Source organism: Rutidosis leptorrhynchoides, chromosome 4 (assembly GCF_046630445.1).
Source record: "Rutidosis leptorrhynchoides isolate AG116_Rl617_1_P2 chromosome 4, CSIRO_AGI_Rlap_v1, whole genome shotgun sequence".
In the NCBI taxonomy this organism is placed as follows: domain Eukaryota; kingdom Viridiplantae; phylum Streptophyta; class Magnoliopsida; order Asterales; family Asteraceae; genus Rutidosis; species Rutidosis leptorrhynchoides.
In genome coordinates, this window is record NC_092336.1 from 628,904,755 (window position 1) to 628,976,843 (window position 72,089).

Sequence of the window (72,089 nt, forward strand, 5' to 3'; positions counted from 1 at the left end):
TGCCTTATGTTCAGGTGATAAGGAAAAGGAAGCCGCTCAGTAGTAGATTATCTGAGCCGGTTGCTGGTATTTAGTGAGTGGGACTAACTGGAGAATATAGTATAGAGTAGCATGTTATATTATGATTGCCATGCTTGTTAGATATACTTACTGTTGTGGTTAGTTAGTACGTTGTGATGACTGCATGTTAGTTGATGCTTGTCTGTTGGAGCCCAGTGCATCTCTATTGTGTGGTAGCCTCGGTAGGAGAGATCAACCTGCGGGTTGGGTTCCTCATGTGGTAGCCTAGACAATCGAGGTATATATATATATATATATGAATGACGCGTCCGTTGCGTGTGGATTATATATATACACACGGTGGTAGAGGAACTTCTGGTAAGCCCTAGTCCGATCAACTGGTGGTTAATGGTTTGGCCGAGCCGCCAGAGTCTCTGTAGACGGCACTTGGGTGATGTTTAGACTTTGTGACATGATTAGTATGACGGTTCCTGTATACTACTACCTGTAGTTAGTTGTACTCACTTAGCTTCGTGCTAATTCCCCTTAATCCTCTCCCTGCAGGTTGTTAGCTTTTGTAAGTGATGCATTTTGGGGAGAAGACGGGCATGGTGATGTTATGTTTGACTATGAAGAAACTCTGATGTGTCTCTTCCGTTAAAACTAAATTTGGTTGTAATGTCACGTGACACTAGAATTATTGTTTAATATTAGCCGTCAAATGATTTGAATATGTAATTAAATATGTTTATGTTATGGTAATGGTTAAATTAATACTAATGCTTCCGCCACGTTAAAAAATTTTTTAGCAGTGTCACAAGCAATGAGCGGTTTTTATCCCTGAGATGATTTTTCCCCTAGCTGATTTGGGTGTGTGCCAAATTGATATGTTTGATTGGAGAAAGAGATCGATTGTAAGTAATGCAAAAAGTTTAATGGAATTGTGAATATTTCGTAGGGATGAACTGGCAGAGTGTGTTGTTCGAGTTGCCTCTTCTTGCCATCCTTATCTTCATTTCTTCAATTTGTGTTATATGAAAGGTAACAGAAACCACAAGCTATTTCGAAACAAATTAATCACAAGCCCAATGGCTCTTAATGAAATTCAAGTTAAAAGTTTTGAATGAATCTCGCAACGCTCGAAAAAACTCTCTTTAGATTGGAAACGATGGCTTTCGAATCCAATCTTCATTGATGATCATGGCTGAAGATCTGTAAGTGATGGCTCACCGCTAAATTCTTTCGCTCCTTAATAATATAGTTGAGATTCATGTAAATTTCGATCATTTTCTACTTATATTTCCCTTTTTTCGATTCCTCAAGTGCATGGTTTAACCATGTATGGCATTGTATCTTTAGATCGCTCTCATCGTTGCTGTCTACCCAACTGCCCAGGCCACCGCTCACCTGGGCGCCGATGGCAGCAGGCCGCCCAGACCGTCGCCCACCCCATCGTCCTCTGGTTCGTGTTTTCTAGTCATAATTTTGGACGGGTGAAAATATCCATTTGAGATGCAACAGTCATATTTTCTAATCTAAACATATTTTTGTCGACACTAGTTAAGTCGTACAGAAATCCGATTGATCCAAAACAATCAAAATTCACAAAGTATCAAGAATCGGCAAGAAAAGATATTGAACGGGCATTTGGAATACTTCAAGGTCGATGGACCATTGTTCAACATCCGGCAAGACCAAATTATATCCGCAAAATTAGAAGGATTATGTTAACATGTGTGATATTAAACAATATGATAACCAAGGACAACGTTCGTGCATTTTGTGGACTTGAAGAGAATTATCATCCGATTTGACGTGCACGAGGAACATTCCAAGAAAGGGTTGAAGCGCATATGCGGGCGGACGCGGGATTAAGAGATGTGGGCATTCATCGACTACTACGAGATATGCTTGTAGAACACGTGTATAATCTTCCTTCTCATTATCGAATTCGACATGATCCGACAAGAAATCCAAACAATCAATATGAGGCAGGACCTTCACACGTTAACGATGACGAGGACGAAGGCGAAGACGAATAATTATTAAATTGTTTTGTAATTTTATTTTAAAATCTATGTTTTAATTTTAATTATTTATAATATCAATGAATTTTAGTTTTATGTTATAAAAAATTTATAATTTATAATATATATAATTAAAATAATTTCATTTTTGAAAAATAAAAAATAAAATAAAAAAAGGAAGGAATGAGTGTCATGGTTGGGAGTGTTTAGTCATGGATTTAGTCCTGAAAAAGAAGTAGGAAGGAAGTGCTGATGTGGCACTGATGTGGCACTGAGGACTAAGATGGTGGAACTTCTCCATTGGAAGCACTCTTATAATTATCAATATATACTATACACTATCTTGCTTTTCATAAAAATAAATAAATATAAATAATAATAATAATAATAATAATAATAATAATAATAATAATAATAATAATAATAATAATAATAATAATAATTATTATTATTATTATTATTATTATTATTATTATTATTATTATTATTATTATTATTATTATTATTATTATTATTATTATTATTATTATTATTATTATTATAAATCAAAGAAAGTAGTGTTTTATTAATGGCGTAATTTTCATATCACAAGTTTATCAACTTGTTAATTTCGTTGGTCCGAGTTAGAGCACGAGGTGCCCGTAGTCCTCTTCAGTGTCCATTTTCAGTGTCGATTTTGAACACTGAAATTGACTGACTGGATGTTAGGTGAGGGTGTCCACAGTGTCCATTTTTAGTGTCCATTTTCAGTGTCCATTTTTTTTAAAAATTAAAATTAAACAAAATAAAATTAAATAAAAGTAAACAAAATAAAACACGCGATTTTTATTAAAACAGTACGATTACACATAGATAAAACGGATACACGATACGATTAAGATTAGACGGATACGATACGATTACATTTATATAAAAAAGTCCTAATAAATCGAATCCTGACTCACGTAACTAGAATCAGCGCTACTCGAATCAGAGTACTCCGGATTAGTCCGAGAAATGCCCATGTTTACAAGATACAACACAATTCGAGTAGGTCGTGTCCGGGCTGTCTCCTTTAGTGCATCCCATTGCTCATCCGTAAACAGAAACTTCAACTCTTACGATTCTTCAAAGTAAAACACAATTTGCGTAAACACGTACGGGGTTTCTTTTTGAAGAAACTTGGTCAACTTTGTCCAATCTTCAACCTCCGAAAGTTTGACATCTTCAAACGATTTTTTTGACCGTCAACGTACGTCTTCCATTTGTACGCCACTTGGCCCCCGTAGTGTACGTCGAGAGAAACTTTGGTGGAAGACATGTTTTTTGTGGTTTGAGAATGTGTAGTTTGAGAATATTATGATTTGTTTGTAGAATATTGTGTGAGAAAATGAATGAGAAATGTGTGGTTTATATAGGAAAAAAATCAGTAACGTCCAAATTCAAACGGATATATTGAAAATCAATGCCAAACGGTCAAATTTTTCTACCGTCTATGGCCCGAAACTGTTAATCGACGCCGAGAATCGACGGTGGTGACGGTGACACGGTGTCGGCGATGGTGGCAGGTCGACATCGATTTGTGTGGGACGGCAAGATTTGACTCCGGGCACCCTGTGCTCTTACATGTGCTAGGATAATGAAAATATGATATGGGTCCCCAAATTTCGCATTGTTCATGTCATCATCTAAAACTGAATTTTGTGTGTGTGTGTGACTTCTAAGTCAAACTTGTTTAGAGTATCATATTGACCGGACCGGCAGAAGCACCTTAGATTCTGGTTTTGCATAAGGACTATAAGTTTCAGTTGGGTTTATGAATCTATTCCTTAACTTCATGGGTATTAGATTTGATTATGTTTACATGATTATAGAGAAGTGAGGTGCATACTCTTGCTCTAGATGTTTGCCAAATGAGGATAACTAGAAAAAAATTCGACCGCGCGTTGTTGCGGTTGTATTTGACGCGTGGTCAAATTTGGATATACGTTGTTTGGTACCTAATATATCTAGTAAGTTGGGTTATTTATTGGACGTGTATGTATATGTATGTAATATAGCCCGAAATATTTAGTGTTTTTTTAACGATGTCCGTTTCGCGTATAGTTAGTCGCGTTGTGTTCGCAAAATTAGTTCGAGTTAAACGGTGGTATCGGAAAAATTTAACTCGACCCGAGTGAGAATATAGGGCCATTATTTAGTGTTTTTTTAACGATTTCCGTTTCGCGCGTAGGTAGTCCCTTGTGTTCATTAGATTTTTTCGAGTTGAACGGTGGTCTCAGAAGAATTTATCTAGCACCGAGCGAGAAGATAGTGTCCGTTAAAAATTCGGGTGGAATAAGTTCTTTTATTTTAATAAAATTATATATTTACGTTTGTTACCCCTGAAAAAGTGTAAAGTTGAGGGGCCGTTGTGTAAATTGAGTCAAAGTTGAGGGACCGTTTGTAGTGTGAACACAAATGAAAATGACAATCCGATAGAATTAAAACGACGAAATCTGGCGCGTGTTTTAGTATATAGGTATAATAACTCAAAAGAGTAATAATTCCATCCTTCTACAAGATTTAGTTGTTTTCATCTTAGGATTTTCAAACTAAGGTAACTTATTGATCGAATATATTAACATGAGATTGGTCAACAAGTCACCAACGTGACTTAAGGAGCAAGACTTTGTATTTGTGTATTATATTTATTTCCTTATGTATTTATCTTAAACTCCTTCTAATTGATTATAAATAGTAGAATTCAAAACCCTTCAAGGGTGCGGGATTTAATCCTAATATGGTATCAGACTAATTTTCCTCATCCCCTCCCTTTTCTTTTCTTTTTCTTTTTACTGCGGTAACCTATCAGCTCCATCATGTCGACTACTCCACCTTCTGATGGAACCCTCCCTCTTAATACTGTTTTACACATGTTAACAATGAAACTCACCTATTCTAATTATTTATTATGGAGGCACCAAATCCTCCCTCTTCTTACTTATCAAAAGCTGCACGGTTATGTTGATGGTTCTATCAGTAAGCCATCTGGTTCTACTACTGCTGATTCGTCTGTTTCATCTTCGGAATCCACTGATTTCGGTGCTCAAGCTCTTGCTTCTTGGGTCGATTGTTGAAATGTCCCGTTCTTATTGATTAAAAACGTTCCATATTAATTGATTTCGTTGCGAGGTTTTGACCTCTATATGAGACGTTTTTCAAAGACTGCATTCATTTTTAAAACAAACCATAACCTTTATTTCATAAATAAAGGTTTAAAAAGCTTTACGTAGATGATCAAATAATGATAATCTAAAATATCCTGTTTACACACGACCATTACATAATAGTTTACAATACAAATATGTTACATCGAAATTAGTTTCTTGAATGCAGTTTTTACACAATATCATACAAACATGGACTCCAAATCTTGTCCTTATTTTAGTATGCAACAGCGGAAGCTCTTAGTATTTACCTGAGAATAAACATGCTTTAAACGTCAACAAAAATGTTGGTGAGTTATAGGTTTAACCTATATATATCAAATCGTAACAATAGACCACAAGATTTCATATTTCAATATACATCCCATACATAGAGATAAAAATCATTCATATGGTGAACACCTGGTAACCGACATTAACAAGATGCATATATAAGAATATCCCCATCATTCCGGGACACCCTTCGGATATGATATAAATTTCGAAGTACTAAAGCATCCGGTACTTTGGATGGGGTTTGTTAGGCCCAATAGATCTATCTTTAGAATTTGCGTCACGAACCTATAACAATATATACATATATATCAAAGTATGTTCAAAATATATTTACAACACTTTTAATATATTTTGATGTTTTAAGTTTATTAAGTCAGTTGTCCTCGTTAGTAACCTACAACTAGTTGTCCACAGTTAGATGTACAGAAATAAATTGATAAATATTATCTTGAATCAATCCACGACCCAGTGTATACGTATCTCAGTATTGATCATAACTCAAACTATATATATTTCGGAATCAACCTCAACCCTGTATAGCTAACTCCAACATTCACATATAGAGTGTCTATGGTTGTTCCGAAATATATATAGATGTGTCGACATGATAGGTCGAAACATTGTATACGTGTCTATGGTATCTCAAGATTACATAATATATAATACAAGTTGATTAAGTTATGGTTGGAATAGATTTGTTACCAATTTTCACGTAGCTAAAATGAGAAAAATTATCCAATCTTGTTTTACCCATAACTTCTTCATTTTAAATCCGTTTTGAGTGAATCAAATTGCTATGGTTTCATATTGAACTATATTTTATGAATCTAAACAGAAAAAGTATAGGTTTGTAGTCGGAAAAATAAGTTACAAGTCGTTTTTGTAATGGTAGTCATTTCAGTCGAAAGAACGACGTCTAGATGACCATTTTAGAAAACATACTTCCACTTTGAGTTTAACCATAATTTTTGGATATAGTTTCATGTTCATAATAAAAATTATTTTCCCAGAATTACAACTTTTAAATCAAAGTTTATCATAGTTTTTAATTAACTAACCCAAAACAGCCCGCGGTGTTACTACGACGGCGTAAATCCGGTTTTACGGTGTTTTTTGTGTTTCCAGGTTTTAAATCATTAAGTTAGCATATCATATAGATATAGAACATGTGTTTAGTTGATTTTAAAAGTCAAGTTAGAAGGATTAACTTTTATTTGCGAACAAGTTTAGAATTAACTAAACTATGTTCTAGTGATTACAAGTTTAAACCTTCGAATAAGATAGCTTTATATGTATGAATAGAATGATGTTATGAACATCATTACTACCTCAAGTTCCTTGGATAAACCTACTGTAAATGAGAAAAATAGATCTAGCTTCAAAGGATCCTTGGATGGCTTGAAAGTTCTTGAAGCAGAATCATAACACGAAAACAATTTCAAGTAAGATTTCCACTCGAAATAAGATTATTATAGTTATAGAAATTGAATTAAAGTTTAAATATGATTATTACCTTGTATTAGAAAGATAACCTACTGTAAGTAACAAAGGTTTCTTGATCTTGGATGATTACTTGGAATGGATTTAGAAAACTTGGAAGTAAACTTGCAATCTTGGAAGTATTCTTGATTTTATGAAACTAGAACTTTTGGAATTTATGAAGAACACTTAGAACTTGAAGATAGAACTTGATAGAGATCAATTATATGAAGAAAATTGAAGAATGAAAGTGTTTGTAGGTGTTTTTGGTCGTTGGTGTATGGATTAGATATAAAGGATATGTAATTTTATTTTCATGTAAATAAGTCATGAATGATTACTCACATTTTTGTAATTTTATGAGATATTTTATGCTAGTTGCCAAATGATGGTTCCCACATGTGTTAGGTGACTCACATGGGCTGCTAAGAGCTGATCATTGGAGTGTATATACCAATAGTACATACATCTAAAAGCTGTGTATTGTACGAGTACGAATACGGGTGCATACGAGTAGAATTGTTGATGAAACTGAACGAGGATGTAATTGTAAGCATTTTTGTTAAGTAGAAGTATTTTGATAAGTGTCTTGAAGTCTTTCAAAAGTGTATGAATACATATTAAAACACTACATGTATATACATTTTAACTGAGTCGTTAAGTCATCGTTAGTCGTTACATGTAAATGTTGTTTTGAAACCTTTAGGTTAACGATCTTGTTGAATGTTGTTAACCATTATTTATTATAACAAATTAGATGTTAAATTGTTATATTATCATGATATTATGATATATAATATATCTTAGTATGATATATATACAGTTAAATGTCGTTACAACGATAATCGTTACATATATGTCTCGTTTCGAAATCATTAAGTTAGTAGTCTTATTTTTACTTATGTATTTCATTGTTAATACACTTAATAATATATTTACTTATCATTTAACATAATTAACCAAGTGTATCAATATCTTAATATGATTCATATGTACCTAGTAAGACGTTGTTATAACGATAATCGTTATATATATCGTTTTCGAGTTTCTTAAATTAATAGTCTCATTTTTATGTATATAACTCATTGTTAAAATACCTAATGAGATACTTACTTATAATAAAATCATGTTAACTATATATATAACCATATATATATCATCGTATAGTTTTTACAAGTTTTAACGTTCGTGAATCACCGGTCAACTTGGGTGGTCAATTGTCTATATGAAACCTATTTTAATTAATCAAGTCTTAACAAGTTTGATTGCTTAACATGTTGGAAACACTTAATCATGTAAACAACAATTTCATTTAATATATATATAAACATGGAAAAGTTCGGGTCACTACAATTGTGATCAACGTGCTCTTCTTATCTTACATGCTTCGCTTACTGAGGAGTCGATGTCTGTTGCTGTTGGTTTTGAATCGGCTAGTGAAGTCTGGTTAGCTCTTGAAAATGCATACAGACACGACTCTACAGATCGAGTTTATACGCTTCGTGATCAGTTGCGCTCATTACAAAAAGGTACCTCTTCTGTTGCAGAATTTGTTAAAAAGTTTAAGGCATTATGTGATCAGTTATCTGCTATAGCTAGTCCTGTTGATGAGCTAGATAAATTCCATTGGTTTCTTTGTGGTTTGGGACCATCGTTCGAAACTTTATCCACTCTGCGGCGTACTATTAAATCGAGAGCAAGCCTGCGTGATCTTTTTGCTCAGGCAGAAAGTCACGAGCTATTTTTGTCTTCAATGCAACCTTCGGTTCCATCACAGGCTGCCTTTGCAGCTTCTTCTGATCGTGCTTCATCTAATTATGCACGTGGCAGGGGACGAGGCCGATCCAATAACTCTTTTGGCTGAGGTCGTGGTCGTGGTCGCTCTAATTATCCTCGCACACCACACTGTCAATTATGCCATAACAATGGGCATTATGCCTCTAGTTGTCCTAATTTATCTTCCTATACAAGTCGCACCCCATCTCTTGATGCTAATCTTGCACAAGCATTTCACACAGGTTGTCATGTTTCGAATGAATCTCCTGACTGGTATGTTGACTCGGGGGCTACCGCTCACATGTCTCCTTCTACATCACATTTAGAGTCTTCTACTTCATATGCAGGTAAAGAAAAGGTCACTATTGGAGATGGTACAAATCTGCCGATCTCCAATATGGGTTCTACTTCCTTTTCTAATGGCATCAAATTATTAGATGTACTTGTTGTGCCCTTGCTTACTAAAAATTTGCTTTCTATTAGTAAATTAACTTATGATAATCCCGTTGATATCTTATTTAGTGATACTGCTTCCGTTATTCAGAATCATCACACAAAGGCAATTCTAGCAACCGGACGACGTGATCATGGATTATATGTGCTTGAGAGAGCGGAAAATGCGTTTATTTCAGATTTACATTCTCGTTCTTTACAAGGATCTTTTGAATTATTGCATAGTCATTTAGGGCATGCTTCTTTTAGTATTATTTCTTTATTAAATAAACAAGGCCGATTATCGGTCTCTTCCTTATTACTGAAACCTGGTTTATGTTCATCTTGTCAATTGTCGAAAAGTAAACGTTTACCTTTTAATAATAATGATAAGCGTTGTGATAAGGTTCTTGATTTAATACATTGTGATTTATGGGGACCTGCTCCCGTTGCCTCTAAACATGGCTATCATTATTATGTTATCTTTATCGATGATTACTCTCGCTTTACATGGTTTTACCCTCTCAAGCACAAATCCGATTTTTATAGTGCATTTTGTAATTTTTTAAATTTAGTGTAAACACAATTTGGCACCAAGCTCAAAGCCTTTAAAAGTGATGGTGGCACTGAGTTTCTTAATCACCGTGTTCGTCAACTTCTCTCAGATAATGGAACACATCACAGAATTTCATGTCCGTACACTCCTCAACAAAATGGACGCGTAGAAAGCAAACATCGTCATATAACAGAAACAGGTCTTGCGATGTTATTCAATGCTCATGCGCCTGCATCTCTTTGGGTTGATGCGTTTAGCTCGGCAACTTATATTATTAACAGATTGCCTACGGTTGTTCTTAACTCTATGTCTCCATATGAGTTATTATTCAAGACCACACCTCATTATGATACTTGTTTGGATTTTTGGTTGTCGTGTTTATCAGTATCTTCGAGATTATTCGCTACATAAACTTGCTCCTCGTAGCATTCCATGTGTTTTCATTGGATACACCTCATATTACAAAGGTTATCGTTGTCTTGATATCTCTTCTGGTCGTGAATATATTACACGGCATGCTCAATTTGATGAAGTTAATTTTCTTATTCCGGGTTTTCTAGCAAAGTTGATCTTGGTAGTTAGAGCTACTCTAATTTCTTGGACGATTCATCACCAAGCTCTATTGATTCGGTTTATGCAGATTCACCCACAACAGTTCCTACTTCCGATAACTTGCCATCTTGTTCCTTATGTCCTGAGCTACCCGCTCCGGATTTAAATACGTTTGTTGACGGGCCTTCATCTTCCGATATTGTAGCTTCTCCTATTGCCGCTGTTGAGCCTACTACTAACTCTAATCGTTCGGTGGTTCCACCTACTGCTTTACTAACCGAGCCTGTTGTCACGCATCCTATGACTACGCGTTCCAAAGCTGGTATTTTTAAGCCTAAATATATTGTTGATCTTGCGCAAATCTCTTTCTCTCCTCTTCATTATGCTTTGCTTACAACTCACGAACCGAAGGGGTTTAAATCAGCATCTAAACACCCCGCTTGGTTCCAGGCTATGCAAGAAGAAATTGATGCTTTGCATGTAAATCGTACTTGGGATCTCGTTCCTCGCCTGGCTCATGGAAATATTGTTGGTTCTAAGTGGGTGTTTCGCACGAAATATAATGCTGATGGATCCGTTGATCGGCTTAAAGCTCGTCTTGTTGCTTAAGGGTTTACTCAAGTTCCAGGCCTTGATTATTCTGCGACTTTCAGTCCAGTTGTCAAAGCCTCGACTGTACGCATTGTTCTTTCTTTAGCTATGCTTCACAAATGGCATTTGCATCAACTGGATGTTAAGAATGCATTCTTGAATGGTCATCTTACTGAAAATGTTTTCATGGAACAACCTCTCGGTTTTATTAATTCTAAATTTCCTGGTCATGTTTGTCAACTAAAGAAAGCCTTATATGGACTCAAGCAAGCTCCCCGAGCATGGTTTCAATGTTTGAGTGCCTCTCTTGTTCTACTTGGATTTACTTGTAGTCGCGCGAATCCTTCTTTGTTTATATATAAAAAAGGTATGTGTGTGCTATATCTACTAGTCTATGTTGATGACATCATTCTTACGGGAAATAACTCTTCTACAATTGCTGGATTTATTACACGACTTCACCAGGAATTTGCTATCAAGGATCTTGGAAAACTGAGTTGTTTTCTAGGCCTTGAAGTTTCCTATACGGACTACGGATTATTTCTTAGTCAAACCAAATACGCACATCATATTTTGGTTCGTGCTAAGCTGTTGGATAGCAAACCTATTTCGATCCCTCTTCCTACCGTGGCTTCATTTACAACTGATGGGATTCCTTTTGATGATCCTACTTATTATCGCTCGCTTGTTGGTGCTCTGCAGTATTTAACTATTACTCATCCAGACATATCTTATACGGTTAATCAGGTGAGTCAATTTCTTCAGGCTCCTACTCTTGATCACTTTCAGGCTGTAAAACGGATTATTCGTTATATCAAGGGTACGATACATTATGGGTTAACTTTTTATCATTCGCCTAAAACCTCCATTCTTGGTTATTCTGATGCTGATTGGGCTCGTTGTATTGAAACACGATGCTTCACTTACGAGTATTCTATATTTCTTGGCAGTAATTTAGTTTCTTGGAGTGCTAAAAAGCAACCAATGGTTGCTCATTCGAGCTGCGAATCTGAGTATAGGGCTTTGGCGAATACTACAGCTGAGATAGTATGGATTACGCATCTCCTGCGTGAACTTCATACATTGCCTCCTGATCGTCCGACTATTTTATGTGATAACAAAAGTGCTCTCTTTCTCAGTCAGAATCTTGTCTCGCACAAACGATCTAAGCACATAGATATCGACTATCACTTTGTTTGTGAATTGGTTACCTCTGGAAAGTTACACACGAAATTTGTACCTACGAATCTTCAGTTTGCCGATATCTTCGCAAAGAGTTTGCCTAGGCCTTTATTTGAATCTTTTCGTTCCAAACTTCAAGCTGGCCCGCCACCTATTCGCTTGAGGGGGGGGGGGGGGTATTAACATGAGATTGGTCAACAAGTCACCAACGTGACCTAAGGAGCAAGACTTTGTATTTGTGTATTATATTTATTTCCTTATATATTTATCTTAAACTCCTTGTAATTGATTATAAATAGTGGAATGCAAAACCCTTCAAAGGTGTGGGATTTAATCCTAATAGAATATCGTTGTTTTTATATGTGGAGTGCCATATTGGGTGTCTGGTGAGAGGGATCATATTGGCATCAAGCCTTGATTTTGATGCAATGTGTATCACCAAAGCCTAATACAATTTTGATGCAATGTGTGTCACCAAACCCTAATACGAAAAGCATGGTTCTTGTGTTAGTTGTCGTAGTAGTAGTAGGCGATTCTTTGATTAGTTCACATAAAAAATGTATTTTTTTAACTGTGTTGTAGCTCATGTGGTGGTGGATTGCATCTCTTAGCGAGAGGTCATGAGTTCAACTCCCGTGGAGTGCAACATTGCACACAAGATTGCCCTTTTACCCTTGAATTCCACCCAAGGGTGCCTTTCGCACATCGCGTTGCGGGGACAGTGGGGGAGGGGAGGTTTTACCGCCCATGCCCTCGGATTGGGTCGGGTTTCCTCCTGGGTAGCAGTTAGAGGCATGTTATGCAACTGTTGGAGATGAACGTGTAGGTGGTTAAGTCCCCCTAGGTGATCCCGTACTGTTGTTAATATATATATATATATATATATATATATATATATATATATATATTGGACAAATCCATGACTAAGTAAATTTTGGGGTACAAACTGGATAAGCAAATGTGGACCACAAATGATCATTCATCAGTGATGAATTAATCATTCATCGTCGTCTGATGAATATTAAATTATCATTCATCATTAGATGATGAATAATCATTTGTGGTCCACATTTACTTATTCAATTTGTACTCTTTTTAAGCTTAGTCATGGATCTGTCCCAATATATATATATATATATATATATATATATATATATATATATATATATATATATATATATATATATATATATATATATATATATATATATATATATATATATATATATATATATATCGCTAGGTAGTTTTAAAATGAGATTAGTTTTAAGGAGTTTTTTTACTACTATTTATTTATTACATATTATTTGACATAATGAGTTATTATTGAGAGTTTTCATTATTTATTTATAAATAACAAAGTAGTTACATAAATATTTTAGGCAAGTAACTCTAAACTTAAAGCACCTAAAATTATTATACCATCATAGTCTGGGGCATGCTTGCAACACAATTAGCTGAAGAACCACTTTCAATTGTTGCAACTCTTTAAAATAATTTAAGAAACATCACTATCTTATTTGAATTTAAAAGAAAAATTAATTTCACATAATAATAAAAACCCTTAAAAAAGATTCTGTCTTCCATCAAACATCTTTAAACATATGAAAAGTTTTCATATTTGCCCTCTGTAAGCCAGCCCAATGACTATTCTTAACCCGTATATATGTATAAGTAATTGATGGAGCCATATGTTTGTACTTATATCCGGCTAGCGGATATAAGTACAGGGTTTAGCCGGATATAAGTACAAGGTTTGTATAGCGGCTTGCGTTGTGGGTTGACTTATTACACTCGGGATAAGAACCCCTGTGGACCCGGATCACAGTCTAAAAACTGTGGGGTGGCTTAAGTTGTCCACCAGATCCAATCTGCTAGTTGGTCTGTTTAGCGTGTTGCTCCTACGTTCTCGAATTTTAGAGATAGGAAGTACTGTGTGAGAGAAAAAGTGTACTATCTATCACTTGTCAGTGTGTTTAAAATGATGGCTCAAGTGCCGTATTTATAGGCATTAAGTCTTTGTAAAAGACGAAGATACGTGTCAAGCTGTTATTGGTAAATGAAGTTAACCGACTTAATTTAGTTATGCTGATGTGGTATGCGTGTTATTCACGTGGTTTTGTTCTTTAGATGTAAAGGGCTTATGCACAAAAAGCTATATGCAGAGCTTAACGCTTTACGCTGAGCGGTTACATATTGATTCAACTATTTCCTCAACGGAGACCGCTGAACAAATATGTTGAAAATCTTACTTCCCAAGACGTTTTCTCTTCAGGATGGACTAATTTTTTATCGTCATGCATGCAAATCATAGGGAGCACCATTATATATATATATATATATATATATATATATATATATATATATATATATATATATATATATATATATATATATATATATATATATATATATATATATGTATATATATATATATGTATATATATATATATATGTATATATATGTATATGTATATATATGTATATGTATATATATGTATATATATATATATATATATATATATATATATGTATATATATATATATATATATATATATATATATATATATGTATATATATATATGTATATATATATGTATATATATATGTATATATATATATATATATATATGTATATATATATATATGTGTGTGTGTGTGTGTGTGTAATTGTGTGGTGTGTGTGTATATATATATATATACACACACACACACCATACAATTACATACATATACACACACACACACACATATATATATATATATATACACATATATATATATATATGTATATATATATGTATATATATATATATGTATATATATATATATGTATATATATATATACAGGGGCGGAGCCAGGATTCGAAGATAAGGGAGGCTTACTCGATAGTTAGATAATTATAATAGAAACTCTATCCACACTTCTTAACAAAGTTGTATTCACACATCGATAGTTTGATATTTTGATGAATATTTTAAAATTGAATTAGCTTGAATAGAGAGTGGCTTTGGTAAAATAATTAATCAAGGCCTGTTAACTTTTCAATGCGGTTGGGCTCATTGAGGGAGGCTCAGCACCTATATATATATATATATATATATATATATATATATATATATATATATATATATATATATATATATATAGACGTACGTATGCATCTATATGTATCTTTGATGTACGCTATAAAGCTTTCTTTGTATTTGGGAGGGTGGGGTTTTCAAAGTATTTATATTTACATATTTATTTATAATTTACATTTTTATATTTATATTATTATTATTAGAATAGAATTAGAATAGAAAATAGAAAATGATGATAACTGTCACGACCCTACTTTTTCCGTTATCTTTTACCGTTTGTGTTTAACGTCCGTTAGTTGATATTCGTGCCACGTCATTTCTATGGATTATATTATTATTTTAGTAATAATATATTCCTTATTATGTGTTATACGAATAATTGTATTTGTATTTTCTCATACTTACTGATATCATTCTTATACTCAATTTGTAATCTTTTAGAGTGATTCTAGCAAGAGTACTTGTAAGGTTAAAGTTGTAAGTTTACTTATAAACTATCTTCTTAAAGGGATCTAGAGGATAGTTGTGTTTTCAGTAGGATAAGTTCATTAGGATCTTGTGGTAAGAGCTATAGGTGTTTGTGAAGTCTTCAAAGGGACGTAAGAGTTCACAAGGGGCGCCTTATCGAAGTACTAGTGTTGTATCCGGACACTCCACCGAGTTTGGAGTATCATAGTGAAGAAAAATCTCAATTCGTAGAATTGAGGAGTGGATTAAGGAAGATTAGTTAACATCTTCCCGAACCACTATAAATCATTGTGTTTGTTCTCTCTTCTCTTATCTTTTATTTACAATTTAACTTATATTTGTATTGTTAGCATTATTAGAGAACAAACATTTCAAATCACACTATATCAAGTTCAAGTTCAACAAAACGCTAAAGAAAATTTTTAAAAATCGACTAAGTAACTATTCACCTCCCCTATTTACTTACATTTGGTATCAGAGCGGTTGCTTTAAACGTTTTGTCAAAAATTACTAATTTGAAATAAAAACTAATTTTTGCAAATCTTAGAGTTTAAGATCATGGAACAAAAATTTGAGAACTTGAACTATAGTGAAGGATGTTCCATGCAAAGACCTCCACTTCTTGAAAGCGAGGGATTTTGCTATTGGAAGCATCAATTTGAAACGTATGTTCGTTCCAAAGATATAGACTATTGGAACATTATTACTAAAGGTGATCATGCTCCATTTAAGCTTAGTGATGATAAGAAAACTAAAATATATATACCCGAAGAGGAATGGACCAAGGAACATAAAATAGAAGTAGGCAAAAACTATGAGGCTAAAATGACCATTTTTAATGCATTGTCTAGGAAAGAATATGAGAGGGTGTTTATGATGGGTAGTGCTAAGGAGATTTGGGATAGTATCATGGTTTCTCATCTCGGAAACCCAAAAGTCATAGAAAATAAAGTAGAATTGCTTATAACCAAATATGAACAATTTGCTATTGAAGATTATGAAAAAATAGATAGTGCCTACACTAGATTTAACAATATTTGTTCAAGTTTGGAAGCTCTAGGTACAACTTACACGGATAAGCAATATGTTCGTAAGTTCTTAAGGGCTCTACCATCAAGATGGAGACCAAAGGTGACGGCAATTGACGAATCAAAGAATACGGAAAAATTAACTCTAGATGAACTCATTGGAAATCTCAAAGTACATGAGGTCATCCTAGATAAAGATGATGAGTTAGAGAATGCCAAGAGAGAAAAGAACAAGTCAATCGCTCTAAAGGCTAAGATTCATGATGAATATGACATTGATGATGATGATGATGATGATATTCTCAATGATGATGAGCAACTCTCATTTATTGTTCGCTCATTCAAGAAATTCTATCGAAGACCGGGAAACCAAGTTCGCCCTCCGATGGAACAAAGAAAGACGCCATTCGATCCCAAGAAAAAGTTTGTACGAAATTTTTTTGGGTGTGGTGATCTAAATCACTTGATAAGTGAATGTCCTAAAAGAAAGAATGAAAAGGCCTTCCTTGGAGGCGCGTGGGATGATGAAGAAAACGACACTCAAGAAGAAGGAAGGGAAACATGTCTCATGGCCATTGACACACCAAGTGATGACGACAAAGGATCACAAGTCGGACAAACCGACAATGAGGTACTTCAAAATTCCTTTGAATTTAGTATTGACAACTTTGCTAAATTGTGTACTTTGAGTACTAAAGTAAGTGACAAAAACACAAGTCTAAAGGAAGAAAATAACTTGATTAGGTTAGAAATCTTACAACTTAAAGAAAGAATATCTAACTCACAAGAATGTCTTACATGTGATGACTTAAAACATGAAAACTATGCCTTGAACAAAACTAACAAACTACTTGAAAATAAAATTAAGTTTTCAAAATATGACGGAAGTAGTAAAGTGTTAGAAAACATTTTGAGTGTTCAAAAATTAACAAATGACAAACAAGGGCTAGGATACAAGGAAAATACTCTTGAAACAAAATCATCCAAACATAGGCCAATAGTGTTTGTTAGACCTCAAGTAGTAGAAACACCAAAACTAAAGGCCTTCACACCCAATCAAGTTAAGACAAGAGGTAGAGAAATCAAGTCATTTGCAAAAAGTTCTTCAAGAAAAATGATTAATCAAAACTCTAAAAATAGAGTCAAAACTAAAAGGAACAACAAAATTAAATTTGTTAAGAAATGGGTTAGAGTAGGAATCTTTGATGCTAATCATCCCGGACCCAACAAACATTGGGTACCAAAGTTATTGATTAATCAAATATAGGTTTGTCTCAATGGTCTTATACAAAATGAGGAATGGATAATTGATAGCGGATGTACAACACACATGACGGGTAATAAAGAATTCTTCACAAAGTATTCGGAGCATAATGGAGGCGATGTAATCTTTGGTGGCGATGTGAAAGGAAAAATCGTCGGTAAAGGTAACATTACTAATCAAAAGATTACACTTGATAATGTGTTGCACATTAAAAACTTAAGTTTTAACTTGCTAAGTGTAGGAAGAATATGTGACAAAGGATATAACATGACATTTACCAAAAATTCATCACACATAATAAAAGATGGTAAAAGTGTCATAAATGGAATTAGGAAGAAAGGTCTTTATACATGTAAATTGGATGACTTTAAGCATGTAGATATTTGTCTCACATCTATACGTGATACTACTACATTGTGGCATAGGAGATTAGGGCATGCTAACATGAAACTAATTCATAACATATCCTCAAAGGACATAGTTAGAGACTTGCCTAAATTAAAATACGAAAGTCATTTTTGTGATGCATGTAAAGTAGGAAAACAAGTTCATACAAGTCATAAACCTAAGAATTTCATTTCTACTAAAAGGAGTTTAGAACTTTTACACATGGACTTATTTGGGCCATCGGCCGTTCAAAGTTATGGAGGAAATTTTTATACTTTAGTAATAGTAGATGATTTTTCAAGATATACATGGACACTATTTCTAAAATATAAAAATGAAGCATGTGAAAGATTTATAATATTTGCTACTAAGATACAAAATTTGCTTGGTTGTACTATAGTAACAATAAGAACGGATCATGGTAGAGAATTTGATAATGATGCTCAATTTGGAGTCTTTTGTGATTTAAATGGTATTACCCATAACTTCTCGGCTCCTCGCACACCTCAATCCAATGGGGTTGTTGAAAGGAAAAACCGAACTCTTTAAGAAATGAGTCAAACTATGTTAAATGAACAATCAATACCTCAAAAGTTTTGGAGTGAAGCCGTTGCCACCTCCACCTACATTCAAAATAGAGTCTTAATTAGGCCATCAATGGATAAAATACCTTATGAAATTTTAAATGGTAGAAAACCAACCGTAAGTCATCTTAGAGTATTCGGGTGCAAATGCTTTATCCTAAACAAAAAGGAATATCTTACGAAGTTTGAGCCTAAAACTTACGAAGGAGTATTCTTAGGATATTCGTTAGAAAGTAAGGCATATAGGGTTCTAAATAAATATACAAATGTCATAGAAGAATCCCTAGATGTCACATTTGATGAAACTCCTCCACCACCTAAGACTAAACCTTTAGAGGGTGATGATGTGATCGAACAAGATGCTATAGAAATAATGTCAACTCAAGTCGAGTTCAATGACACAAATGAGGACAGATCTCATTTGAAACCAAGTAAGGATAACTTAGCGTTCTCAATAGATATTAAACATATAAAAGATCATCCCATAGACCAAGTCATAGGAGACATCAACACTAGAACCACTAGGTCACAAGTATTTTACCTAATTGCCAACTATGCTTTTATCTCACAAATAGAACCCAAGAATATTAAGGAAGCTCTATTAGATGAAAGTTGGATAGAAGCTATGCAAGAGGAATTAAATCAATTCCAAAGAAGTGATGTATGGGATTTGGTTCCTTTACCGAGTGAAAGAAACATCATAGGTACAAAATGGGTCTATAGAAATAAACTAGATGAGGATGGCAAAGTAGTTAGAAACAAAGCTAGATTAGTTGCATAAGGATATAGCCAACAAGAGGGAATTGATTACGATGAAATATTTGCTCCCGTCGCTAGGCTAGAGTCAATAAGAATACTTCTTGCTGATGCATGTGCTCATAATTTCAAACTCTATCAAATGGATGTCAAAAGTGCCTTTTTAAATGGTGTAATAAGTGAAGAAGTTTATGTATCACAACCTCCGGGGTTTGAGGATTTTGAAAAACCTTATCATGTTTATAAACTTAAAAAGGCCCTCTATGGACTTAAACAAGCCCCTAGAGCATGTATGAAAGACTTAGAACATTCTTAATAAATAACGGATTTGAAATGGGAAAAATTGATAATACACTCTTTATCAAAAGACATGAAAAGGATTTAGTCATAATTCAAATATATGTTGATCATATTGTATTTGGATCTACTAACGAATATCTTAGCAATGAGTTTTCTAAGTTAATGCATGATGAGTTTGAAATGAGCATGATGGGTGAACTCATTTCTCGGACTACAAATCAAGCAACTAGAAGATGGAACATTCATCAATCAACAAAAATACATTCATGAAATGCTCAAGAAATTCAGAATGGAGAACTCAAAACCAATGGCGACTCCAATGGCAACAAATGTGAAACTTACTTTAGAAGGGGAAGGAGAACCATTTGATAGTACTAAATATAGGGGAATGATTGGATCCCTTCTATATTTAACGGCAAGTAGGCCCGACATCATGTTTAGCGTGTGCTTATGTGCAAGATTTCAAGAAAATCCAAAGACATCACACGTAGAGGCCGTTAAAAGAATCTTTAGATATTTAAAGGGAACAATGCATCTTGGGTTATAGTATCCAAAGTTTACCGGGATTGATATTATGTGCTTTGCAGATTCCGATCATGGTGGATCAATGATTGATAGAAAAAGCACAAGTGGAGTATGCGCATTCGTGGGGCTTTGCTTAACGTCATGGTTCTCAAAGAAGAAAACATCTGTCGCATTGTCTACCACCGAAGCCGAATATGTAGCAATGGGAAGAGCGTACGCACAAGTGCTATGGATGAAGCAAACCTTTCTCGACTACGGTATCATCTCATCTGAAATACCCATATGTTATGATAATAAAAGTGCTATAGACCTATCGAAAAATCAAATATTACACTTTAGGACTAAACACATAGACATTAGGCACCATTTCCTTCGTGACCACGTCCAAAACGGTAATATTGTGATAGATAAAGTAGAATCTGCTGAAAACATAGCTGACATATTCACTAAGCCCCTTAAAAAGGAAACATTTAACTTGCTTAAGAATGGGTTGGGAATGATGGAACATATTCCGTAAAATTTAATCCTGATCACGCACGGTCGCACCACGGTCGACTGTGATGAGAGCCGCCTGATGTCTGACGAATTTCTTTGTCCTTTTTGCAAATCATTTAATACCCAAACAACTTTTTCACCAACCACATCTCTTCCTTAAACCCTAACCACTGGATTTTCTGTTTTCACTTTTGTCCTACCTTCAAAAAGTGGTCCATACTCTTTCAAACCTATTCAAGGTAATCACCATACTTTTGATTATATTCTTTCCAAAATCATAGGAACACTTATTTCTTGCATGAATTACTTAAATATATGAGTAAAATTATTGTAAAAAGCTTTTTCTTTTCATAATAGTGATTTCTTGCATAAAAACTCATATATGCTTCAAATTTTTAAACTCACTCATGCACATACACATATGTTTGAATAATTCATTATGATACTTATTAATCTCATGACTAGTATCTACTTTTTACAAACATAGAGCAAAATGATGAAACTTGTCTAAATTTTCAAAAGAAAAATAGTACAATTTAATTTCAAATTCATAATTTTCAAAATAAGTCTAGACAAGGACTAATCTACACATGTTTAGCATATAGATTTTCAAACTTAACAACTTAATTAGTTTGCTAAATTTGTGATTTTTCTAGGAAATGACCAACACGAGAAATCAACGTATCACGAACAATAGGCAACACATGGAGACTAGAACACTTCATGAGGAGCGTGTTGTTCATCATACCGAGTTTCCCGGGTTAACTTAACTTTTTACCCATAATAATTGTTTCTCATTTCTTAAGCTTGATGAAACCATTTATCCAACTCTCATTAGGGAATTCTATGCTAATCTTGATGTTTCCAACCCCGATCAAGTAGCATTTCGACTTTTCAATACACCTTACACTTGGTCCCTTGAACAATTCAGAACCGTTATGGCAATTCCTTCGAATGGGCGATCCTTCTATACTCCTTCAACCGATCTAAGATCACTTAATCCTACGTTTCCATTGCAACCCATCTTAGATCTCATCACAACTCAGGGAGTATAACGAAACCTCAACCAACGGCTTCGCATTCAAGATGACGACATTCGCCACGATCTTCAACTTATTCTTAATGTCATTCAGAACAATGTCTATTGTCGGGAACCTACCACTACTCACATCTCCGGAACCGAAGTCGTTGTCATGTGGTCACTTCTCATTCATGAACCCATAAATCTTGCCTATCTCACTACTCAAAGAATGGGTTACCTTCGAGAACTAGGAACTCGTCCACTCCCATATTCAAATCATCTTAATCGGCTTTTCTGATTTATTAACGCCATCAACACTTCTCATATCCCTCAACCCGTGTCAAAAATTCCTATTACTTATTGGGAGGATCATCAAGTGATCATTCTCTCGTCCGATAATGAAAGCTCGACAATCTCGGATGCATTTAGCACTAATGGAATTTATCCTTAAAAATACTTAATGTTGGTTCATAACAAATATAAGGGCGGGTAGACACAACACTTGTCCTAGGATTGACGCTTGTTATGAATTTATTATTGTAATGCACTTGCTATGCTTATCATGTTTGTTACTCTTTATGCTTACTATTGGTTCGAAGGGGAGCCATTTTATTTGTTTACAGGAACATTTGATAAGTGTGTACAACTTAAGGGGGAGCATTACTCTAGGGCGCGCTTAGTTCCATGTGGGACTAACCTTTTTGCTTCGACAAAAGGGGGAGAAAGTGTATGGTAAGTGATGTTAACACTTATGTCGACCAACATAGTTAACACTTACTCATATGTTTGTCATCATCAAAAAGGGGGAGAATGTTGGTTAAGATTTAAAGCATAATACTCAAAAGATAATCACTTTGTTTTGATGATGACACATAAGAACTGAGAAGTTAAATCATATGTAGGACGACATGAGTTCATGAGCCTAAACTATCTCTAGCAAAAGACCAATAATTAAGAAATCATCTTGGGAAAATTGCTACACGGCTGCACTACGGTCGACTGTGACATCAACCGTGTGTGTCCTGCACCAACGAGTTCAAGCTGTTCTAAAACTGCAAACCCACAGCTGAACTCACGGATGACCGCAGCCCGACCGCAGTTCTTTCTGTTACCAATCTTGACCAAATAAAGTTTGACTAGTTCCCGGCATCTATAATTTTCAAAACCTTTTTAAACATGCTTATAATAGTTGCCCTCTTTGATCTTAAAAGAGTTTTGAACCAAAAGATGCTAATTTTCATTAATCACACCCAATGACATCTTAATGACACTTTAAGCTTGATTTAGGCCGAAACACTCAAGTGTCATATCTCTTTATTCCAATTCATAATATCATTTAAACATACTAATAATGGTCATTAAAGTCCCAATTAAAGAGTTGCTCTCCCATTAGTTCTATGTATCATTATTTGTGCAAGCATGTAATTAGTTCAAGTCTAGTTAAGTTGTAACAAGAATCATCATGTTCAAACTAGATTCAAACTAGTTCAATTATGTTGTAGCAATGTTCTAAAGGGCAAGAAACTCCCATAAGCTAAATGACAAGTGATTAAGAAGGTTGATGAAGATTTTTGGAAGGTAATGGTTTATCAAGAGACAAAAATCTGCAATTACCTCTTTTGGTAATCAATGACAATTGGTCAAGGATTAAAGACTTTCTTCTTTAAAGGACATGTCAACTTTCAAGCTTATGTCCAAAACATAAAGGGTAATGAGGATAATTTCAGAAGTAATTGGCCACTAGTTGCAGCTACTCAACAAGGCAAAATGACAAATTTCAAAGGATAAAAACGGCCATAAGAATCAGATGTCAGAAGTACACGGTCAAACCACGGTCAACCGTGCAGTGATCCGTATGACTTCCTGGCAGATTTCTCTTTCCTATAAAAGCCAAGCCTTGAAGCATTTGAAGACTCACCTCTTGCACTCATATTTTCTCATACTTACTGATATCATTCTTATACTCAATTTGTAATCTTTTGAAGTGATTCTAGCAAGAGTACTTGTAAGCTTAAAGTTGTAAGTTTACTTGTAAACTATCTTCTTAAAGGGATCTAGAGGATAGTTGTGTTTTCACTAGGATAAGTTCATTATGATCTTGTGGTAAGAGCTATAGGTGTTTGTGAAGTCTTCAAAGGGACGTAAGAGTTCACAAGGGGTGGCTTATCGAAGTACTAGTGTTGTATCCGGATACTCCACCGCGTTTGGAGTATCATAGTGAAGAAAATCCTCAATTCGTAGAATTGAGGAGTAGATTAAGGAAGATTAGTTAACATCTTCCCGAACCACTATAAATCGTTGTGTTTATTCTCTCTTCTCTTATCTGTTATTTACAATTTAACTTATATTTGTATTGTTAGCATTATTAGAGAACAAACATTTCAAATCACACTATATCAAGTTCAAATTCAACAAAACGCTAAAGAAAATTTTTAAAAATCGACTAAGTAACTATTCACCCCCCCTCTAGTTACTTACAATAGTGTTTAGGGTTTAGGTTAGGATTACCTAATATTATCATATGTGATCTGTTTACTTTATGACAACAATTTATTTTAACCAATCCCGGGAATTCGAGGATCTTTTTCTGGCGAAATGGATGTTAGCCTTTTTTACAGTGTTAGACTTTCAATTTTATTTTATATGTATTGTTTTTAGGTTCAAAAAACCTACATTGATTATAAGTCAGGTAACACTAATATTGCAACTTAATTAATTTATTATAAGCCTAACAAATACTATACAAGATATAGTGATTCAAACAAGTCGATGGTGATTCATCCCACAAAAATCTCCGCGAATTCGTGAGTCTATATAATAGGTAAATTCTTGTGACGCTCATGCTAATGAAATAGTTATATATGTATCTATTTAGTATTTCCATCCATGATAAAGTAAATCATTTAATTTCAGCTTCGTATGTACTTTTACTCATAACCATTTCCTATTACAACCCTTTGATGGTTACATATGTACAACGTATTAAGGGTCTATTTATGTTATTGAATATATCACAACCTTTTGTAGTTTATCTAATATTGTTTGCTTTTTAATCAACCTAACAAATACTCTATCAAATTCTATCATTTCATAAACCCCGCGAAATCGCGGGTCTTTAACTAGTAATTATATTAAAATACTTATGATATGATTAATAATTCATTATTAATTAATAATACTTATGACATGATTAAAAATTTATTATTAATTAATAATACTTATGTTATGATTAATAATTAATTAATTAATTAAATAGTTATGTTATATTAATTATATCATTTAAACTTATGTTAACTTTAATAATTCAATTTAATTTAAATCCACTTATGATATGACATGATTATACATGTATGACTTTAAATAACATTATAACTTATATTATTAATATAAATTACACTTTAATATCAATGTTGACTAAGTTGACCAAGGTTGACTTTTGAGTTGACTTTCGGTTGACTTTCAGTTGACTTTTGTTGGCTTTTCTAATTAAGAAAACTTTCCTAAGTTAAAAACTTTCTAAAAATAGAAACCTTCCTAAAATAGAAACTACTCTAAAATAGAAACTTTCTAAAAATAGAAACTTTTCTAAAATAGAAACTTTCCTAAAATAGAAACTTTTCAAAAATGGAAACCTGCTAAAAATAGAAACTTTTTAAAAATAGAAAGTACGTGTTATACGCTGTCCTGATCATACCGAAACATATCGAGTGTTGTTCTATGCTTATTTGCATCAAGTACTATAGTTATCATACTAAGACTTGACCTAAGTTAGTTATTTATATCGACCTGCTTTATTTATAGGTTGGAGTTATGGTCATTCTTGATCACTTTATCTTTTGCTGTTCGCATTACTGTGTTGTTGCTTCATTTACGTTAAGGTGAGTTATAGTCCCATTTTTCTATTTTAAATCTTTTGGGATGAGAATACATGCAATTTATTTTACATATTGAACACAAGTGGAATTTGGTTTAAATTATTCATTGTGAGTCGAACGAAAATATTCCCTAATCTGGTAATTTTAATCACTGGTTTCTACTAGTAAACGCGAATCCTATGGATAGATCTATCGGGCCTGACAGCTCCATTTCATGCTAGTCGCGCTAGCAGTTACAGACGAAATGTATTAGTACTTTGTATTTTGGGAAGCTACACCTGTTCAGTGTATATTTTTATATTGGTTTTGTTAAGGGTAAGGAGTAGTTAAGTGAATTATCAGGTGGCTCACGGGTTAATGGAATAATGTTTTTATATGTTTTCGAGCATATAATTTTGTGGTCCAAGATGAGTCTTTATGTTTTCCAAACATAAATTTTTATGGTTTAAATTAATTATTGTTTGCAATATTAAACCGATAATTCACTCATCATTTTTGTTGATAGTTTACTCGCATATCTTATTCTCAAGTTCATGATTGATTGCTTCCGCTGTGCTTAGAGAGTCTGCATTGTCTGTCGCAGATTTTGATTTAAACATTAAACATTGCATTCTACTTTTGGGTTTAATACTTTGTGGGCATTTTGTTAACTTGGTTTTTGGTCAACTTTGGATATTTACATATGATGGGTTTTTCTAAACTTACACATTTTGGTAGATTTCCTTTACAGGAAATTATTTTTAAATAAAGAATGCAATGTTATTTGTTAAATTTATATAGAGTTACGACCAAGCTGTGGGACCAAGTGACGGAGCCGTTAAGGGTACTTGATGGGTCATCACAGTTGGTATAAGAGCCTTGGTTGTAGGGAATTAGGCTGCATTGATGTCGTTACCCCGAGTTAATACATATAACATAACAAAAATTAATATTTCTATATATATAATGAATATATGAAATATATATATTATTAATATAAAAATGATATGACTAATGAATATATATATATATATATATATATATATATATATATATATATATATATATTTGTTCGATTACAACTATGAATTAATAAATACATAAATGATATAGGTTCGTTAATCCAAGGCCAACCCTGCATTGTTAAATGTCTTCATATGTATTTTTACTACAAAATACAGTATGGTGAGTTTCATTTGCTCCCTTTTTAAATGCTTTTGCAATATATATATTTTTAGGACTGAGAATACATGCGCTACTTTTATAACTGTTTTACGAAATAGACACAAGTAATCGAAACTACATTATATGGTTGAATGATCGCAGCCGAATATGCCCCTTTTTGCTTGGTAGCCTAAGAATTAGTAAACCGATCTACTAATTGACGCGAATCCTAAAGATAGATCTATTGGGCCTAACGAACCCCATCCAAAGTACCGGATGCTTTAGTACTTCGAATTCGTTTTTATCATGTCCGAAGGATTTCCCGGAATGATAGGGGATATTCTTATATGCATCTTGTTAATGTCGGTTACCAGGCGTTCAATCCATATGAATGATTTTTGTCTCTATGTATGGGACGTATATTTATGAGAAATGGAAATGAAAATCTTGTGGTCTATTAAAATGATGAAAATGATCGATTATAATAAACCAATGAACTCACCAACCTTTTGGTTGACACTTGAAAGCATGTTTATTCTCAGGTATGAAAGAAATCTTCCGCTGTGCATTTGCTCATATTAGAGATATTACTTGGAGTCATTCATGACATATTTCAAAAGACGTTGCATTCGAGTCATCGAGTTCTTCAAGATTATTGCTAAGTCAATTATAGTTGGATATATTATGAAATGGTATGCATGCCGTAAACTGTCGATGAAATGAAAGTTTGTCTTTTAAAAACGAATGCAATGTTTGTAAAATGTATCATATAGAGGTCAAGTACCTCGCGATGTAACCAAATGTAATGTATTCGTCCAGATGGATTAGGACGGATCATTAGATTGTTAGTAAACAGAGAATTCAAGTCGATCCTGCCAAGATTGAGGCAATTGAAAAGTGGGAAATTCCAAAAACTCCTACTCAAGTTCGTCAGTTCCTAGGTTTGGCAGGTTATTATAGAAGGTTCATTCAAGATTTTTTACGAGTAGCGAAATCTCTTATTGCTTTAACGCATAAGGGGAAGAAATACGAGTGGAAAAGTGAACAAGAGTCTGCTTTCCTAACTCCGAAGAAGAAGTTAACTTCTGCACCAATATTATCACTACATGAGGGTAATGATGATTTTGTTATCTATTGTGATGAGTCGCGTCAGGGCTTTGGTTGTGTTTTGATGCAGCAAAAGAAAGTTATTGCTTACGTGTCACTTCAGCTGAAGGTTCATGAACAGAATTATATGACCCACGACTTAGAATTGGGGGCTGTTGTGTTCTCACTCAAGATTTGGAGACATTACTTATATGGGGTCAAATGTACAGTATACACTGATCACAAAAGTGAAGTGACCCGTCCTAATCCATCTGGACGAATACATTACATTTGGTTACATCGTGAGGTACTTGATCTCTATATGATACATTTTACAAACATTGCATTCGTTTTTAAAAGACAAACTTTCATTACATCGAAAGTTGACGGCATGCATACCATTTCATAATATATCCAACTATAATTGACTTAATAATAATCTTGATGAACTCAATGACTCGAATGCAACATCTTTTGAAATATGTCATGAATGACTCCAAGTAATATCTCTAAAATGAGCAAATGCACAGCGGAAGATTTCTTTCATACCTGAGAATAAACATGCTTTCAAGTGTCAACCAAAAGGTTGGTGAGTTCATTAGTTTATCATAATCATTCATTTTTATTATTTTAATAGACCACAAGATTTCAGATATTTAATTGTACACGTAACCCGAGTACATAATAACACGCGTAACCCGCGAATTAAAAATCATTCATATGGTGAACACCTGGTAACCGACCTTAACAAGATGCATATAGTGTGATGACCCGAAAAATTTCGACTTATTTAAACCGATTCTCTATATGATTTAATATTTTCGACATGATAAGCAATGAATTTTGAAACTTTTGAAAATGATTTTTTTTATATATATAACGGTTGACCACCCTATTTGTCCAACGATTCACGAACGTCATAACATGTATTATATACATATTTTAATAAATATAAGAGTTTTTGATATATATGGAATCATGCGAATAATATTTATATACGAAATGATTAAAAATTTACTATTAAACGATGCTATTTCAAATTAAAAATTTTACGTATTAAGTCATTTTATTTTTATGATATAATTTTTGTATTTTTTTTAAGAAACAAAGTTAAATTAATAATGTACAATTTGTAAAGCACAACGTACAACGTGTTGCGTAAATAGTTGAATTTAAATTAATTCATTTATTATTCACATGAAAACGACATGATAGAAATTATTAATTATAAGTTACATAGAATACTCCTGAAGTATTTAATAAATACGACTTTTTAAAATTTTAAATTCAATTTACGATTATAATATATGTCGACGAGGTGCACGATAAAACATTGTGAGCTGTAAAACCAATCCATGCAATCGCATGAGAATTGGTCATGGTAGCCATGTGATCGCATGGTGACAGATCCCAGCAAACATCTATAAATTTCGACGATTTTTGTTCATTTGTTGCACAATTACTCCCTCTGTTATATTATTATTATTATTATTATTATTATTATTATTATTATTATTATTATTATTATTATTATTATTATTATTAAGATTAATATTATTATTAATCTTATTATTATTAGTATTATTAATAATTAGTATTATACATAAAATACTACGACGAGGTTATGAGCGTGTCACTTTCAAAAATGGGTTTTCGAGCGGGATAGAGCTAAGGAAAATATGGGTTATTACTAAGGAGGTTATGGGTATTGTTCAAGGGTTTTGTTTGCAAGTCAAAACTAGTGTTTATCATCTCCGTTACGTCTACGTACTTTCCTATAATATTGAATCTCAATATTGATATGTAAGTACTTATATTTTATTTTTTACATAATAATTGTGTATCCATGTCTAGTGCTCGAGTATATATATATTTATACATGCTTGTATGCTAAATTTCATCGCTAAACAGTTTATAATGAATCATGAATTAAATACATATATTACTGGTAAAAGGTATATGATATACATGTTTTTGGAAAGCTAGCGAAAAATCAATAACTTTTCATTTAGATATCGAATAGTTTCGATGAACGGATTAAAAGATATAAGCAACTGAATTATGATTGATGTTAATTGAAATTGCTTTTGAATCTACAATTAAGATTTAAACAACTTGTTTACGAGATTGATAAAATGGATTTTTAAATATTACCAACCGAGTAAATGAATCCTTATATAAGGCACGTCTCGTTTTGTTGAACTAAAGTCAGAATGACTTTTTGAAATGACTTTTGATAAACTTTTGTATGTCGATCTCGAGCATTAGGGTTGTGATACATTATGACCAGACCTAGCTTGATAGACATTTATTGACCAACATATGTTCTCTAGGTTGAGATCTACGATTATTTGATATTCCGGGTTTCGGTCACATTACGATGAACAACTTTATGTGCTGCTAAGGTGAGTTTCATTTGCTCCCTTTTTAATTGCTTTTGCAATATATATTTTTGGGCTGAGAATACATGCAATTTATTTTAAACGCAATGGATACAAGTACATACTTAATTATACACTGAGTTTGAACCGAAAATCCCTTAGCTTTGGTAACTAGTAGCTGCCAGCACATAGGATATGGACTGGTGGGCGCGAATAACAGTATATGGATCCATAGGTTTTGACATCCCCGTCCGAGCTAGAGTGCTAGCCTTTTAACGGACGTGTGTTATTTGAGTTTAGGACACATTGGTTTGCGTGTATTGTACATGTTGGTTGCATGTATGTTAAAACAGGGGTACTTATTATATAGACGTTAAAGTTTAGCTACCAAGGTGCTCAATCTTGTAGAATATTTTGATAAACGTTTCTGGATGAAACAACTGAAATCTTGTGATCCATCTTTATATACAGATTATGCGAAACATACAAACTATGAACTCACCAACCTTTGTGTTGACACTTGTTAGCATGTTTATTCTCAGGTTCCCTAGAAGTCTTCCGCTGTTTGCTATTATGATATACAAGCTATGTGCATGGAGTCTTACATGGCATATTTTTCAAGAAAACGTTGCATTCACCAATTCATCACCATGTACCTTATTTTGACTGCATTGTCAACGAAAGTACTATTGTAAACTATTATATACGGTGATTGTCTATATGTAGAAATCATCAGATGTCGAAAACCTTTGATTTAAATATACATTTATGGTGTGCCTTTTCAAAAGAATGCAATGTTTACAAAACGTATCATATAGAGGTCAAATACCTCGCATTGAAATCAATGAATGACGTATTCGTCCATATGGATTTGGAGCGATCGTCACAGTTGGTATCAGAGCGTTGGTCCTAGTGAACCAGGTCTTGCATGATGTGTCTAACTGATAGTTGTTAGAATGCATTAGTAAGTCTGGACTTCGACTGTGTCTACATGTCAAAAGTTTTACTTATCATTTCTTGTCAGAAATTACATGCTTATCATTCTTAAGTCTAGACACGTTTACCTGCAATTATTGCATGAATAGCGTGTAGATAAAATTCATATCTCAGTGTATCTGCTAATACATATCTTAGCATATCGGATACTGTAAACTTTTCCTGACATCTTCCGAAAATTTCTCCGTGATTTATGGAATTTGGTATTATATATACATATGTAAATTATGTATTGAAGAATACCAAACTAAATTATATAATCTAATTCATATCAAAAATAATCTCCCTAATTATACAAGATGGATCCCGTATCTAGTTCAAATTCCGTAAATTCCGACAGCTATTCCGATATGGATATTCACCTGAACTCCGAAGACAGTGTAACCGGAATGGATCAACCAATTAGCCATCATCTATTCTGGATGAATTGGGGATGGGTTCGTAGCCTCCTCAATCATTGGAGACAAGAAGAAGGTGATCCCTTTCATCCACCACATTGCCCTCTTGGCGAAGAACTTGAAGCACTTACCGGCGAACCTGTTCGTAATACCATTTTCTCTCTCATTTTCAGAGTATCTAGTCATGATTATATACTATCTCACATTCTAAATCTTATTCGTCCGCTCGTCCGAACCGACAATCATCCCGGTGTAGTAGAAGAAGTCAACGAGCTTCGTGCTCGAGTGGTGACTTTAGAGAATATGGTACAAAGGTTACAAGCACCAGCAACATCACCAGCATCAACAGTACCACCATCATCAACGTCAACAGTATCATTACCATCAACAACAACAACATCCGCATCGCACACCTCAACATCACAATCTGTACCTCGAACATCAACGTTATACGCACCATAGATACCAAGGAATACCAACAACAACAAACAATGAAGTATTGATTCATAACTTCATCGAAGAAATATTCTGCAGAGAATATGTAGCTTCTAAAAGTTTTAGAGATTATATATTCTAGTCTTAGTCAAAAACCAGATAAGATTAATATTATGTTAACTCATTAAATCCATGATTACATCTAAAGAAAATATATATGTAGGTATATTTTCATAAAGATTGTAATTAAGAAAATTCTTTTGTATAAACTGTTAATGGTGAGAATATTTTAACGGGTAGGTAATACCCGAGAGATATATAAATTCACAATTAACATGTTACATTTTTCGATTCTGATTCAACCAATCATCAACTACTTTCATAACGAGAAACATTCTTTCATAGAAATCAAAACAACCATACTCATTCAAAATCAATTACATATTCTGATTTTAACATATCAGAATCCAAGTCGAGATATACCCGATATCATCACTTTTAGATCCCTACATCTTTCAAAGCTATACTTTGATTTCAAAACTGTGCTAGAACATCATATGTATATTAACGATTACAATATGTGTTCAAACCGTCCGAAATTTCTGAAAAACACTTCAAACAATGAACCATCGAGATGATGATCCAACCACATGTTACTCACAGTTATGCACCTGAAAAACTCTCGAAACCAAAGCCATAGTTTAACACGTAATCGTGTCAGACCATTTGGCATTTATTAGCAAAAATAACTTTTCAAACCCTTTTCAACATAGACAGTTTTGTCACAGCTCCAACAAATCAACTTCAATTATTCATTCGAATAAGCCTTATTATAACTTTGATATATAAGTTCGCAATTAATATGTTACACTGTACATTCTTCAACTTTGATTCAAAAATTATTAACAATGCTCACAACGATATACAATCGTTTTCATACAAATTCGATTACATATTGACGGATCAGAATCCAAGTCATAACTCTGAACCGGTGACATCATTCTTAGATCTCGATATCTTTCAAAGCTATATTTTGACTTCATAACTGTGCAAGATCCTTTAGCGTTGTTTTTAAAATAATCTTGCAATCCTTTTCAAAGTATCCAGTTTTATCACACTTCCAACCAACTTCGACTTTTCATATTAGCCTTATTGTGACTTTGATATATACGTTCTTGTTACTAGGAAACCTTTCATGTTCCACCACATTAGCAGTAAATTTACTAACAACTCCATTTGATCTTTGACCTTCCGAAAAATCATAATATTCATTGAAACCCTATCATGTACTCATCCACATCTTGTAACAATAATTGTCATATCAACTACCGGGAATTAGCAATCAGTATTTCGAATATCGCAGCAATTCTACGTCATCAGTTATATATATATACATATAATGTCTATCTTCTAGACTTACATACTTCGAATGTGAAGTTTCTGAAAAACATCCCAAACTATGAATTAGTTCTCTGAAATTGAAACAATGCTGATGAAGCAGCAAAAACTGTAAACGACCTTAACAGTCAAAAAGTTTAATGATAAAGAATAGTATGGTGGTAAAGCTGAGAAAAAGAGAAGGTTTGGAACTGGAAAACGGATTGAGCAAAGTATGAAGGAGGCTATGGATAAATCACAAAGACTGAACCTGCCTTCAAAGAATCCAAATGATTCAGTGTCTGCTGAAACCATTAGTAAGAACCTTACTTCTTATTCTAAACCTTCACAGACAGATTTTCCGCATCATCCTATGATATTAGAAATTCTAAGATATCATCGTATCTTCCATTATAAATATCCTCCATATTTTTGAAGATATTTTTTTTATAACCATTCTTATCTGAAATCATTCATCTCTTCACTCTATCTATGTTACATCATAAAAGAAACTATTTTAGTTTCTAAAATCTGAAAAATTCGAAAAATAGATGTTTTGAAGTAATGTTGGGAATTGAAGCATGGGTTAGTATAATATAATGACACTTGATCAACGTGATTATATTACAGTAAGTCATGCTGAGTTTCTAGTGGAAAGTGATAAAGGTTCACAGATCACACCCTCATCATGAACCATGTTACATAACTCTTTCATTCTATTTAACCTCTAAACATATCAAGAAAATATTTTTCTTGATGATTCGGTTTTTTCGAGGTATTCTGGTAATTTGACAAGTCAGATTGTGCCATTACCGTTTCTTTCTTATAATATTAATTATGTTCATTTCAAAATCCATACCTACAAATTTTGGACCATTATTCGCTTGACTTAAAGTCGGGAAGAGAAAACGAAAGCATGAAGCTCCGAAATATAAAGGAGAATATAAGCCCGATAACAACCCCGAAATTACAAACCGTGTATATCAATGCGTATAGCAATATAAAGACACGGGAGAATGAAAAACACTATAACCCCAAGGTAATAGTAGATGAAAATAACTTCCTCTGGTGACAGATGAAAAAGAAGAATGAAGGATACGATAGCCAGGAAAATATCAAGAATCAGAACTGGATTAAGCATTTTCACAATCTATTGGGATGTATGAAATAAGAAAGAAGATTATAGGAGTGGTGAAAATAAATGAAACGAAAAAGGTCAATTTATAGCGAAATATCAGACATAGCAATCGAGGTAGATTGCGCATTTAATCAAAAAAAAATCTTAATTTCCGCAAATTCCGAAGAATCAAATCTTATTTAGATTAAGAAGATTTTCTATTCTTTAAATTCCGGAAATCAATCGTTACTATGTCAAGAGATAAGATGCATCTCTATTCTTCATTTCACTCTTTTAAGATAACTTCCCTCATACGCTTCGAGTAATTGGATTGTTTTATCCATATTATTCAACGATGATAGAAATTCTATTTATCAACTCATATTCGTCATGAAAACATTTTTATTGTTAGCCATGACGACCTCACTCAAATTTCGGGACGAAATTTCTTTAACGGGGAGGTACTGTGATGACCCGGAAAATTTCGACTTATTTAAACCAATTCTCTATATGATTTAATATTTTCGACATGATAAGCAATGAATTTTGAAACTTTTGAAAATGATTTTTTTTATATATAACGGTTGACCACCCTGTTTGTCCAACGATTCACGAACGTCATAACATGTATTATATACATATTTTAATAAATATAAGAGTTTTCGATATATATGGAATCATGCGAATAATATTTATATACGAAATGATTAAAAATTTACTATTAAACGATGCTATTTCAAATTAAAAATTTTACGTATTAAGTTATTTTATTTTTATGATATAATTTTTGTATTTTTTTTTAAGAAACAAAGTTAAATTAATAATGTACAATTTGTAAAGCACAACGTACAACGTGTTGCTTAAATAGTTGAATTTAAATTAATTCATTTACTATTCACATGAAAATGACATGATAGAAATTATTAATTATAAGTTACATAGAATACCCCTGAAGTATTTAATAAATACGACTTTTTAAAATTTTAAATTCAATTTACGATTATAATATATGTCGACGAGGTACATGATAAAACATTGTGAGCTGTAAAACCAATCCATGCGATCGCATGGGAATTGGTCATGGGAGCCATGCGATCGCATGGTGACAGATCCCAGCAAACATCTATAAATTTCGACGATTTTTGTTCATTTGTTGCACAATTACTCCCTCTATTATATTATTATTATTATTATTATTATTATTATTATTATTATTATTATTATTATTATTATTATTATTATTATTAAGATTAATATTATTATTAATCTTATTATTATTAGTATTATTAATAATTAGTATTATACATAAAATACTAGGACGAGGTTATGAGCGTGTCACTTTCAAAAATGGGTTTTCGAGCGGGATAGAGCTAAGGAAAATATGAGTTATTACTAAGGAGGTTATGGGTATTGTTTAAGGGTTTTGTTTGCAAGTCAAAACTAGTGTTTATCATCTCCGTTACATCTACGTACTTTCCTACAATATTGAATCTCAATATTGATATGTAAGTACTTATATTTTATCTTTTACATAATAATTGTGTATCCATGTCTAGTCCTCGAGTATATATATATTTATACATGCTTGTATGCTAAATTTCATCGCTAAACAGTTTATAATGAATCACGAATTAAATACATATATTACTGGTAAAAGGTATATGATATACATGTTTTTGGAAAGCTAGCGAAAAATTAATAACTTTTCATTTAGATATCGAATAGTTTCGATGAACGGATTAAAAGATATAAGCAACTGAATTATGATTGACGTTAATTGAAATTGCTTTTGAATCTACAATTAAGATTTAAACAACTTGTTTACGAGATTGATAAAATGGATTTTTAAATATTACCAACCGAGTAAATGAATCCTTATATAAGGCACGTCTCGTTTTGTTGAACTAAAGTCAGAATGACTTTTTGAAATGACTTTTGATAAACTTTTGTATGTCGATCTCGAGCATTAGGGTTGTGATACACTATGACCAGACCTAGCTTGATAGACATTTATTGACCAACATATGTTCTCTAGGTTGAGATCTACGATTATTTGATATTCCGGGTTTCGGTCACATTACGATGAACAACTTTATGTGCTGCTAAGGTGAGTTTCATTTGCTCCCTTTTTAATTGCTTTTGCAATATATATTTTTGGGCTGAGAATACATGCAATTTATTTTAAACGCAATGGATACAAGTACATACTTAATTCTACACTGAGTTTGAACCGAAAATCCCTTAGCTTTGGTAACTAGTAGCTGCCAGTACATAGGATATGGACTGGTGGGCGCGAATAACAGTATATGGATCCATAGGGCTTGACATCCCCGTCTGAGCTAGAGCGCTAGCCTTTTAACGGACGTGTGTTATTTGAGTTTAGGACACGTTGGTTTACGTGTATTATACATGTTGGTTGCATGTATGTTAAAACAGGGGTACTTATTATATAGACGTTAAAGTTTAGTTACCAGGGTGCTCAATCTTGTAGAATATTTTGATAAACGTTTCTGGATGAAACAACTGAAATCTTGTGATCCATCTTTATATACAGATTATGCGAAACATACAAACTATGAACTCACCAACCTTTGTGTTGACACTTGTTAGCATGTTTATTCTCAGGTTCCCTAGAAGTCTTCCGCTGTTTGCTATTATAATATACAAGCTATGTGCATGGAGTCTTACATGGCATATTTTTCAAGAAAACGTTGCATTCACCAATTCATCACCATGTACCTTATTTTGACTGCATTGTCAACGAAAGTACTATTGTAAACTATTATATACGGTGATTGTCTATATGTAGAAATCATCATATGTCGAAAACCTTTTATTTAAATATACATTTATGGTGTGCCTTTTCAAAAGAATGCAATGTTTACAAAACGTATCATATAGAGGTCAAATACCTCGCAATGAAATCAATGAATGACGTGTTCGTCCATATGGATTTGGAGCGATCGTCACATATAGAATATCCCCATCATTCCGGGACTCCCTTCGGACATGATAAATTCGAAGTACTAAAGCATCAGGTACTTTGGATAGGGCTTGTTGGGCCCAATAGATCTATCTTTAGGATTCACGTCAGTAAGGGTGTCTGTTCCCTAATTCTTAGATTACCAGACTAAAAAGGGGCATATTCGGTTTAATAATTCAGTCATAGAATGTAGTTTCGATTACTTGTGTCTATTTCGTAAAACATTTATAAAAGCAGCACATGTATTCTCAATTCCAAAAATATATTGCAAAAACATTTAAAAAGGGAGCAAATGAAACTCACAATACGATATTTTGTAGTAAAAATATGCATACGACGAAACGGAACAATGCAGGGTTGGCCTCGGATTCACGAACCTATATCATTTATATATACATTAACACATATACTCGTAATCGATCGAATTTATATATTATTAGTGATATACTTGTTATTTAAATGATTTATGTTATTCCATTAATAACTTACATATATTTATTTTATATATCTTATTTATTATAGAAATAACAATAGAGTTAGGTTATAAGTATTAGATATATTTTTATGTAATTAATATTTATTTGGTTAAAATAATACTAATAAATAAAAAGTCGTAATATCTTTATAATAATAATATTAGTAGTTATAATAATAATAATAATAATAATAATAATAATAATAATAATAATAATAATAATAATAATAATAATAATAATAATACTCATTTTAAAATGATGATAATAATAATAATAATAATAATAATAATAATAATAATAATAATAATAATAATAATAATAATAATAATAATAATAATAATAATAATAATAATAAGAAAAAAAATTGTAATGTCTATATAATGATAATAATTACAATTGTAATAATCATTTTCAATAATAATAATAATAATAATAATAATAATAATAATTTTTATGAAAATAAGATTAACAATAATAGTGATAATAAAAATGATAATACTAGTACTGATAATAATAATAATAACTATAAAACTAATAATTTTACTGTTAACGATAATTATGATAATAATTTAGTTGTAATCATATCCCTAATGGTAAAAATAATAATAATGAAAATAAATAATAACAATAATATCTATAATACTTAATAAAAATAATACTAGTAATAATAAAATAATAATAATAATAATAATAATAATAATAATAATAATAATAATAATAATAATAATAATAATAGTAATAATAATAGTAATAATAATAATAATAATAATAATAATAATAATAATAATAATAATAATAATAATAATAATAATAATAATAATAATGACTACCTCACAAGCTTTTCCAAAACGGAAAAAAAAAAGTGCATCTGATGTGTTCTCTAAGGTGTGTATGAAACAGCTATCAGTTTTATATTTATTTACTACAGGAAATCACCTAAATTAAACTAAAACACAAAAGGCAAATATACCTATCGTGTAATAATATAGCTAAGGTAAAGTCCAGGAGGTCGATCCGTGGACACTATAATTGGGTGTCTTACTAGGTCAAATTAGTTAATTAAGTAGTTAAACTAGATATAGTAATTATAGGTAACTTTAGGGGGATTTACCGTTTAATGACCGGTTTGTCGATTTTATATTTTAAGCGTACAGATAAATGATGATAATTAAAGTGCGTAAAATAAATAACAATATTAAAATGACAATAAATAAAATTGCGAGTAAATGAAAGTACGATGAGAAATACAATAAAAGAATTATGCTTATTTAAACTTTCGTAATCATGATGTTTGACGTTTTGATTTTAATTTATTATGCTGGGTTAATTGTCCTTTATCCTGGATTTATTTGATACCTATCTGGTTTTTTCCCATAATAGTTCATCGGTCATAATTATAAAATGATCGTCAAATTAACCTTATACCCGAAGTCAAATATTCCAACTAATTGGGGATTCGAACTGTAACAAGGTCTTAATACTTTGTTAATAATTACACCAGGTTATCGACTGTGTGTAATCCAAGGTCTTAATACTTTGTTAACAATTACACCAATTACCCTTGTATGTAATCCACCCTTGTTTTAATTAGTCCATGATTATTAATTTACCCACTTGGCCAGAATGAATAATAAATTACCTAAGCCAATTGATTAATTAAATGATTGTAAAAGATGTCGTATAAACGTCACTAAATAGGACATGCATAATCATTTAATAATTATTAGATTAACTAATTTGAAGATAGGTTCGACAGACTCCAAAGAGTTGTCATTCGATTAGACAATACCCCCCATCTATTAATGGTCCATGGTCCAATGTCCACAAGTGTCGGTCTTTTGTCCATACCCTAATTATGGTACAAAATCCAATAACCCAATCTTTAATATTTAGTCCAACATCATGATTACTTCGGCTCAAATAAGCATAATAATAATTTAGTTACGAGACATTAATTTAAAAAGGAAAAACATAGTTTACAGTGATTATTTATCGCGTAGCGTTACACAGACAGAATTCCGACTTAAAACCCGTAAAACATTTCTTACAATAACCCAATTATTATTAAACTTAAATTAAAATTATAATTATAATTATATATATTATGTTTACAGAGAAAAGAAAAGAGAAAAAGGTGTGTCTTTCTTCATTCTCCGTAGTCTCGTTTTATAGGCAAATGTTGATTTGAAATTTTCACTTATGGACCCTTAACTATGCTCAATTAACAACTTTTTATTATTTATTATTATTCTTATTATGAATTATTTAAATATTATATTATATTCTTGTGCATAGTTGACTTGTACTTTCAGCTCCGTTGCGTCGAGCGTTGAAAGTTGGTTCATGTCTCGGTTCCGGATTTTCGAACGCCTTTTCGTATAATTTAATATCTTGTACTTTACATTTTACGGCTTGTACATTTGTAATTTTTAGACGTTTCTCATCAATATATTGAACCACTTGGATTGTACTTTGTACATTTGAGCTTTTTGGTCATTTGCGTCTTCAAATCGTCGAATCTGCCTTTTATCTTCACCTTTTATTATTTAAACGAATATCACTTGTAAATAGAACAATTGCAACTAAAATCTTGTCTTTCTTGAGGGATAATGCTATGAAATATGTGTTCATTTGTAACATTATCAGCCTCCGCTCGGGCTCGAACCCAAGACCTCTCTTCCCCAACCACACACCTAACCGTCCCTCTGCCTTAGCTTATTCTGATTATAATCATAGTTAATTTTATTAAACCGTTATATTCTGTTTCCATTTATTTTCTACACAATAACAGAAAGAACGAGCATTGCAGGAGCCCAACAGATAATAAAAGGTGGATCACGACCCTACTGAATTATCGGCCCAAATACTAAATCAAACCCAACTCTAAACACAATACCCTAGTTTCCCAAAATAAGTATTCGTCGATCAGGATCATCAGGCAGCCATTCGATTTCTTTTATGAGTGTGGGGTTTTCGTTGGATAACCGGAATAACACACATATAACATTCTTCTTTACAGCTCAGCTTATCACTATCGTAATCACACTTTAATATCATCATCACTACATCATTCTGTTGTCATCCCCCATTATAACAATAATATTATAAATACTTGTATTAAAAGAATCCTAGGCGTGCTATCATGTATCCCTTTTTCTTTATAAATCGACAACCATAGCAATTAATAAAGGGAAATTTGTGGTGGTTTGCGAGATTTGTACAGAATCAAAAGCATACTCAACAGTGAATCAGTTATTATTCATCTTCATCTTTATTTTGGGTCGTTAAAAGGAAACAGTAGTAGAAGGGTGTTATGGTATTCAAACAAGTAAGAAACACACAAGGCAGTAGCACAAAGTGATCGTAGGGTGGAGGTTTTGTGGTTAACGATTGCAACAATAGTGAGCTGTACAGAGTAATATAAATGGCAGCCGTGGTTTAATTTATGGGGTTATTTGTGTCATCGAACTGAAACATATAAGAAGCTGTAACAGTTTGTTTTGGTGATGGAGTTCGATTATAGGGTTGGAGTATAACAGGAACAACAATATAACATACAAGAGCAACAACAAGTGGGTTTAGTTTTGGTCTAGTGCAGCAACAACAATTATACGAAAAAATGTAATCTGTGGTTCGTGTTGGTGGGCTGTAAAAATAGAAAGAAAACAGCAGCGGTTTCAATAGGTTAAAGTGGTTGTGTTTTTAGGATGCGTTTGAGGGGTGTTGTTTAAGTGGATTTCATGATGTTACAAGGATGATGGTGGTCGATGATTTACAGGTGGTGGGTACAACTAAGAGTGGGTTTGTTCTTGAAGGATGTAAACAATTGATAATTGTGGATGTTGAATATGAAGGTGGTGACTTGGTGGTAGTGGTTCGATGGTGACTGTCGAAGAAACATGGAAAGATGAATTTGGTTTCATGAAATAAGAATATGTATATGTATAAAGATGATTACAGATGTAGTTGATAATTGATAATGAAGAGTGATGAATTTAATATTTAATCCATTGTGTTAAAGCAATGTGAATTTGACAGGGGATTAATCAGACACATGAAAAAAATAATAAGAAAATTAAAAGTTGAAATCTACTTGTAGCTGAATTTGTATTTGATTGATTGTCTTAAAGTAGTGAAAGAATTGATTCAATTGAAATTTGTTTGCTAGTAATTGGTTTGACAGCAGGATATTCATTCCTTTTAAATCAAATAAAAAAAATTAAAAGCAGTTTAAAATTCTTTCATAGATTGGTACGTTATGATGTAAATGTGTAACAACTTAAGACAGAAACAAAAATCATATACAGCATGGATTGAGACATGAAACTGATTTGGATCTTGTGATTTTTAAACTCGAATTTTTTTCTATTTATATATATATATATATATATATGTACCAGTATTTATTTATCTATATTTATATAATATAATTAATTTTAATATTTATACATTATAACTATATAATATTATATGTGTTTACATCTTAATATATTATAACCATTCATATAAATATGAATATGTTTTATATTTATTTAATATTATGTTATTTCCTAATACATTTCGACATATAATATTTATATTCTTCACAATCTACATAACATATTAATTATGTATAGAGAATCATATATATTTATATAAATTCATTTTTAGTTACAATCCACCTATCTTGTATATGTATTTTTACATATCTAAATCTAATGATTAAATTATATTTTATTATTTCAAATTATGATATATACTTTTGTTTATATATATATATATATATATATATATATATATATATATATATATATATATATATATATATATATATATATGTATCTACATATATTTATTTGTAACTAATTGTTCGTGAATCGTTGGTAATGGTCGAATGGTAATTAAATATATGAACATAGTTTCAAAGTTTTCGAGATTCAACATTATAGACTTGCTTATCGTGTCAGAAGCATAATAAGATCAAGTTTAAATTTGGTCAGAAATCTCCGAGTCGTCACAAAAAGTCTTCAACATATCTTTGATAAAAAACAGTTGAATATGAGACAACGAATATGGGTTGAATTATTGAAAGATTATGATTGTAAACTCCTTTATCATCCCGAAAAAGCCAACATTGTGGCTGATGCTTTGAGTCAAAAAGAGAGAGTTGAACCTCATAGGTTTAGAGCCTTGAATATGACCATTCGAACAAACCTCGCAAGGCCGATTCTTGCAGCTCAACAAGAAGCCTTGAAGGAGGAGAATTTTGCGAACGAGAAGGTCAGAGGCTTGGGTAAGCAATTTGAGGTACGAGCATATGGTACTCGATATTTTGCGGGGCATCTTTGGTTTCTGAAATTTGGTGATTTGCGACAATTTGTTTTGGATGAAGCTCATAAATCTAGATACTCTATTCATCCTGGTTCAGGGAAGATGTATCAAGATCTTAAAGAGCTGTATTGGTGGTCTAAATTGAAAGCGGATGTGGCTACTTATGTGGTTAAGTGTTGACTTGTGCTAAAGTTAAAACTGAACATCAGAAACTGTCCGGACTTTTAGTGCAACCTGAGATTCCCGAGTGGAAGTGGGAAGCTATTGCTATGGATTTTATTATGAAGTGACCGAGAGTTGTGGGTGGTTATGATACCATTTGGGTTATTGTTGACCGACTCACAAAGTCAGCTCGTTTCTTGCCGATTAAAGAAACGGATTCGATGGAGAAGCTTACCCATTTGTATTTGAAAGAAATTGTTTCCAGACATGGTGTTCCCGTGTCTATTATTTCAGACCGAGACAGTCGATTTACATAGAAGTTTTGGAAATATCTACAGGAAGCTTTGGGAACCAAATTAGATATCAGCGCTGCTTATCATCCACAGACGGATGGTCAGAGTGAAAGGACCATTCAAACGCTAGAAGACATGTTACGAGCATGCGTTATTGATTTTGGTAATAGTTGGGATAGATATTTGCCACCGACTGAATTTTCTTATAATAACAGCTATCATGCAAGTATTAAAGCCGCACCATTTGAGCCACTATATGGTAGAAAGTGTAGGTCTCCTATCTGTTGGAATGAGGTTGGGGATGCTCAACTCACAGGCCCAGAGATTATTCATGAGACTACTGAGAGGATTGTGTAGATTAAAGAAAGGTTGAAAACCGCCAGGAGTCGGCAAAAGAGTTATGCCAATGTTAGAAAGAAACCTTTAGATTTTCAAGTTGGTGATCGTGTCATGTCGAAAGTATCATCTTGGAAAGGTGTGGTACGTTTTGGTAAGAGGGGAGAGTTGAATCCTCGTTATATTGGTCCGTTTAAGTTTACTGAGATTTGGAACCGTGGCTTATCGTTTGAAATTTCCACAAGAGCTTAGCGCTGTTCATGACATTTTTCATGTATCGAACTTGAAGAAGTGTTTGGCTGAGGCCGATGAAACCATTCCTCTTGATGAACTTCATGTTGATAAACAACTCCATTTTTTTGAGGAACCTGTTGAAATTATGGATCGAGAAGTTAAGAAGCTCAAGCAAAGTAAGATTCCTATCGTCTGAATTAGATGGGATGCTAGACGCGGACTCGAGTTCACTTGGGAGCGTGAGGATCGGATGAGGTATAAGTACCCGCATTTGTTCTCAAATGGCGAGTGAACCCCTGCACCTGCTTAAATTTCGGGATGAAATTTCCATAACGGGAAGGTACTGTCACGACCCTACTTTTTTCGTTATCTTTTACCGTTTGTATTTAACGTCCGTTAGTTGATATTCGTGCCACATCATTTCTATACTTATATTATTATTTTAGTAATAATATATTCCTTATTATGTGTTATACGAATAATTGTATTCGTATTCAAAAGTATACGCTTCTACGTGTCGTAGATTTCTATCCGGCGAATTAATTCGGTTTTCAAACCAACGTTTAGACTTTTGAGATTTTTGAAACCAAATTATTTTTATGATATTTTTATATCATATGAATATATATATATATATATATATATATATATATATATATATATATATATATATATATATATATATATATATATATATATATAGTATTTATATATTTTATTTTTCGCGCGTGTATAATTCTTCAGTGTATTTAATCCCGTAAAGGTGTTTTCGCGTTTCGGGTTTCGTTCGGGCATTCGGGCCACAAGCAATTAGACATTTTATAAATTTGGGGCACAAAGGGGCCCACCCCATCAAAAATTCGGCCGAACCATCCCCATATCCCTCCCATTTTCCCATTTTGCAATTTACTAATTATTTTGATTATTTTCTCATTTTAATTCCAAACCTATTTTCTCTCATATTTTTCTCCTTCCTCTTTTTCACTCTTTGAAGCCTCCACCTTCACTCACCATTATCATCATCATCTTCAATCAATTCCTGCTTGGATCAAAGGGCTTTTAGTGTAATCGGAATCACCGCATCGTTCTCTACACGCTCATATCTTTTATTTCTTGATTAGGGTATAAACTATAACCCTAGCTTTTTCATTTCTATGAATTTTTACTGTTTTTAACCATATTATGATAGTATAGTACTTGTGTATTGTTGTATTGATGATCTAATGCGTAGAAATACTCGTTTATGTATGATTTTGGTTTGATTAATTTTGGACAGCAGACTTTTTGATAAAATCAGTACACTTAACAGATGTTTTTGATCAAATAAAGTGATTAGATGAGTTCCTCTCATCAAGACAATAATTTTAGGCTTTAGTTTTGAAATGTTCCGTTCATATTGATTATAAACGTTCCATATTAATTGATTTCGTCACGAGATTTTGACCTCTATATGAGACGTTTTTTAAAGACTGCATTCATTTTTAAAACAACCATAACCTTTATTTTATCTATAAAGGTTTAAAAAGCATTACGTAGATTATCAAATAATGATAATCTAAAATATACCGTTTACACACGATCATTCCATAATGGTTTACAATAAGAATATATTACATCAAAAATAAGTTTCTTGAATGCAGTTTTTATATAATATCATACAAGCATGGACTTCAAATCTTGTCCTTATTTTAGTATGCAACAGTGGAAGCTCTTAATAATCATCTGAGAATAAACATGCTTAAAACGTCAACAAAAATGTTGGTGAGTTATAGGTTTAACCTATATATTATCAAATCATAATAATAGACCATAAGATTTCATATTTCAATATACATCCCATACATAGAGATAAAAATCATTCATATGGTGAACACCTGGTAACCGACATTAACAAGATGCATATAAGAATATCCCCTATCATTCCGGGAAATCCTTCGGACATGATAAAAACGAATTCGAAGTACTAAAGCATCCGGTACTTTGGATGGGGTTCGTTAAGCCCAATAGATCTATCTTTAGGATTCGCGTCAATTAGTAGATCGGTTTACTAATTCTTAGGTTACCAAGCAAAAGGGGCATATTCGGCTTCGATCATTCACCCATATAATGTAGTTTCATTTACTTGTGTCTATTTCGTAAAACATTTATAAAACTGCATGTATTCTCATCCCAAAATATTAGATTTTAAAAGTGGGACTATAACTCACTTTCACAGATTTTTACTTCGTCGGGAGTAAGACTTAGCCACTGGTCGATTCACGAACCTATAACAAATATATACATACATATATATATATATATATATATATATATATATATATATATATATATATATATATATATATATATATATATATATATATATATATATATATATATATATATATATCAAAGTATTTCAAAATATATTTACAATATTTTTAATCCATTTTGATATTTTAAGTTTATTAAGTCAGCTGTCCTCGTTAGTAACCTACAACTAGTTGTCCATAGTTAGATGTACATAAAAAAAATTGATATATATTACCTTGAATCAATCCATGACCCAGTGTATACACGTCTCAGGCTAGATCACAACTCAAAGTATATATATTTTTGGAATCAACCTCAACCCTGTATAGCTAACTCCAACATTACTGCATATAGAGTGTCTATGGTTGTTCCAAATAATATATATACATGGGTCGATATGATATGTCAAAACATTTGTATACGTGTCTATGGTATCCCAAGATTACATAATATATTAGAATACATGTATAATACAATATACGTTAGCTAGGATATGATTTGTATAGAATTATTACAATATTTTCCGTAGCTACAACAATCAAAAAAATATCCAATCTTGTTTTACCCATAACTTCTTCGTTTTAAATCCGTTTTGAGTGAATCAAATTGATATGGTTTCATATTGAACTCTATTTTATGAACCTAAACATAAAAAGTATAGGTTTATAGTCAGAAATATAAGTTACAAGTCATTTTTGTAAGAGGTAGTCATTTCAGTCGAAAGAACGACGTCTTGATGACCATATTGAAAAACATACTTCCACTTTGATTTTAACCATGATTTTTGGATATAGTTTCATGTTCATAAGAAAAATAATTTTCCAAGAAGAACAACTTTTAAATCAAAGTTTATCATAGTTTTTAATTATCAAACCCAAAACAGCTCGCGGTGTTACTACGACGGCGTATATCCGATTTTACGGTGTTTTTCGTGTTTTCAGGTTTTAAATCATTAAGTTAGCATATCATATAGATATAGAACATGTGTTTAGTTGATTTTAAAAGTCAAGTTAGAAGGATTAACTTTCGTTTGCGAACAAGTTTAGAATTAACTAAACTATGTTCTAGTGATTTCAAGTTTAAACCTTCGAATAAGGTAGTTTTATATATATGAATCAAATGATGTTATGAACATCATTACTACCTCAGGTTTTTTGGATAAACCTACTAAAAATGAGAAAAATAGATATAGCTTCAAAGGATCCTTGGATGGCTTGAAAGTTCTTGAAGCAGAATCATGACACGAAAACAAGTTCAAGTAAGATTGAAGAAAATTAGATGAAGAAAATTGAAGAATGAAAGTGTTTGTAGGTGTTTTTAGTCGTTGGTATATGGATTAGATATAAAGAATGTGTAATTTTGTTTACATGTAAATAAGTCATGAATGATTACTAATATTTTTGTAATTTTATGAGATATTTCATGCTAGTTGCCAAATGATGGTTCCCACATGTGTTAGGTGACTCACATGGGCTGCTAAGAGCTGATCATTAGAGTGTATATACCAATAGTACATACATCTAAAAGTTGTGTATTGTATGAGTATAAATACGGGTGCATACGAGTAGAATTGTTGATGAAACTGAACGAGGATGTAATTGTAAGCATTTTTGTTAAGTAGAAGTATTTTGATAAATGTCTTAAAGTCTTTCAAAAGTGTATGAATACATATTAAAACACTACATGTATATACATTTTAACTGAGTCGTTAAGTCATCGTTAGTCGCTAGATGTAAATGTTGTTTTGAAACCTTTAGGTTAACGATCTTGTTAAATGTTGTTAACCCATTGTTTATTATATCTAAAGAGATGTTAAATTATTACATTATCATGATATTATGATATATTAATATATCTTAGTATGATATATATACAGTTAAATGTTGTTACAACGATAATCGTTACATATATGTCTCGTTTCGAAATCATTAAGTTAGTAGTCTTGTTTTTACATATGTAGTTCATTGTTAAAACACTTAATGACATGTTTACTTATAATTTATCATGATTAAACATAGTTTATCAATATCTTAATATGATTCATATGTATTTAGTAAGACGTTGTTATAACGATAATCATTATATATATCGTTTCGAGTTTCTTAATTCAATAAACTCAATTTTATGTATATAACTCATCGTTAAAATACCTAATGAGATACTTACTTATCATAATATCATTTTAACTATATATATAATCATATATATGTCATCATATAGTTTTTACAAGTTTTAATCGTTCGTGAATCACCGGTCAACTTGGGTAGTCAATTGTCTATATGAAACCTATTTCAATTAATCAAGTCTTAACAAGTTCGATTGCTTAACATGTTGGAAACACTTAATCATGTAAATAACAATTTCATATAATATATAAAAACATGGAAAAGTTCGGGTCACTACAGTACCTACCCGTTAAATAAATTTCGTCCCGAAATTTTAAGCAGTTGGAGGTGTTGACGTATCTTCTGGAAATAAGTGCGGGTATTTCTTCTTCATCTGATATTCTCATTCCTAGGTGAACTCGGGTCCTTTACGAGCATTCCATCAAACTTTAACAATTGGTATCTTGTTTTGCTTAAGTCTTTTAACCTCACGATCCATTATTTCGACGGGTTCTTCGACGAATTGAAGTTTTTCGTTGATTTGGATTTCGTCTAACGGAATAGTGAGATCTTCTTTAGCAAAATATTTCTTCAAATTTGAGACGTGGAAAGTGTTATGTACAGTCGCGAGTTGTTGTGATAATTCAAGTCGGTAAGCTACTGGTCCAACACGATCAATAATCTTGAATGGTCCTATATACCTTGGATTTAATTTCCCTCGTTTACCAAATTGAACAACGCCTTTCCAAGGTGCAACCTTAAGTATGACCATCTCTCCAATTTCAAATTCTATATCTTTTCTTTTAATGTCGGCGTAGCTCTTTTGTCGACTTTGGGCGGTTTTCAACCGTTGTTGAATTTGGATGATCTTCTCGGTAGTTTCTTGTATTATCTTTGGACCCGTAATCTGTCTATCCCCCACTTCACTCCAACAAATCGGAGACCTGCACTTTCTACCATAAAGTGATTCAAACGGCGCCATCTCAATGCTTGAATGGTAGCTATTGTTGTAGGAAAATTCTGCTAACGGTAGATGTCAATCCCAACTGTTTCTGAAATCAATAACACATGCTCGTAGCATGTCTTCAAGCGTTTGTATCGTCCTTTCGCTCTGCCCATCAGTTTGTGGATGATAGGCAGTACTCATGTCTAGACGTGTTTCTAATGCTTGCTGTAATGTCTGCCAGAATCTTGAAATAAATCTGTCATCCCTATCAGAGATAATAGAGATTGGTATTCCATGTCTGGAGACGACTTCCTTCAAATACAGTCGTGCTAACTTTATCATCTTGTCATCTTCTCTTATTGGCAGGAAGTGTGCTGATTTGGTGAGACGGTCAACTATTACCCAAATAGTATCAAAACCACTTACAGTCCTTGGCAATTTAGTGATGAAATCCATGGTAATGTTTTCCCATTTCCATTCCGGGATTTCGGGTTGTTGAAGTAGACCTGATGGTTTCTGATACTCAGCTTTGACCTTAGAACACGTCAAACATTCTCCTACGTATTTAGCAACATCGGCTTTCATACCCGGCCACCAAAAATGTTTCTTGAGATCCTTGTACATCTTCCCCGTTCCAGGATGTATTGAGTATCTAGTTTTATGAGCTTCTCTAAGTACCATTTCTCTCATATCTCCAAATTTTGGTACCCAAATCCTTTCAGCCCTATACCGGGTTCCGTCTTCCCGAATATTAAGATGCTTCTCCGATCCTTTGGGTATTTCATCCTTTAAATTTCCCTCTTTTAAAACTCCTTGTTGCGCCTCCTTTATTTGAGTAGTAAGGTTAGTGTGAATCATTATATTCATAGCTTTTACTCGAATGGGTTCTCTATCCTTTCTGCTCAAGGCGTCGGCTACCACATTTGCCTTCCCCGGGTGATGACGAATCTCAAAGTCGTAATCATTCAACAATTCAATTCATCTGCGCTGCCTCATGCTCAGTTGTTTCTGATTAAATATGTGTTGGAGACTTTGGTGGTCGGTATATATAATACTTTTGACCCCATATAAGTAGTGCCTCCAAGTCTTTAATGCAAAAACAACCGCGCCTAATTCCAAATCATGCGTCGTATAATTCTGCTCGTGAATCTTCAATTGTCTAAACGCATAGGCAATTACTTTTGTTCGTTGCATTAATACACAACCGAGACCTTGCTTTGAGGCATCACAATATATCACAAAATCATCATTCCCTTCAGGTAATGACAATATAGGTGCCGTAGTTAACTTTTTCTTCAACAATTGAAACGCTTTACATTCAAATTTCCTCCCTTTATGCGTTAATGCAGTCAAAGGTTTTGCTATTTTGGAAAAATCTTGGATGAACCTTCTGTAGTAACCAGTCAGTCCTAAAAATTGGCGTATATGCTTCGGAGTTTTAGGGGTTTCCCAATTTTCAACGGTTTTAATCTTTGCTGGATCCACCTGAATACCTTCTTTGTTCACTATATGACCGAGGAATTGAACTTCTTCCAACCAAAATGCACACTTTGAAAACTTAGCGTACAGTTTTTCTTTTCTCAGCAACTCTAGCACTTTTCTCAAATGTTCTTCGTGCTCTTGATCATTCTTCGAGTAAATAAGTATGTCATCGATGAAAACAATGACAAACTTGTCAAGATATGGCCCACACACTCAGTTCATGAGGTCCATGAACATAGCTGGTGCGTTAGTCAATCCAAATGGCATAACCATAAACTCGTAATGACCGTAACGCATCCTAAAAGCAGTCTTCGGAATGTCATCCTCTTTCACCCGCATTTGGTGATATCCAGAACGTAAATCGATCTTGATGGTAAGTTTGTTCAACTCTCAGTAGTCGATACACAACCTGAATGTACCATCTTTCTTCTTGACAAACAGAACAGGAGCTCCCCATGGTGATGTACTTGGTCGAATGAAACCACGCTCTAAAAGTTCCTGTAACTGACTTTGTAATTCTTTTATTTCACTGGGTGCAAGTCTGTATGGAGCACAAGCTATTGGTGCAGCTCCTGGTACAATGTCTATTTGAAATTCAACGGATCGATGTGGGGGTAATCCCGATAATTCTTTCGAAAATACATCGAAAAATTCTTTTGCGACGGGAACATCACTGATGTTCTTTTCTTCAGGTTTAACTTTCTCGATGTGTGCTAGAATGACGTAACAACCTTTTCTTATTAGTTTTTGCGCCTTCAAACTACTAATAAGATTTAGCTTCACGTTGTTCTTTTCTCCGTACACCATTAAAGGTTTTCCTTTTTCACGCATAATGCGAATCGCATTTTTGTAACAAACGACCTCTGCTCTTACCTTCTTCAACCAGTCCATGCCAATTATTACATCAAAACTCCCTATCTCGACTGGTATTAAATCAATCTTAAACGTTTCATCACTCAGTTTAATTTCTCTATCCCGCCATATATTATCTGCTGAAATTAATTTACCATTTGCTAATTCGAGTAAAAATTTATTATCCAAAGGCGTCAATGGGAAACTTAATTTAGCACAAAATTCTCTACTCATATAGCTTCTATCCGCACCCGAATCAAATAAAACATAAGCAGATTTATCATCAAGAAGAAACGTACCCGTAACAAGCTCTGGGTCTTCCTGTGCTTCTGCTGCATTTATATTGAAAACTCTTCCACGGCCCTGCCCATTAGTATTCCCCTGATTCGGGCAATTTCTAATAATGTGGCCTGGTTTTCCACATTTATAACAAACAGCGTTGGTATTACTTACTCCGACACTATTCGTTCCGGCATTACTTGTTCCGACACTATTTGTTCCTTTAGTGCTGTTAAACTTTGGTCCGTAGACCTCACACTTTTTCGCGCTATGACCATTTCTTTTACACCTGTTGCAAAATGTCGTGCAAAACCCCTGATGATTTTCTTCACACCTATAACATGGCTGTTTTTTGTTTTTGTTGACGTTGTTGTTATTGAGGTTGTTGTTGGGATTGTTATTGTTGTTGAAACGGTTGTTGTAGTTGTTGTTGTTGTTGTTGGGATATTTGTTGTAGTTATTGTTACGATTGCGGTTATTGTTGCGATTGTTGTTGCGGTTATTGGGATAGTTGTTGCGATTGTGGTTGTAATTGTTATTGTTGTTGTACTGGTGACTCTTGTCACCGTTTTCCTCCCACTTCCTCTTGAGTTGTTTCCTGCTGGCTTCTTCGGCCGCCTGCTCTTTAATTCTTCCCTCAATCTGATTTATGAGTTTATGAGCCATTCGACTTGCCTTTTGTATGGAAGCGGGCTCGTGTGAACTCACATCTTCTTGAACCCTTACTGGTAACCCTTTTACAAACGCGTCGATCTTCTCTTCTTCATCTTCGAACGCTCCCGGACATAATAGGCACAACTCTGTGAATCGTCGTTCATACGTGGTAATGTCGAACCCTTGTGTTCGTAACTCTCAATGCTCTACCTTGAGCTTATTGACTTCGTTTCTAGGACGGTACTACACGTTCATCAATTGCTTGAATACCGACCACGGTAGTGCGTAAGCAGCATTTTGTCCTTGTAACATCCCGTTTTTCCCGTACATATTTAAAGGTACAAACTTAATTTTTAGTACGCTTATAACTTGTGCATTTATATGATTAAAAGACCTAAGTGTTAGTAATTGTGCAATTATATATATATATATATATATACATATATATATACATATACGAATATGTATGTATGTATGTATATGTATATATATATATATATATATATATATATATATATATATATATATATATATATGTTTAGAATATATGCATGTATAGTTATATGCATGAGTCTTTGTTGATGTTAAGGCTTGTGAGACTAAAGATGAGGTTTAGACGTGCATAGGAAGCGTGAACGAAGTGTACAAGTTGGATAAATCGTTAAGTTGTGTAAAGTTGTCGAATAGCTCAGTTGAAGGCCATTGCCGCGCCGCGGAATCTTTTGTCGCACCGCGACATTGAACTCAAACCAGAGTCAGGAGGCATGTTAAGAAGGGTCGAGTTTCCCTTTATATCGCGCCGCGGATAAGAGGGTCGCGCCGCGACAAATAACTAGAATTTGAGTCAGGAATGATTTAAGAAAGCTCGTAAAATAAGTTAAACGCCGCACCGAGACAATTAGGGCCGCACCGCGACCCACAGGGTGAACTGGTTCCGGATTTTGTTTTTAAAATAAGTGGTTCAAGGGTAAAATCGTCATTTTATGCCTAGATCTGATTGGAGCACTAAATCTCCACCACTTATCCATTTTATTCATTTTCATTTCCCTTTTCTTTCTCCATTTACTCTCAAAACTTAAAAACCCATTTGATTTCAAGTGAGATTTGAGAGTGGAGATTTGTGAATCAAACCTTGAAGCAAGAATTAAAGTTGTTCTCCTTGTTCATAGCTACAAGAGGGTAGTGTTGGTAATTCCTAACTCCATGTTTTGAGTTTTAATTAGTTATGCTAGGGTTTGGTTCATTTGGAACTTGTAAGACCCATTTGGGGGTAATATGTGTGGAGTTGGGTTAGGTGATAAAAGGAAACCCTAAATAGCCATAATCTAGGGTTTGGTCTTATGATTTGGAGTTGTAAGTGTTAAATGGTGTTTTTAGTCACTAACGCACTTGTAATTGAAGGAAGAATTGTAAATGGGTCATGTTTGACTAAAATTGTAAGTTAAGTATTAAAATGGGTCAAAAGAGTAATGTTGACCTAGTTTGGGCGAAATGAGTATGAATTACCCTAAGTTGCGTTAGTTAAAGTTAATAGACTTTAATTCACTAGCTTTAGTGATTAAAGTTGAATCTTGGCCATTTATGGGCGGTTTTGATGTAGTTGAGCCATTTAATGCAAATTGGGTCATTAAATGCTCAAGAGTGAGTAAGGTGGTTAATTCCACTTGTTGTGTATTAAATGTGTACTTATGTACTAGCTACTTTGCTTGAAGCATACGGAAGCATTAAATCATCACCGAATTGTTAAGGTGAGTGGAATAATTATATGTGTAGGTATATAATGTATCTATTTGTTGTAGCATGAGATGTGAAGTGTCGAGGTGCTAAGACACCACGTTTCACGTGACGAGTGAAGCATCGAGGTGTTAAGATGCCACTCAAGGTGAAGCATCGAGGTGTTAAGATGCCACCAAGGAGTGAAGTGTCGAGGTGTTAAGACGCCACTCCATAATAAAGGGTGAAGTGTCGAGGTGTTAAGACGCCACCCGAGGGTGAAGTATCGAGGTGTTAAGATGCCACCCGGGGGTTAGTGATACGAGGTGCTAAGTACATTAATGGATGTTGTGAACTCCGATGGCCTTTCGCGAGCGCCATTCCCTTGTACGATTGGTTAACCATGGTTATTGTGTTGTAAGCGAAGGCTTATTATATTGTTCGAGCTATATATATATATATATATATATATATATATATTTATGCGATTGTTATGCTAGCTTGTGGTATTGGAGGTTGGTAGCCTCGTATTGGTGATAAGCTAATTGTGTTGCTAGCATGTATTTTGGTATGTGTATTTGAGTGTTTGCAAGTAGGTATATTATATATGTATGTGTATAATTATTGCATTCACTAAGCTTTAGCTTACCCTCTCGTTGTTTATCCTTTTAGATGCAGGTGCGGATAGGGGAAAAGGGGTTGTTGGGCACTAGGTGTCCTTTGATGATGTTTCGTTGGAGCTTTTGGAAGTTGGCCTAACGTTTTGGATAGTTTAGTCCCAAACCGTGCTCAAAGTGTTGTTTGGATTATAAACTATCATTTGTAGTGGGCCGAACTTGTATTAAACTTAATTAATGGCCTTCGTGCCTGATGTTATGCGAGGTGTATATAAAATAGTTATTAAATTTTATTAGAAAACACTATTAAATACGATACAATTTTACACAAGATATTTATTTATTTATAGAATGGATATACTTAAACCTTGCTACAACACTTATAGGCAGTGTACCTAATCGTACAGTAGTGTAGTTTTTAGTAAGTCCGGTTCGTTCCACAGGGAAATCTTTAAACAAAGCTCAACGCTATATTAGTTTACTTTTATAAAAATACAAATATATATATAGGTAATATTATTATTATAAAGGGGGGTTTTTACCGTTTAATGACCGGTTTGTCGATTTTAAGACTTTAGTCGCAGTTAAAACCTAATGTAAAATATAAAATAAATACAAGACTTAAATTAAAGCGTAAAGTAAATAACGATAATGAAATTGCGAATAATAAAAGTGCGATAAAATAAACTTGCGATAATTAAAAAGTACGATAATTAAAAGTACGATAAATAAAAGTGCGATAATTAGAAGTGCAATTAAATATAAAATAAAGGAAATTAAATATGAAATAAAAGAATTATGCTTATTTAAACTTCCGTAATCATGATGTTTGACGTGTTGATTTTAGTTTTATGCCCATGGGTTAATTGTCCTTTGTCCTGGATTATTTAATATGTCCGTCTGGTTTTTGTCCATAACAGTCCATCAGTCATAAATATAAATTGCAAGTGTCCTTGTCAAATTATTATTATACCCGAAGTTAAATATTCCAACTAATTGGGGATTCGAATTGTAACAAGGTTTTAATACTTTGTTTAATGAATACACCAGGTTATCGACTGCGTGTAAACCAAGGTTTTACTACTTTGTTAACAATTACACCAATTACCCTTGAATGTAATTTCACCCCTGTTTTAATTATTCTAGTGGCTATTAATCCATTCCCGTGTCCGGTTAAATGAACGATTATTCGTACATATAAATACCCCGCCCATCGTGTCCGATCGAGTGTATATGGTAATTTATAGGGACGCCCAATTGTAAATCTTTATATTAACATTAACAAACTTTCATTTAGTTAAACAAATATAAAGCCTATTAATAGCCCATAGTCTAATTTCCACAAGTGTCGTTCTTTTATCCAAACCCCAATTATGGTACAAAGCCCAATTACCCAATTTTAGTAATTAGCCCAACATCATGATTACTTCGTTTTAAATAAGCATAATAATAACTTAGCTACGAGACATTAATATAAAAAGGTTGAACATAACTTACAATGATTAAAAATAGCGTAGCGTTACACGGACAGAATTTCGACTTACACCCTTACAACATTCGCTAACATACCCTTATTATTAGAATTAAAATTAAAATTAAAATATAAATTATATATATATTACGTATATATTGAGAGAGAGATGTAAATTATATGTTTAAAACTCGGCAGAAAACTGGCTTTATATAGGACCTGACCAACATTTTCACTCCATGCGACTCGCATGGATTTGTGCCTCTGGCCATGCGAGTCGCATGGCCACCCTGGATCCAGCCAAATTAGTTTGTTTTCTTCTTGCCGACGTAATATAATAATAATATATAATATAATATATAATATAATATAATTATATATATATTATATTATATTCTTGTGCATAGTAGACTAGATATTTTTGGTCCGTTGCGTCGGGCGTTTCTTCTAGGCTCAGGTCCCGGTTCCGGATTTTCGGACGTCTTCGCGTATTATTTTATATCGTGTACTTTGCGTCTTGTAACTTGTACTCTTGTCATTTTGAGACGTTCCTCATCAATATTTTGAACCTTTTTAATTGTATCTTGTACTTTTTAGCTCTTTGGACCTTTTTGTCTTCAATTTGTCGAATCTGTCTTTTGTCTTCACCTTTTATTATTTAAACGAATATCACTTGTAAATAGAACAATTGCAACTAAAAGCTTGTCTTTCTTGAGGAATAATGCTATGAAATATATGTTCGTTTTTAGCATTATCAAATATTCCCACACTTGAGCGTTGCTTGTCCTCAAGCAATATTGTCTTGAAATACTAGAATCACTTCTTTATTCTTCACACTTTGTACATCAGTGATTTCTATACGGCGGTATAAACAATGGAAGTAACGATATGGTTTACAGTCCCACATAACTATAAAAATTTAGATCCATTAAGGAAATTGGATCTTTATGAAAACATTTGATCTTTTGAAAATTAAATCTAGTTTTTACCCTAGATAAATTTTCCGGAATAACCCTTTACCGGTGTTTGCAAAATATTTTAGTGGGTTTGGTGGGTTTCAGATTTGAAAATTTTAGCTCAAAACTTACGGTTTTGTGTCACCCACTTGCTAACCTTGTATTTGGAAAGCAACACGTCCAGTTTACTTGTCCCGTATATTACCTTTCGGTAAACTACCGTCCGGTTGTAAAGGAAAGCGTTGAACAAGCAACTGTTAAGGCAATGTCCCGTGACATGCTTTTGATTATGGTCTATAACGTGTCGGACGCAATTACTATCCTTGGTAGGAGCAATAGTAAAGCTCACCCTTATAATTTGTCGGTTTGACACAAGGTCCTGTCTTTGACCATGCTATGCAACCACCGTTCTTACGGTTGACACCCGATTTAGTTCAGGTGACCTAGTGAATTCCAGGTGAATTCCTAGGATTTTACGTTCAATGGTAATGAACGCATTGAAAATAGGGTTTTCAGAAAACAAATCGGTTTGTATTTTTGATCAAAATATTTTCTCGTTCAAGCTCGAGTTTAGATATCATTGAATTCCATGAGTTTGAATTCTCAATCTTTAAGGTCAATCTCAAGGATTGAGTAATATCAGGCTTAAAAGCTGATTTTTAATCTTTAAGGAGATTATCCTTTCTGGGGATCTGATTCATTAGTCTTATCCAGCTAATTTGCATGGTGCCTCCCCATTGTACGAGATAAATCCTTCTCATGGTTAGGATAAATCTGACCACTTGGCGACCCTGTTTAATGCTGAGGTCCGTGGATTTCCTGCTGATTTTAGTGATGACTTTTCTAGATTTTTCGTCAACCTACAGCTGGTCTGGACGACAACTTCATGACCTAAATCAAGAAGCGCGTTTCTTTTTCGGAAGACCTTACTTCCTTTTAATGATGGAATTGATTCATCGTGTATATCCATCTCTTCTTTTCTTTCATCGGGTAAAACAGTTTAGTTTAGTCCAAAGCAAAAGTATTTTCAGTTATTTGTTACAGATATATGTGACATATGTTTAAGATAACTTGGTAAATTTTCCCACACTTGGCTTTTATTTTCCTTTTTATCGTCCTCTATTCCATTTTAAATGAATTTTAACATTTTAGTTTGTTTCTCAATTTATGTCCTTTCCGAGGTAACAATAATTTCGGTGTTAAAACCTAGTTTTATCGTTCATAAATATGTATAAACATGATTTTAATTCATTTATTTGAAAATTTTGAAAAATTTTACTAGAATTGGGTAGTCAGTATATAAGACTAGGGCTGTTCTTTTTTATCAGAGAGCACTAGATTCTAATACAACTACTGCTTTACTAGTATTTTTAATGGTAACCAAGTGTATAAAGTAAAAATTTTTAAAATCCGAAAGAATTTAATCCCTTCCCACACTTAAGATCTTGCAATGCCCTCATTTGCAAGAAATTAGTAACAATTTAAATTATTGAGGGTGATTTGTGTGAAAATGATTAAATTTTACCAAAGTTTCCAAATATATTGGCGTTTGTTTGCTGAATGATAAATGGTGCACATCATTTGTTCATTCCGTCTTGTTGTTATTTCACATATATTTTGCATCTTGTCGTCAAAATTACTTGCTTTTGCTGAACTTAATGCCAGTCTTTGAAAATGCGTTGTTTTACCCTGTTTTGTGCATAAAATAGAATACATACAATACAAATATAATCATACATGTAATTTGAAATGGAACTTTGGCATCCCACTTTCAAACTATTAGAAAAATATTAGTACACAATAATAATAAGAATATCAAACATTACATAAACGTAATAAAATGTTAAGTGTTTAAAATAATAAAAATATAAATTACCAACTTATCTCTACTGATTAGGAGGTGGGTTAGGAGGAAAATTAGGATATGGATCCCAATTCATGTTCGCGTCCGGGTTCCATGGCTGATTATAGGTGAACTGGTATGCTGCGTCATAATCATATGAATCATAGGGTGGTCTCATTTCTGGCTGATGTGCGGGATAGTATGCGGGTCGGGTCGGATAATACATCTCGCCAGGCTGCAACTGGCTTATAATTTGGCGCTGATGATAATCCCATCGGCCATGCTCTCGTTGCCGGGAATGCTCGTAGTCATTCCGACGTTGCCATGCCTCGTACTGCATATGCCTATCATAGTTCGTCATGTATTCATCCTCCATACGAACGCCTAAATCAAGAGCAGTCTCCCGAACAACTCCTATAATGTTGTTCGCCTCCTCCATCTCGTCATCCGAACCTCTTTCTACCTGTCGCTGAGGTCCCTCGTATCGATATACCCGGCCACGTCTCATCAATAATACCCTTGCACCGTGATAAAGGTTTGAACTTATAGTTTCACCTTCGTCCTCTATTTCGTTCATTGGACCCCCTTGGTGCTTATCCACACCTAAATACTCTCCAATGAGAGTAATGAAAATGCCACCACCTATAATACTCCCCGATTTCATCCCCGAAACTACATTAGCGAGATAATAACCAACACAATAGGGAATGTTAACGAAACTCCTCGGGTCTCTAATACACTTGAGGTAGAACAAATCGTTTACGGTCAATTTCTCCTTATTCTTACCCCTTTGTGTAATTGTGTTTGCTAAGAATCTATGAATCACCCGGAGTTCAGCTCTGTCTATATCTAAGTATGTATGATTTCCACTGGCGTGAAATTCATTAAAGTGGGACATACGCCTCCAGACGGCGTTAATATCAAATTCCCTATCTATCCTTTCTCCTTGGGCAATCAGGCTATTACAGTCGGGGCTCAAAAGTTCAGCAGGGGTGTAAATCTGTAAGGCCCTGGCTAAATCTATCATGGACATTCTGTACATGCGTCCACCTAACAGAAATCTAATAAAGTTTCTATCATCTATCCTCCTAACATCACTGTTTAACTTAATAGTACTAAGTAATTCTATACACCATTCCCTATATATGGTTCTACGAATTGAAAATAGGCGCATCCAATCGTTAAACTGAGAATTACCATACCTTTGCACCAATAATTCCCGAATCGGTTCGGCAAGGTCAACTGTTTCCAAAGGTACCCAGTCAATTGCCCTTGGCATTTCAACAACCTTAAAGTAGAGAATGTGCATGTTCTTTTGATAATCTGGATACTCTATCCAACATCGATCAAATCTTAGATTTGGGTGTAACTGATCTTCATTAATGTCTAAGCTCAGAATCATTTGATGTGGAGCGAATTGACGAAACTGATTCATGAATAATTGATCTTGATCGTGATAAGGAATATGTTGCTCCTCATGTTCTTCTTCTTCTTGTTGCATATGTTGTTCTTGTTCATGAAACATTTCCGGTTCGGGCTCTGGTTGTCTGGACGATGATGCACCGTCTGTATCTGTATTTCTCTGCAAAACACATTAAACACAAAATTTGTGCATCCAAATATGCATTAGTGTTAGCAAAATAATAACTTGAAACAATTATGATGACATGTTCAATTCATAACACATTTTATACATATTTTCCTAAAAATAACAATTATATACTTTTACATACGAAAATGTGTACAATGTTTTATCACATTTAAACTCTTAAACATGTCAACAATAATTATTATAACAATTAAACACTTTGTTACATGGCATTCAAATCAAACTAGTGCTCATTTTCATATTTTTGTCAAGTCTACACTTTGTCAAATAAGCATATACGAAAAATGTACATCAAGTTCATAAGCATTTATCTCAAATAACATGCCAAAATAATCACTACTAGCAATGAAACAAGTTTCAAATGGCCTTTATATCAAATTATCCAAGTTCATGAATTTTTAGACTTAAAAAGTCTACTTTAATTCTCAAAAACATGTTTAGGCTCAAAGTTTGGATCAATTAACTACCTAAACATGTTACACTACTTAATTGAGCAACAATTCATGACAAAAATCGGCCATAACCTGTTTATATCAAAAAGCCCCAAATTGCTCAAGAACACAAACCCTAGATTCTTAAAAATTTGAAGTTTTTAGCTTCAATTCATGTTAAATAGCTTCTATCTAGGATATACATGCATAATATAACAACAATTTAGCTCTAATTACACCTAAATTTAACAAAATCAAAATATAAAATTTCTAGCTCAAGAACACAAAAATTCGAATTTAAAGAGATTAGGGGTGAAATCTTTACCTTTCTCCTGAAGGGGTTGAGACTACTGAATCTAGGCATGATTATTGTGAAATTTTTGCAAGAAATTTGGTGAAAATTGGTGAAAAATTGAGAGAGTTTGGGAGGTTTTCGTATGTGTTTGTGTGTGTATTGTGAGAGACAGAAGCAGATTCGCTGGATAAATTGATCCTGTCCAGTTTTTTGTAGCCATGCGAGTCGCATGGTTTCCTGCCCATCCCCATGCGACTCGCATGGGGTTAAATTCCAGGTATATTTTTTTTTTTTTTTTTTTTTTTTATTAAAACCATAAGCTTTTAAAACATAAAATCTAATAAAATTTTAAAAATTTTGTTTCTTTTTAAGACGAGGTCGTTTCGGGACGATGCCCTAGTCCGTCCCTCGACAAAATTTTAAAATTTTGTCATTTTCAAGAGATTGTTTTAAAAGCTTAGATTTTTGGGTTTTTTCAATGTTTTTGGCATACTCTAAATCAAAAAGATTAAAAATAATGATAATAAAAGTTCTCGTCCCTCCCTCGGGTAAAGCAATTTCGGTTCAAAGACCTAGTCTTCAACTTACGACGAATTTTAAAAATCATATTCTTAACTTAATGAGATAGAGTAAATTTTTGTTTTTAAATTCACACAACTTAAATATAAAATTCAAAATTAATATTAAAAATTCACACCACGCTCAAAATTTGAAATGCATAAAATTAAAAATTCATATTTTTAAAAATTCACACCAGACTTAATTTAAAAATTTATATTATAAATTCACACCAAACTTATATTAATTTTTTCAAATATTTACAATTTTAAATATATTGTTTTTACAAAGTTTACAATATTAATTTAATATTTATATTAATTTTAAAAACATGGTAAAAATAAAATTAAAAATCTTTTTGTCTTTTTATCCCACTTTAATCAATCAAATATTATCAAAAATATGCGCCCCTCTTTTCGGTAAAGTAATTTCGGTTCCAAGACCTAATTTAACTCATGACGAATTTTTGAAATATTTTGGGTTGATTGATTAAAGATATTTATACCTTAAGAATAAACGTTAAATTTCGCAGTGATGTAATAAATTTTTGAATGATATCAATAATTTCGGTCGCCAAACCTAATTTTATTCAATACCAATTTAATACTTTTTAGCGAACAAATTAGTGTTTATTATCAAAAGGTTAAAAATAAAAATAAAAATAAAAACTGTACAGACATACCTGTGAAATAGATTTCTTAGTTATATGATCTATCCCATTCATAAGATAGTCGGTTTAATTGGTTTTCCATGGCTCCAAAGGCGTAACCTCGAGCATTCAGTGTCTTTTCTTCTAAACATATGAACGGTCCGTCTCTGCATAAAGTAACAAATTCGGTATTTGAATAGGTTTGATTATTTGAACATTTACCTCCATGTGACCATTTTCCGCATTTGTGACATCGTTCTAGGTGTCGTGCTCTTCTTTTCGCTGCGGATTTTGATTTTCCTTTACCAAATTGTAACTTATTATCATCGCATCTGGATCCTTTTCTAACTCCGTCCATTCTTTCTCTGATTACTGATACTAATTCACTCGGTAGTATGTCATTATTACGTTTAGTGATCAAAGCGTGTAGCATTAGACCATGGTTTAGTTCACAGGCAGTCTTCATTTCGTAAAAACCTAAAAAAATAAAAATTCAGAATGGGGGGAGAAGACTAGTTCTTTAGGGTCTGCTAGGGAAAGACCATACGTGTTCCATTTTCGAGAACTACACGAAAACAGACAATCTAACTCTAACAGAAATACATATTATCCTTTAAAGACTTGATTCTCCCCACACTTAGTTAGCTGTGGTGTCGAAATTGTGATTAACTTCGTTGTCGACTTCCATCGGACCATGTATGTAATGTTTAACTCTGTGACCATTAACTTTAAATTCTATCCCATTTGAATTTATTAATTCTATCGTTCCGTATGGGAAAACTCTTTTGACTATGAATGGTCCAGACCATCTTGATTTCAATTTTCCAGGAAATAGCTTGAATCGTGAATTGAAAAGAAGAACTCTGTCTCCTTCTTTAAATTCTTTTGAACTTCTGATTCTTTTATCATGCCATTTCTTCGTTCTTTCCTTATAGATTAACGAATTTTCGTATGCTTCATGTCTTAATTCTTCTAATTCGTTTAGTTGACTTAATCGTAGACGTCCGGCTTCATGTAAATCAAGATTACATGTCTTCAAAGCCCAAAATGCTTTGTGTTCAATTTCTACTGGAAGATGACATGCTTTTCCATAAACAAGTCTAAAAGGTGTGGTTCCAATTGGAGTTTTGTAGGCTGTTCTAAAAGCCCAGAGTGCATCCTCCAATTTAATGGACCATTCCTTCGGATTTGATCCTACGGTTTTCTCTAGAATACGTTTTAAAGCTCGGTTGGTATTTTCAACTTGTCCACTTGTTTGTGGATGATATGCGGTGGAGATTTTATGAGTTACTCCATATCTTTTAAGAACTTTCTCAAGTTGATTATTACAGAAATGAGTACCCCGATCACTTATTAAAGCTTTCGGTGTTCCAAACCTTGCAAAAAGACGTTTTAAAAAGTTGACTACAACTCGTGCATCGTTAGTTGGGAGAGCTTGTGCTTCCGCCCATTTAGATACATAATCAATGGCTACGAGTATATATAGATTATTATGAGATTTTGGAAATGGACCCATAAAGTCAATACCCCAAATGTCAAATACTTCACATACTTGGATGACATTTTGTGGCATTTCATCACGTTGACTTATTTTTCCGGCCCTTTGACATGCATCACAGGATTTGCAAAGAAGGTGTGCGTCTTTGTAAATTGTAGGCCAATAGAATCCAGTTTCATAAACTTTTCTTGCTGTTAGTTGAGGCCCATAATGCCCTCCTGTTGGTCCTGTGTGACAATGGTTTAAAATTTTACTAGCTTCATCTCCAAATATACATCGGCGTATTATTCCATCGGGACAACTTTTAAACAGATGTGGATCTTCCCAGAAATAGTGTTTTATATCACTGAAGAATTTCTTTCGTCTTTGGTACGATAATCCTTTTTCAAGGAATCCACAAACTAAGTAGTTTGCATAGTCTGCAAACCATGGGATTTCTTTATAATCTATCTTCAATAGATATTCATCAGGAAAGTTGTCTTGTATGGCCGATTCATTCAGAACTTCTAATTCGGGATTTTCAAGACGAGAAAGATGATCAGCGGCGAGATTTTCTGCTCCTCTTTTATCTCGGATTTCAATATCAAACTCTTGTAAGAGTAAGATCCAACGGATTAATCTTGGTTTAGCATCTTGTTTTGAAAATAGGTATCTAAGAGCAGAATGGTCGGTATAGACCACCGTTTTTGCTAAAACGAGATATGATCGAAATTTGTCAAAAGCAAAGACAATAGCAAGGAGTTCTTTTTCAGTAGTTGTATAGTTTGTTTGTGCTCCTTGTAATGTCTTACTAGCATAATATATAGGTTGAAATCGTTTTTCAATCCTTTGTCCTAAAACGGCTCCCATTGCAAAATCACTTGCATCGCACATTAGTTCAAATGGTAGATTCCAATTTGGTGTTATCATGATCGGCGCATTAGTGAGTTTTTCTTTAAGAATATTAAAAGATTTGATACACTCATCTGAAAAGATGAATGGCGCATCCTTTTCTAGGAGTTTATTCATAGGAGTGGCAATTTTAGAAAAATCTTTTATAAAACGTCGGTAAAAACCGGCATGCCCTAGAAAACTCCTAACTCCTCTAAGATTGGTGGGATGTGGAAGTTTAGCAATTACATCTACTTTAGCTTTATCCACTTCAATTCCTTTTTTTGAAATTTTATGTCCAAGAACGATGCCTTCTTTAACCATGAAATGGCATTTCTCCCAATTAAGTACTAGATTTGATTTTTCGCATCTAATTAGTATTCGTTCCAGATTAACTAGACATGATTTAAATGTATCACCGAAGACTGAAAAGTCATCCATGAATACTTCCATGCATTCTTCTATCATGTCGTGAAAAATCGCCATCATACACCTTTGAAAGGTTGCAGGGGCGTTACAAAGTCCAAATGGCATTCTTTTGTAAGCAAAAGTACCATAAGGGCACGTGAATGTGGTTTTCTCTTGATCTTCGGGTGCTATTGGAATTTGAAAATATCCGGAAAATCCATCTAGAAAACAATAGTAACTATTTCCGGCTAATCTTTCCAACATTTGATCTATGAAAGGTAAGGGAAAGTGATCTTTTCTGGTGGCGTCATTTAATTTTCTATAATCAATACATACACGCCATCCTGTTACAGTCCTAGTAGGAATAAGCTCATTTTTTTCATTTGTAATGACAGTCATGCCACCCTTCTTAGGCACGCATTGAACTGGGCTTACCCATGGACTATCAGAGATTGGATAAATTAAACCTGCATCTAGCAGTTTAATAATCTCTTTCTTAACTACATCTTGCATATTAGGATTTAGTCTTCGTTGACGTTGCACATACGTTTTATGACCTTCTTCCATAAGGATTTTATGTGTGCAATACGAAGGACTTATTCCTTTAATATCATGAATCTTCCATGCAATGGCTGGTTTATGAGCTTTCAACACAGAAATGAGTTGTGATTTTTCATTTTCAGTAAGAGAAGACGATATTATTACAGGTAATTCAGATTCACCATGTAAATAAGCGTATTCCAAATGGTTTGGAAGTGGCTTTAACTCTAATTTCGGAGGTTCTTCTATCGATGATTTATATCGATATCTGTCTTCTTCTTTTAGCATTTGAATTTCTTCTGTTGTTGGTTCATATCCATTAGCTATAAGTGTAGCTAACATTTCAGCTTCATCAATTGGTTCATTACCTTCTCCTAAAGAACATTCTCCTGTTCCTTGTAATTCTGGAAATTCTTCTAATAATTCTGTATGTGCATCTATAGTTTGAATATAATAACATGTATCATCTGCAGATTGTGGTTGTTGCATTGCTCTATCAACTGAAAAGGTAACACTCTCATCCTCTATACTTAGGGTCAATTTCTTACCGAACACGTCTATCATTGCTTTAGCCGTATTTAAGAATGGTCTTCCTAATATGAGAGGAACTTGAGAATCTTCTTCCATGTCCAGAACAACAAAATCTACTGGAAATACTAAAGTACCAACTTTAACTAGCATGTTCTCCATTATCCCTCTAGGATATTTTACTGATCGGTCGGCTAGTTGTATGCTTATTCTTGTTGGTTTCAATTCTCCAAGGTCTAGTTTAGCGTATAGTGAATACGGCATTAGATTTATACTAGCACCTAAGTCTGCCAATGCTTCTATTGAACTAAGACTACCCAGAAAACATGGAATTGTGAAACTTCCTGGATCAGATAGTTTTTCTGGTATCTTATTCAACAGCACTGCTGAACAATTAGCATTCATAGTAACAGCCGAGAGTTCTTCCATTTTCTTTCTATTCGTGATTAGATCTTTCAAGAATTTAGCATATCTTGGCATTCCTGAAATCACATCAATGAAAGGAAGATTTACATTTATCTGTTTAAACATATCCAAGAATTTGGATTGCTCGGCTTCAAGTTTTTCTTTCTTCATTTTACTCGGGTAAGGAAGTGGTGGTTGGTATGGTTTAACATAAGGTTTATCCTTAACTGTGTTATCTTCATTAACCTTTTCAACTACCGGTTCTTTTTCCTTATCTTGATCAGGTTGTGGTTCTTGTGGAGTAGGAATAGTTTCATCAGAAGTTACAGGTATTTCAGGTGATTTAAGTGTTGTACCACTTCTTGTGGTAATAGCTTTAGCTGTTTCATTCCGGGGGTTAGCATTTGTATCACTAGGTAGACTTCCCGGTTTTCTTTCACCTATTAACCTTGCTAGGTTACTTACTTCTTGTTCCAGATTTTGAATAGAAGCTTGTTGATTTCTAAATGCTTGAGCATTTTGTTCATTAGTTTGTTTTTGAGATGTGAAAAACTGCGTTTGAGTTTCAACTAGCTTCGTCATCATATCTTCTAAATTCGGCTTTTTATCATCGGTTTGTTGTGGTGGTTTGTTTTGAAAATTTGGTCTTTGCTGATTATAAGTATTATTGGATACTTGTTGATTGCTAGGACTTTGTTGGTTGTTGTATGGAATATTTCGGTTATAATTCTGGTTTTGATTGTAAATTGGTCTTGGCGGTTGATAATTATTCTGATAATTATTTCCAGGCCTTTGGTTTATGTATGAAATATTCTCTCTTTGTTCCATTGTTAATTCAATACTGAGACAATCTTTTGTCAAATGTGGTCCTCCACACTGCTCACAACTAATTCGTATTGAGTGAATATCCTTAGTCATCTTTTCCATTCGTCTCTCGAAAGCATCTATCTTTGAGGAAATGGAATCTAAGTCATGGCTAGAATCGGCTCTAGCTGCTTTAGATGATCTAATGATATCTTTTTCTTGGTGCCACTCATGTGAGTGGGAAGCAGTGTTATCAATAATTTTGTAAGCATCAGTTTCGGTTTTCTTCATAATAGAACCACCAGCTGCTATATCTATGTCTTTTCTTGTAGTGATGTCGCATCCTTGGTAGAATATTTGTACTATTTGGCAGGTGTCTAAACCATGTTGCGGACATCCTCTTAATAACTTTCCATATCTTGTCCATGCCTCATATAGAGTTTCATTTGGTTTCTGTGTGAACGTAACAATTTCTGCTTGAAGTCTTACGGCTTTAGATGCAGGAAAGAATTGTTTAAGAAATTTGTCAATTAAAACGTCCCATGTATCAATCGCCCCTTCAGGTAACGATTCCAACCAATCTTTGGCTTCTCCCTTTAAAGTCCAGGGAAATAACATGAGATATATCTGTTCATCCTCCACTTCTCGGATTTTAAATAGTGTGCAGATCCTATTAAAGGTACGTAGATGTTCATTTGGATCTTCCTTCGGCGCACCACTAAACTGGCATTGATTAGTCACCATGTGTAGAATTTGTCCTTTGATTTCATAATCTGGCGCATTAATGTCTGGATGAGTAATTGCGTGACCTTGGCCAGTGCGTTTAGCTCTCATTCGGTCTTCCATACTTAAAGGTTCCAGATTCTCCATAATTGAATTTGTCGAATCGGTATCACTAGATGATTCTGATTTAATGGTTCGTTCCTCAACAATCTCTGTTTGAATGATTGGTGGTTCCGGAGGAAAGTTTAGTGGTTCAGGATCTATGAACCGTTCCTGAATATTTTCCGGATTCTCAATTGTGAGGTTGGGTTCAAAAAATGGATTATCGGAAATTTGAACTGAAGTACTTGGTTGACTGGATGACGATTCTAAAGAAAAATCAACGGCGGTTATATTCGCTAAATGTCTTGATCTAGTTACAGGTGGTGAACGTACAAAAGGTGATGAACGTCTTGCTCGGTGCATTCACTGAATATCCTATTAGTTTTAAAAAAGGAAAGAAAAATTATAATAAGTTATCCAATCAATAGACTTTTCTGATTTTGCCCACGTTTCGAATAGCCAAAAGATGCAGCAGAGGGGCAGGATTCGTTTGGTCTCAATATAATTGAGGACTGTTTGGCTCCAATAACCCGGTCCACGTACAAATCCAACTATTACTACGAACCAGAAAATTTTGATGTCTATCAATTTAACCACTTAAAATAAATTTTCGTAATTTTAAGAAATTTAGATAAGAAGTAGAAAAAATTCTAAGTCCTAAAACTAGAATAGCGAGAAATAAGAAAGAAAAAGAGTTCGTCGAAAAAAAAGTCGAAAAAGAAAAAAAATGGTTGAAAAATAAAAAGTGACGGAAAAATAAAAGAAACTTATAAAAACTTAAAAATACTTGACTAACCTAACCTTATTACTACAACTAACTTAAAATTATAATCGCAAATTGAAATTACTAATTGGAATGATAATTGGTACATAGTAAAAGGTGTCTAAAAATATTAAAGCTTACAAGGAAAAACTAAATCCCAAATGGAAATAACTTAAAAAGAAACTAAAACTTAAAAAGGCGTCGCAAAATTCTAAAGTACCTAAATCTTAGTCTACAGAAAAAGCACTTAAGGAATTCTACGGCAAAGCCTAAAAATCTAGGAGTAAAAATAACTATAGCAAAAACTAAGTTTAAAATTAAATATGAGCTAAAAAATACAAATATTACGCTACAATGATTAAAAAGGGACAAAATATAAAAATATACAAAAAGTTGTAAAAAGTATAATTTTTATAAAAAATATTATTTTTATATTTTATAATAAAAGTATTAAGTTTATAATAAATAAAACTAGTTTAAAAGTAATATAAATAAAATAAACTAAAAACTTAATTATAATAATAATAATAATATTAGGGTTTAATTAATAATAATAAATTAATATCCGTAATAAATGCGTTTTTAGGGTTCGGTTGTGGTCTTGTCAGACCCCTCATGCGAGTCGCATGGAATAAGGGGGTGGTTCATGCGAGTCGCATGGATACCCTGAACTGGTTCAATTGGACTGGTTCAAATGACAGGTCACGTAATATTTAATATTTTTTTTTTTTTTTCTGTTTTAAATTTAAATAAAATATATATATATAATTAAAATAAAAACTTAAAAATAAACTTAAAATACTTTATAATTTTGTAAAAATAAAAGAAAAACTTAAAAATATACTTAAAATATTTTTTTTTCGATTTTAAAAGCTTTTTTTTTTTTTATATATTTTTTAATTTTTAAACAAAAATATAAATTTTACAAAAACTAATTATAACTTAAAAATTAAAAATATGGCGTTTCGCTTCGGCGAATGTCCCCGACAGCGGCGCCAAAAATACTTGATGTTATGCGAGGTGTATATAAAATAGTTATTAAATTTTATTAGAAAACACTATTAAATACGATACAATTTTACACAAGATATTTATTTATTTATAGAATGGATATACTTAAACCTTGCTACAACACTTATAGGCAGTGTACCTAATCGTACAGTAGTGTAGTTTTTAGTAAGTCCGGTTCGTTCCACAGGGAAATCTTTAAACAAAGCTCAACGCTATATTAGTTTACTTTTATAAAAATACAAATATATATATAGGTAATATTATTATTATAAAGGGGGGTTTTTACCGTTTAATGACCGGTTTGTCGATTTTAAGACTTTAGTCGCAGTTAAAACCTAATGTAAAATATAAAATAAATACAAGACTTAAATTAAAGCGTAAAGTAAATAACGATAATGAAATTGCGAATAATAAAAGTGCGATAAAATAAACTTGCGATAATTAAAAAGTACGATAATTAAAAGTACGATAAATAAAAGTGCGATAATTAGAAGTGCAATTAAATATAAAATAAAGGAAATTAAATATGAAATAAAAGAATTATGCTTATTTAAACTTCCGTAATCATGATGTTTGACGTGTTGATTTTAGTTTTATGCCCATGGGTTAATTGTCCTTTGTCCTGGATTATTTAATATGTCCGTCTGGTTTTTGTCCATAACAGTCCATCAGTCATAAATATAAATTGCAAGTGTCCTTGTCAAATTATTATTATACCCGAAGTTAAATATTCCAACTAATTGGGGATTCGAATTGTAACAAGGTTTTAATACTTTGTTTAATGAATACACCAGGTTATCGACTGCGTGTAAACCAAGGTTTTACTACTTTGTTAACAATTACACCAATTACCCTTGAATGTAATTTCACCCCTGTTTTAATTATTCTAGTGGCTATTAATCCATTCCCGTGTCCGGTTAAATGAACGATTATTCGTACATATAAATACCCCGCCCATCGTGTCCGATCGAGTGTATATGGTAATTTATAGGGACGCCCAATTGTAAATCTTTATATTAACATTAACAAACTTTCATTTAGTTAAACAAATATAAAGCCTATTAATAGCCCATAGTCTAATTTCCACAAGTGTCGTTCTTTTATCCAA

General features: G+C 33.1%; 2 protein-coding genes across 2 annotated transcripts; both read left to right on the top strand.

The window, feature by feature from the left end:
- Positions 1–8,375: 8,375 nt before the first annotated feature.
- LOC139843116 (uncharacterized) lies at positions 8,376–8,834 on the top strand. The gene has a single exon (XM_071833190.1). It carries the CDS (start codon positions 8,376–8,378, stop codon positions 8,832–8,834), a length of 459 nt encoding a protein of 152 aa, XP_071689291.1.
- A 2,151-nt stretch (positions 8,835–10,985) lies between these two features.
- LOC139843117 (uncharacterized mitochondrial protein AtMg00810-like) lies at positions 10,986–14,244 on the top strand. Its single transcript, XM_071833191.1, has 2 exons — positions 10,986–12,235; positions 14,190–14,244. The coding sequence occupies exons 1-2, from the start codon at positions 10,986–10,988 to the stop codon at positions 14,242–14,244; spliced, it is 1,305 nt and encodes a 434-aa protein (XP_071689292.1).
- Positions 14,245–72,089: the final 57,845 nt, after the last annotated feature.

What these genes read in the sequence shown, in the direction of transcription:
- LOC139843116 (XM_071833190.1), top strand. Translation starts at nt 8,376, where the DNA reads ATGTCTGTTGCTGTTGGTTTTGAATCGGCTAGTGAAGTCTGGTTAGCT.
- LOC139843117 (XM_071833191.1), top strand. Translation starts at nt 10,986, where the DNA reads ATGCTTCACAAATGGCATTTGCATCAACTGGATGTTAAGAATGCATTC. An exon ending in CGCTTGAGGGGGGGGGGGGG is followed by an intron (nt 12,236 to 14,189) that starts GTATTAACATGA and finishes TTTGTTCTTTAG; the next exon opens with ATGTAAAGGGCTTATGCACA.